We start from the raw sequence: 62,756 nt of genomic DNA, 5'->3' as shown, positions 1-62,756 counted from the left end.
CACATTTTTCTCATCCCCACTTCACTCTTCAAATCACAAAACCACTACATACATCCATTTGTAGTTTTTACCCTGCCTGCCTCTCCTGTTTTCATTAAGTAATTTTACTTAATGAAAATTTTAAGTAATCCTCCTTATACAGTGTCTCCAGAGCAGAGTAAGGGGAAAAGTGTGTGTGGAACTGCCATGACACATGCATCATCTTAGCTTCTAAGTTATTCAATGCTTCACCTAATGCTTGAGTTGAATTGTTCCTATTTGGGCTCTTATTTCAGACTTGCCACTTTCAAATGAATGAGACAACAGTTTGGCACCCCAGGTGGGACTTGCCAGAAGGCCTTGGCCAGATCATCTTGCCATTCCCGACAACGGATTTGATCGGATTGAGCTCCAGCTCGCACCGACCTGCTGATCGGGGAGTCCTCTGACCTCCCTCTGAAGTCAGGACAACAAAAGACTCAAAGGTGCAATGCCAACCAGAGATATTATTTATTACTTAAATATACCAACTGCTCCACCCGTCTGTCATCTGTTTGCATATCTTCAGGCTTGCAAGACTGGTCCCCAATACCTAAACTGCAGACACAACCACTACAACAGAACAATCTATCACCGAAAAACAGTAAAGTAAAATGAATCATGTCTTTGCTCTATCTGATGCAATTTTGCGCTGAATGCCTTAGCAAATATTTGATTAAAAAATGAAAATATGTTAGTAAAATTATTTTAAAAAAAGATTAAAGAGCTGAATAGGAGCTGTAATTATATATTCTCTGTGGCTGCTGCAGTGTTACCATCGTCAAAATGCACAATTATCTATAGTGCTGAAAATCTGTAAGGGGAACCAGAATGAAAATCGTAGCCAGTAGAAGATACTAATCCTCCGAAAACAAGCAGAATAAATGCTGCTGAAGAGAATCTAGTCTTTTGCCCATCTTTAACATCTGTCGTTACTTTTTCCTACTCATGCTTTTCTCCTCACAAACTCCATTTTACAGCAGTCTCGAATTAAAACACTTGTCAAAGAAAATGAATTGACAAAACAGGGTAACAATGTTTTCTGGCAAACCTGGCAAGCTATCAGCAAGTAAGTGCCAACAACTCTATCCTGAAAATGTTTCAGATATCCACTGTCAGGTTTGAGACATTGCATGAGCAGCTTAACTGCTTGAACTCTGACCTCTTGGCCACACATTACTCAATTTTTGCACAGATCCTGACCACATGAAACTTGTATTTACTAAATAAACCAGAAAAACTACTTACTTGACACCAAGATTCATCTTACCACCACTAGACTGTTGCCAGTTCCTACAGCCACTTTTTCAAAGTTAACTTGAGCATAACCACACTGACATGCAGTGTAAGCACAGTGTATGTAAAGTAAATTTCACTAGCAACCAATCTCTAACAGTGCACTGTTTCAGAAAAAGGAAAGGTTTCTACTAAAATAATTCATTTATATGACTTCAGGAACATGAAGCATAAATGCAGAAAAGCTCGATGGGGTTATCCAGCACATGCTCCTTCCTGTAAGATTATTTTTCATTACGCATTTATTAGCGATTGTCTCCTATCTTCCTTCGGATACTGCTCCAGGACAGAGCTCACTAAGGGCTTTTGCTTATTTTCTATTCGTATTTTCTGCCTTCCTATCCCGAACCTTGTGGTACTTTCTTAACTAATCGTCTTCCCTTCTTGATTGCAAACACATCAGCAATCCACAGTTCATTCCTTGACAAAACCACACTTGTCTCTGAAGACAACACATTCAAAATACTTTTCCTACTCAAGGTTCTTCATTTAATCTTCAACCAGGGTTAAACACACACAACACCACTCTCCTTAACACTCATCAGTCAAATAACAATAGAGAAATCTCCAACTGGCTCAGACAAAAAGCACAGTGAATTTATATTTCACTTGGGAAAGAAAGCACAGAGAAAAACAAAAACTTAAAACGCTGGTTCACCTTGCTCATAAACAGCTAAAAGAATATTCTGAGACATCAGATGTGCAGGGTGTGTGGAGGGGAAGTTGCTGGGTTTGGCTTGTTTTGAGAGAGACTTCAAACTACGCAATTTACTGCTGGAGCTATTGGTTACCAGCATGTAGTACCGCAGCATCTCATGGGAAAAATGTGTGTGTAGGGGGGGTCTTTGTCTTTGCCAAGAAAAGAAACAAAAGATAAATGCAAGTAAAGGTATCTGGAAAAAAGGCTCTCACGAAAAGAGGCATCTGTTTACAGCAAGGCTCCCCTAAACATATCTAACAGGCTAACCCATGCCAGAAGGGTCCCTCTGATTTGCAGTCTTGCTCAGCAAGCTCATACATGAGCAAGCTGTCCAAGAAATAGATTGGCTCCTAAGGGCTTGGTTCTCCCAGCTATCTTTGCCATACTAAGGTGAACAGAGGCAGGATATAGAGGCTGCCATGTCTCGCCCATGCAGATCTTATCTTCTCCTTGAGGGAATAAGCAGTCTCAAATCACTTCACAGGAAGCGTAAGAGAGAGAAATCTTTGATTTTGGTGAGACAAGGGCACAGAGAGAAAAAAAAAATACAGTAATGCATAGGATGACTTCACTCTTTGGAACCATGCAAATCTGTTTCAGAAAGAGAAGTGTGGAGACTATACACAGACTGCTGTCAGCCTCTCCAGAACAGGCCCAGCCAGAAGACAAGGATATCCAGGTGAAAGGTCTTTTACAGAGTGTCTACAGTCCAGCACACTGGGTGAGTGCACCTGATCTCAGAGAAAAGCAGCTCTAGGTTTAAACAGGGCTCAGAAAGTAAGCCTCTCAAACTCTCACATTTTCTAAGCAAAAGTCAGGAAGTAGTGGCCCAATACTTACAAACTAGCACAGGAACAGAAGTGGAAATACTACTTTCCACCTTTTAATTACCTTTGAATTAACCAATATGGTAAGGGAGAAATGAGGTCTGACTCAGCTGTCTAAAGCAATATATTTGAAGTCAGTGGAAAAGCTCTATCCTACACTTACTGGTCATTTAACTGCTGCTGCAGACCTTCCCTGAGCACTATGTCATACCTGCCAGCATCATACCTGCCAGTCTCTGACCCCAGAACGTGTCCCAAATAGCACTAGACACCTTTGCTGGGACAGCAAATCCTCTCCCTTGATGTCAGTGTTGTTACAGGAAGCTTGACTCTGCAGCAACAGTCTTCCTCAGCTTCAAAGTTAAGGAATCACAGTTACACATAAGTAAAAACTTTATGTGGTAACTCCACACTCACTTTCCAAAGGTCAACACGACTTCAGAACAAGCACCCAGCCACGGAGCCTTCACGACCACTGCAGCCTCCCTTCAGGAGCATCGGAAAGCGGCTCCGCAAAACTACACCCGTCTGCTCTAACAACTTTAGCTCCGATTACAGCGGCTCACACGCAACAACTGAAAGCTTTAACTAGAACTGCAGTGGCCTGGGGGGAGCCGACCTGACCTGCTGCAGGAGCCGCTTCCGAGAAGAAAAGCGCCTCACCCAGCCGAGCGGAAGGTACCAGCAGAGGGAGCACTACGCTCAGTTATGAAGTTTGGCTTTTTTTTTTTTTTTTTTTTTTTTCCCAGACACATACACGCATACGGCATCTCCACACACACAAACACCGCCAAACTCGTGGAGGAAACGGAGCAGAGGACGCGGAGGAGGCCGGTTCCGGCACGGCCCAAGCAGGCCTGGACGTGCCGCGGAACCTCCGCCGTTATTCTCCTACCATTTCTGACAGTGACGCCGGAACTTCCCACTGACGTTTCTTAAATACGTGGGGTTTGCGCATTTAAAATATACATATACACATACACACACACACACATATATATGTACGTATGTATTATACGCCAGCATCTGCGCGGATAGTTCTGCCCTTATAAACACGGGGCGTCTGTGAGAGCTGCGCCCCCCGTGAAACAGCCCCCGCCCCTCCAGCGGGCGGGTGAGGCGGCTGGCCGCCCGCCCTGCCGCCGCTGCCGGGGGGAGCCGCGAGGAGAAACCCGCCTTACACCCGCAACGGCCCGCGGGGGTGGCGAGCGCGGGCTCCACCGCCGCCGCCGCGTGTTACCTGCCTGCGGGCGGCCATCTTGGGGAAGGCGAGCGCGGCGGCGCCGCGTCATGGCGGCGCCCCGCCTGCGGCCCGCCCAGGCAGGCGGCACGGGGTGGGGGACACCCGGTGAGAGCCGGCGGGCTGCACTGGGTTTGCGTCGGCGCTGGTGAGCGTTAGGGGGCTGGGAGCGAAGGTAGGGTTTCTCTCGGGTGTGGTACTGCTTGCGGTCCGGGGGGAGCAGCGAGTGTCTCAAAGGCCGTGGTCGAATGCAGCCCCCCAAGCCTGGCCTTCCCTCCCCTCCCTGGCTTTCCCAAACTGCCTTTCCCTCAGTCGCTTTGATTCCTTTCCTCCTCTCCCCTTTTCCTTTGCTGTCTTTCTGCCATTCCCCAGCTGTCAGGCTGCGCTCCTCTCCCACTTCTCCACTCTGTCTTTCACCTTATTTAGTGCTTCACCTCTGCTTTTAATGTAACTCTTCTTTTAAGCTGCTCTACCTCCTTATTTCTATTTGCTCTAAGAATCAAAACTGCCCAGCCTGTACTTGCTGGCAGTCCCTTCCCTCACCGCCTCCTTTTCTCTCCCAGTAAAACCTGCTCTTTATCTTCCTCCTCCCAGTCAGTAAATTCTGCTACTGAGCTTGCAGCAGAAGAAAAGTTAACGTTTGAACCCACATCCCCAGCAGGACAGGCACCCTGTGCCAGGCTCAGTTCCTTCGCTGGTGATCTAGCATCCCAGCAAAGGGATACACAGAAGGATTTATGCACACAGATTAGGACAGACTTACACACAGATTGGGACAGACTTCTCCAGCGTACCTTGCCTAGAGCTAGGGATCCCAAAGCATGTTACATGAACCATTTCCATCCACGTTATGGGTTAAAGACAGCTTTGCTGCTGCCCCGCAGAGGTATTTACCTGGCAACGGCTGAGAATACACCACAGGCTGTTACATACAGTTCCTGCCTGTGTGCAGCCTTTTATCTCAAGGCAGACACAAGTGGAAGTAGGAAGGGAAAGGAACAAGGTGAAATGAAGGGATGGGGTCTAGTTTGTAGGGATACAATGTCAGAGCTGCAGTACGTACATACAGCTGGCATCATTACATGGAAGGAGCAAAAGGATGTGTCACAAGGATACGGAGGAAAACCTGTCAGATAAACATACACACAGCCTAGCACAGAGCAAGTATCCAGAGCTGTAGTGGTGTCAGTACCCACAAATGCCACCATCACAGCTACCACTACCCATATCATCTTTGGGATGCCCAGCACTAGGCAGAGGAAAACCAAAGCACATCAGTACAGCAAAGGCAGCAGTAGGCCAAGCAAAGAGTGACCCTGTAGACCTATGGCAACTTTTCCGCAGGCCACTCACCTGGTCATTAGCCATCCCACAAAGGCTTCTTAGTAAACATGTGCTGCTGACTAACCTGCTTCTCACTGAAAGGAAGGAAGTACATTCACAGCTCATTGGCTCCTATATAAGAAACTGATGCCATGAATCAGATACAAGTCTTCTATTCCCCTTCATTTTTCTTTATTATTTTCTTTATTAGACTAGCCTAACTTTATACTGCACTCCTAGATCAATATCACCCTTTCTCCCTTCTTCCTCTAAAATACTAAAATTTAACATTACCTACTTTTTCTGTCTTTGGTAGGTTAATAGTCTACTCAGCTTATCCCTTAAAAAGGCTTTTTTTTCATTCTCTATTTAAATACTAGGCTCATTTTATCTCTCTCTCAAGCTCCTGTGGGTATTTTAACCTTTTTCAAGACCAATTAGATATGGGATTCCCAGGTGAGTGGTATGCAGGGCAACTAATGAACCTTGTAAATGCAAAGTCAGAAGCCAGTTCCATTACTTTGTCCCAGATCCACTCTCTGGAAGTCTACCCATCCAGCTAGGTGTGCTTGCTTGGGGAAAAAAAAATCTATCTCCCTTGGAATATATATCATGAGCTAAGCCTTGACACAGCTATCCAGCACGCTCGAGGTACAAGCACACCAAGGATGTGAGGCTGGAGGGGCACAACTACCAGCCTATGAAGATAGTATTTGGCTAGACAGGGTCATCACCTTCCTTCCACCACATCAGTGGCAATACCTCACTCTACATCCTTGACCCAAACACTCAACCTGTGCCCTCACAAGATATTATAATAGCACAGACCTTTGCTTACATTTTCCCATATATAAAATTTGAATATCAACTACCTACGTAATGATGGTATAGCAGGGAGTTTGTTAATCTTTGAAAACATTAGGCATTATCATCTGGAATTTTTGTAACCAGAATGAAATGAGAAAGAATAACCAGACACGATGTCAACAGTTCTTCTCTCTATTAGAGTGTTGTCTGAGGCCCTCAGCATGGGAATTTTTGAAACCTGAAAGCTACCAAAAAGCTGATTCTAATGAAATTAGTTTGTATTTCATTACGAACTTCTTTTGACAAGTGGAAAACACCTGCCCAAAGGTTATTTATGTTTTACTGTTCTAAGTGCCTATGTTCCAATTCAAAACCCACAATGTGGATGGCTGTGTGTATTTTGTCTCCCTGGGATGCATTGTTGGTAGGTAAGAAGTAGAGCATAGGCTTAGTGGAACATGGCATATCAGAGCATAAAGGACAGATTCTAGCAGCTGTTTGATCCTGGTGTTCCTTAGTCACCACTTGGGTGAAACTACTGCTTTATTCTTTGGACAATTACTTCCTGGGGCATAACAGGCATGTTGTTTAATTTGTTCTTGAAATGTCTCTGCATGGTTAGCATTGCTCAAGAATTTGGGGGGTATATTGGAATAGCGTTTCAGTATCTTTCTTTGTAACCATATCAAGATTTTACTGCCATAAACAACATCCTTACCTAGGAAAATTTCTCTGATTAACAAGAAAATTATTAAAAGCTGGTTGTGGTTATTTTAATAAAAGCTGATTGTAGTCAAATCAGAATTGCTATTCCCCTTACAATTTAAGCCTTGAAGTATTGTGCAGTCTCTTTTCATGCTACATTACATGCACACAAACTCCTCCTACAGATACCACAGTATTTACTGACCACAAGTCAAAATACAGCTCTATATGCCTAACTACATTGTCACTGACTAAACAACAAAGCAGCTCACAAAAGTGAGGATTCAAACTTATTTATGTTTTATATTTTATTCTCTGATTAAAAGTGCTTTAGGAGAAGCCTCAATTTTTCTAAATAAATTTCCTATTTTTTAATGATAATATTTTTGCTTTAAAAAATCAATAAATATTTTAGTTTGAAATCAATTTTCAGAGTTTTCTTAACCAAAAAAATTGCTTTCTATCAAAATGTCTTGGGTTTGGCTCTATTTTCTTGTAAGTGATAAAGAGGAAACATATTTTAAAGCAAAATGTCATGCTCTCACAAATTTATTTGTGAGAAATAAAATTCTATTGACTTTTTTCCAGGAGCAAATTACAATATTTACTGTGCTATTAGCTATTTTGTCTTTACTACATTCTTGAGGAGATAGTCAAGTTATTGTCTATTCCTTCTAATTCCTCATCTACTTCATATGAAAATAAGTAAACAGGTAACAACACTTGTATTTCCCATGAAAAATATGTTACTGATCCATATACAGAAAGACAGTCTTACTCCCTCTTATACCAACGCAGTCTAAGTCATGCTTTAGCCTAATGTGATCACACGGGATTTCCATCACATTCAAACCCAATTACAAGAATCAAAGGAAGGTAGTAGGATTTACTGTATCAAATCTCTTGATTTGAGAAGCTGCAGTTTAAGAATCATGGCAAATAGGATATTGGTCAGGATAGCAAATTGCTACAGAAATAAGAAACCTCTGAGTACAAAATACAGCTCAAAACCACCCAAGAAGAATAGTGTAGAGGAGTACCAGAATAAATGAGAAGACACAGATGGATTGTTTTAGGAGAACATTCATGTAATTGTTAGGGACTTTGACAAATATCTGTTGACCTAAATTCAAAATGTGCTACTGCTGCCACTTAGGATAGTAAAATTCTCCATAACAAACCTCTACAGTGCCCAAGGCTTATATTTTTTAGGAAGATAGCAAGGCTCTCTCTGTGCTGCATGTCATTTTGATTCTGCATTTGTGCTGTTCAATGCTAGATTTCCTATTTCTTTCTAAAAAACAACCGAAAAACAACTTAAAAATTCTTTAGCAATTGCAAAAGACTGAAAACAGAGATGGGGAGAAATCTAAGCCCTGGTAAAATCAGTGGACGTTGTGCTAGTTATTACAATGAAGACAGGATATAACATTATTTTTAAATACTAGCAAACAAAAATCATTTATTCACAAGTGGCTCAAAAAAATTAATATCACTGTGCTTTCTGATTTCTAAGCTTTAGGCTACACTTTGTTTATACCTTCAAGCTTTTTTCCACAAACAAAAGACTTTCTAAAGTTTTTTTTTTTTCTTTAATGAAGACTGAAATTCTCCTGAAATCTCTAGATTTAGGGCATTGGAACTTTAAGAAAAATATTAAATAATATAAATTTCATGATAGCATTGTAAGATTTAGCAACACTGGTTTTGTGTCACAAACTGGTGATTATTGGTATGTTCACTTCCATCGTTATGGGGAAGTAAACACTTTTTATGGAGCAAGTTTCTTTAACACAACATTTAGCAAGATTTAGCAACACTGGTTTTGTGTCACAAACTGGTGATTATTGGTATGTTCACTTCCATCGTTATGGGGAAGTAAACACTTTTTATGGAGCAAGTTTCTTTAACACAACAATACGAGTTTATCTGAGTTTCTGAGCAGGCAGATTTTAGTTCTGTGTTGGGATAGCTTATCTAGAGAACCTAAAAAATCAGTGAAAGTTTAGGATTGGGCAAGGGGCAGCTACTTTATAGTATTTCCCTATGCAATGAGATTCCCTTAATGAAATGTAAGCAGGTGTTATAAGACTGGGGCAGAGGGGGGACAATTTTAACTTCTATTGTCAAATACACCCAGAGGTGTGTCTATACTCTTTGGTCATCATTAATATGGTGCATCCTTCTATATACCTTCACTAGAATTGGAAGCACATCCTGTAGACTTAAACAAACAGAAAATCTTTGATCTTTTCTTGGAGAGTTCTTGGAACTTTTTTTCTGAACTTCCAGGTGCAAGCCAGAATTATGGAGAAGGTTGAAGGTCAACCAGTATTCAAGAGATATAGGCCTGCCTTACCATTGTAGTACCCAAGAGAAAGTGCACCTAAGCTAACTACGTCACGCTGAACTAGAATTGTTAGCCAGAATTGAGAAGACCACAATAAAGGTTGGGTAAGAGGACACCAAATGAAGATAAATATATGGATGAAAATTGGAATTCAAAATTCTGCTGTTGCTACAGCAGTTTCCCCACATTATTTTACTTTGAATACAGTTTTTCTCCAAAGTAATAGAAGAGCATGAAACAACTAAATTGGTAAGCAGCTCTGGCCCCAAAATGTCTTCTTGTTGCCCTGTCTGCCACTTATCTAGTGTATGGGTAGAAACATGGTTAGGAATATCTCCCAGGGAAGAGTCCATGTTCAGTGACTTTTCTACAAATGACTGCAATTACAGTGTGCATGTCACAGGTCTGAAGACCCTTTGTGGTAAGTATTGTCAGGACAAAGCTTCAGCTTCTGGGAGGTTCCTGAAACATGCGTGCAAATGTTGACAAAAAAAAAAAAGTTCCTCATTTGGTTAAGGCAAAATCTAAGCAATGTAAATCCCCTAGGCACAATTACTTTAAGGCGTAATATCCATAAAGATCAACCAGCAGCTCCCAGTTCAGCTTCTGGTATGCTGCCACCATTTTTGCACTCACATAAAACCTATCAATGAATGGTCCCCAGCCTTCAAAGGTCCACATGCTGAGTAGATCAACACATTGCAGACAATTATTTTGCCCTCAGTTTTAATTTTCTGAATTTTCTCTGGCCATAAGCAATATTGAAGATTGAGGATTTAAAATCTTTCCAAAGCTTTGTCTTCTCTGCTGTAGGGAAGCTGCTGGCATTTCCCCTGCTCTACAAAAGGGGTCCCCTTGCAGGCTAGACCAATAGACCATTGTCAGTTGGTCACTATGCACACTTATCATCAGCCTTTTATCTGAAAATACTGTATAGCTACAATACTACATGATAGGTCCATGGACTATCTGTTCTAGGCTTGGAGATAATTAATGGTGTGTAAATCACCACTGGAAACACTACTCCAAAAATGACTGAGTCTTCTGTTGGCCATCTGTTGAACAGGAAATACTACTTTCACTGACCAGATGATTTTTTCTCTGCATTTCAGGAAAGTCAAGAGAAGGTCTTCTTATGCTACTCTAGTTCACTTTCTGGGGTATCAAAAGAATAATATGAAGTACTGAAAGAACCATACAAACCACTGATTCCCCTACAAATCACTGAACTGATCAACAAATATTTTATTTGGGCCTTGGAAGCAACTTCCAAGTAAGTTTTAAGATTTAAACAAAAAGATTTAAACAAAAACACTTCCTTTCGTCTGACACTCCAAAGGCTGAAAATGATCACCTCTTCTTCAAAGCCTGCATGTACTTTACATTCTCTTCTTGCTCTTTATGTTTGTTTTCATGATGAGACAGGAAGTATTATTTTTTGGAATCCCTACTTCAGTTATATTATTCTCTTCTGGCCCTACAGTCAGAATCTTACACTAACCTGGCAAAACCCAGTTCTGTCACAAGCAATTAGGATTTGGTAGGCATTCAAAATGCAATGCAACTCTGCATAGAGATCCTCCCTGCTTTCTACATTAGGCAGGCAGAATGCTTTCCTGCATATCCTTGGAAACTATCACTTCTCACAGTTATCCTTCAGGGTATAAATGTATCATAAGGACAATCATGTAATACCCAGCAGTGAATTTGTCTTATTTCACCAATCAGTATCTTTTTAAAGACCTGGTGCTTGTAGTCCAGACATCATCTGCAAAGTTAATTTTAAAAGGGAAAAATATTGCTTACATACAGAGAAATAAATATTAAAAGTTTTCTCAGGTCTTTTGCACTTCCACCTCCTCAATGCTTACAATGAGACAGGAGAAAATAATGCAGTGTATGCCATAGCCTAAAAGGCATCATCTCAATAGCTCCCATCAGCTGTTACGCTTGCAATAGATTCATGTTCCTTGGAAGAAGAATACCTGTTCAACCATAAGCAAGGCATTTATGCTAAAATTTTCAGATGACCAGTCATTTGGGGTACCCAATTTGCAGCTCATGTAATTCAGTTGTCATTGAGTTCTTTGGAGCTGTACATATATTTGACATATCTGAAAAAAAGGTTGCAAATTTTTCATCTGGATATGCCAACAAATGGAAACATGCAAAATCAGTGGATTTCTTTTTTACAGACATCGCTTCTCTGTGACTCAGTTTGCCAATCTGTATGACATTTTCATAAATATTTATCCAACTCAGCAAGGGTTTTGAATCTTCATGAGTCATTGCTTGTGTAACACTTTGTAGTCCTTAAATGCATATGCTACTTTCATTCAAAGTATTCAAAGATTAATTACAGAGGATAAATGAAAAGAAGAATACATAAGAAATGTTCATGTCCCTTTTTGTTTCCCTTGTTGAGTATTTGTTTCCAAAAAATGGTGTGTTATAAATACAAAGCTTTTTTCTTCATGCATACATACCTCTTAGTGGACAGTATCAGGAAACAGTATGATGTTAACCAGCATGTTGAGTTTGTTCACTTTTATTACGATAAAAAGCAAGCATTTTTAGCATATAGGATTTGATACTCCTGTCTACAATGCTGTTTTGTTTAGTTTTGCAAATCTCTATATGGAAAGAACAAACATTTAAATTAAAGCATTATAGCATTAAATGCTCTTAATTCATATGAAGACAAAGTCCTTCCAGTAGAATCTTTACTTCAAGTGATGGGGCAACTAAATGAGCATACTGGCTGCTTCACTTAGCTGTCATCTCTCTAAAGTCTATATAAGTAAGCCTGACACACATCATCTCTCATGTTATCATCATCTACATGCTTTTGTTATTGTCTTCTGTGTTTAATTTTACAGCATCTTCAGTCAAAGAAATATGAGTGAAACGAAGTGTGGCACTGTAAATGAACAAAATGACTAGGAGAGCATTTTAAAAACGGACGTAAAGACTGTGCGCAAACTGCTTTAGTTGCTATAATACCAATGTGTCAGTCATGTAATACACCACCACAGAAATTTCTGTATGTGATACTTGTCCTGAGCCAGGCACAAAGAAATGACGGCCATGCCAATATTTCAAAGTAGAGCGTGGAGACAGATCTCAAGAATCAAAATGACTCCCTAAATAGCAGGAAAATAATTCTATTCTCAGTGCTCTCTTTTTAATTAGGGTAACCAGATTTCTTAAACAAACAAAATCATGTACATTAAATATTCAAAATGTATTTTGGCATCTCATCCTTCTCTTTAGCACAGCAGGACAGTTCTTTATAGCATGCTTCTATGTCATTCTGCAGCCCAGCTGTAGGTGTGCATTTTGAGGTGGGGGGAAGACATCTGCAGGTAAGCACCCATACACCCATCAAGTACACAGCTCCCAGGAACACAGTCAACACTTACGTGAATGAACATGGACATCAAAGAGGGGAACACCTGACTACACCACATAATTCAGGATCATGCTGACTGCCTGGACATTGCTTGGAATGGGGATGAGTGAATTACAGACCCCAGATCCCATTCAGTAAATCCCAGCCTAATTACCTGGTTACATAGAGTGAAAACAGAGGCTAATACATATGTCGTACAGTATCAGACATAAACAAAGATGCTAATCCAACTTGCACATGAGTGTCCTCAGGTGAAGGCTCCAAAAGTGCAGTGATTCTTACACATAAGCAAATGCACAGATATTTAATGTACATTTCTAGATTCTCATGGATCCCCAAGAGGGGCTGATTCCATATCTCTTTTATCTCTTTTTAAGTATTCAAAATAAATTATAGATCTCCAGGCAGATATCTAAAAGCTCTTGGCTACCACAATATAGGAGTAAGAACTGTATTGTGAGCATCCATCCCGCTGCATTTGTAATGCAGTCCAGCAGCCAGATAACAATTTGCTATAGACACCTTTCACTACAGAGCTATCAATGGCCAGCAATACCTCTTGATGATTCCTGTTCCCAGTAGTAACCTCACAGACTTCAGATTCCTCCTCTGCAATGATCATTACTGAACTTTCCTTCATCAGGGAATTTACACCCCAAATGCATGTGTGTAGACTAGTGATAACTTGGGTTCAGCCAAATGTTGTCCTCCCCCCTACACTTTTACCCGAGCATCCTGTTCAGAGTGGACCATATGACACCTCCCAGAAGGCACAGCTGGACACTTGCTCAATGACACCATACACCTAGGGTATGGGCCTAGCTCAGGTGAGCTCGGTTCCTATCTGAACATCTTGACAAAAGTCCTAGCATCAGATTCACAAATTACGGAGTTTCTTTGCCATCTGTTTGCTACTGTCTTTGGAAAGCCTCCATTTCACCACATACCAGTGTTTCGTCTTTTTATGTGGAGATCTAATGCCAAGGCCCTGTACAGTTTCGTATATATACAGGGATCTCTGAATGACAAGAGGTGTGATACATTTCCACATAGAGTAAGGGCAAATAACTGTTTAAACTGAAATCACATTTGATGCATTTCAGTAGACAAGACTACTAGGAGAAAGGTATAGCTGTTTTAATACACATTTTTCCCCCACAGGCAAAAAAATTTGTTCAGCTCAGTCAAAGTAATACAGAAACTTTCCTTTGATATCACAAGTATCTTTATACTTAGCAGTATGCTTCCATTACAGCAATTTTCTTTTAAATGCACAGCCCTGTCACCAATTGCCTCTTGCATTAGATCACTCCTGGCTTTATAGAGCCAGAAGAGCCACTAAGAAATAAAAAATAAAAACTCTTAGCTGATCCCCAGGTCCCAGCCCAGGAAAAGTGCTAGCAGCATGATTAAAGGCATGGCTGTGTCAATCACACCCTGACAATGCCCATCTACAAAAGGTCCCTGCCAGGTGAAGCCTAGGGCAGGTGAGAAACATTAAAAGCAGTCAGAGAAGGTTTTTATTTATGCTGAGAGGAGACTGAGTGTCCTGTTTGGTCCTGAGTAAGACCAGGAGTAATCAAAATGATAATCTGAGCTATTGACTTCTAAAACTGAGGTAAGAAAAATCCTTATGTAAACAGGATTTTTTTTTTTTCTTATCTTTCCTTACTACAACTTTTATGACTATTCTAGTGTTAGGAAAAATATATTCTTTTTCTTGTCTGTTTTAAGTAGTTAAATACAACTATAAGTGAAATATTTCTGCCACTGTCTACATCTACTACAAAATGAAAAATATTTTTCTTAAAAAGAAAACAAAATGAAATATTTTCTGTCCTTTGATGAAAATATTAGCTGAAGAGTGGTTTCACATATACATGTAATAGTGCTTGGGTGGCACTTTTCCTGAGGAAAGAGAAATGCTGGAACATGTCAGAACCACATGAGGTTCTCCACAAGGGCATAGCATGCAAGCTTTTTGTCAACCTTGTGTTTTATCAGTAAATTGTACAACAACAAAAACTTCCATCCAAAATAAAGAGCAACTTGAGTTTTTCATTTTTCACTGATATCTGAGCTAGGTCTCTTGCTATCTGGTTTTACTGTTCCTGTTATTTTCTTTCAACACTAAATTAATCATGCAGGTGACCTTGCTGGCTTTTATTACTCACAGCAGGCTCTACGAGCTATTGCTAGGGAAGTGTGACAGGGCTCAACTAGTGGGATTCTGTATCTATTTTTTTAATATGTATTTCACTGCTGTTTCTAAATACAGGCAATATTTCTGCTATAAGGCACAACTTCTTCCACTAGCTGTAAGTTAAAAAGAATTGCATTGTTTGTAGAAAAGTACAGCACAGCAAAAAGATTTCTAGCTGTTTATAATCATAAGAGCTGTTTGTCTTTTAATCTATGCCCCTGTTATCTTTAAAACATTATTTTGACTCAGATGAGAACAATGATGCTGAACACAGGAAATAGTGATGCAAGTAACTTCCATCCCAAGATATTGAACGAATGGGTTCATCAAACTGCAATTTGATAGGTTTTTGACAAGTTACATGTTATCAAGTTTGGAATGGTACTGTATGACTATAGATTAGCAATGTACTGCCTAATTTCAAAGAACTGGCTGAAGGTCATCTGGAGAAAACAAAGATTATTGGCCTTAATAAGGGACTACTAGTCCCTTAAATCAGGGTTTAAAAAAAAACAAAAACTGTTCTAAAGATGTGAAGGAAAATGGAATAAGCTATAACATGACCTTACTAAAGGCAAATATGACTAGGCAAGTATAGCATTTTCCTTTGACAGGATTACTGATTTTCTGGACAGCAGCATGGTTAAGGGAAAAGCTAGAGCCACTTTCAGGAAAGCGTGTGCTATGATGCTATAGGGAAATAGCACATATGATGCTATAGGAAAATACAGGAGAACAGCACAAACACTGCCAGGTAACCCACAGAGGTGGGTTTTTGCTCTGGCAGCACAATGCTGGGAAAAAACCTACAGCACTGATGGCTTTCAGAGTTACTTGAGGATTGAATTTAACGTCAAGTAATAATGTATGAAGTAAACTTCTTATCAATAAGAAGCTAGACAAATCATTAACTGAAATGTTGTATGAGAAACGGATGATTCTGCATTTGTCACTCTCACCTCCAAGAAACAATATTAAGACCAAGGCCATGTTTTTCAAGATTAACAAGAACTCTCACCATAAGCTATCAGTTGCAAATGACTACAAAGAAGAAATGCCCAACTGCATGGCTATGTGCCAACAGTGTGATTTAGCCATGAATAATTTTTAGGCTGGAAATCAGGCTTCTAACTATCAGGGACATTAAATTTTCAGGCAGCTAACTGCAACTGTAGCAGAGGAGAAAAACCTAACTGTGGTGGGGTTTTTTGTTTTTGTTGTTGTTGTTCCCCCCCCACACACACACACTGCTATGGTCTACAGCAACTTTTTAGAAGTTTGCCACAGGAGCAAGAGACTAGAATGAATGGTTCTTTCCAGTCTCCATGTTTGTGGAAAAAAGTATGGCATTTGGGGGGGGGGGGGGAGAGATTACTATTGTAGCATGGATCTATCTTTTTTGATGCTCCTGATATGTGTCTCAAAATTGTGCGTGATTTGTCTTAGGAAGTTCAGTGCACACCTATTTGGACAAAGCATATTTGAACTCTGTTACTGAAATCTGTGGTGAAGTTCACCAGTACTAAGTTTAATTCATCTGGGGATGCAGTGGTTCCTCCTGTGTAGGGCTAGAGCAGTTCCCAGCAGGCACAGGAACCAAGAGCAAGGATTTCTTGGGGGAGAAGAGGGTGGGCAAACAAAAACACTGTGATCTAGAAGCTGGAAGTAATACCATAGTACAGGAGGAAGGAGAAGGAAATAGTTTTCTGGTTGCATTGATGCATGGAAGTAAGGTTGAAGGTTTACTTTGGTGTGCAAAACGTGACACACAAATGAGGTTGTTAAGCTGCAGTATGAAACTTGCTGTTCGGTGGGGTTCCTCGGTAGCCAGTGGACAACAGAGGCTGCTTAGCCTGTCCCTGCTTTTCAGTTAGCTCTGCAGACCAAAATATCTGCCAGTTAGGTGCATTAGGCATACTGATGTTATGAAGTGGAAGGGGGTCTACATAGCTGTGGTTGAAGATGAGGATTAAGTAGCAGTCTCTTTTGCCTTGGGTGCAAGACATGAATGGCATTTCTTAAGTCATTTAGTGCTTGACTTGGTGACCTTAATGTTTTCATCATGCTTCTTCAATAGTTGATTATGGACTGAAAATGACTGAAAAGGGAGGACCTGGAAGAAAATTAAACCACATCCCTTTAACTAGCATGCAGAAAGCTATTTTTGGGTCCAGCATGGGAAAAAGCACTTTGAAAAAGAGGTTAATTAGCATTTTCAAGAGACAAGTATAGACTAAGAATCTCCTGGACAAGGTGGGGGTGCCAGGGTGGCCTGACAGCCTGCTTACAGCTTCAAAGGATCATCTGGAGAGATGCATGTAGCAGTAATGACAATTAGAGACTATTTGCCTCCTGACAGCAGTTATAGCATTGGGCAACTTCAAATGCTTCTGTGGATGCTTCAGACAAGCAGCAGTCACTTCCCTCTCGGAGGGAAGGCTGTATAGATAGCCTGGCATGCCTAGGATTGTGGTTAGCAGGCTTCAGCTTTGATCAAAAGCCCTCAGGCTATCCCGCTAGGTAGGAAAGGGCCCGAGCGCCTCCACAGGTGGGTGGGGTGGGATGCGGAGGCAGGAGCTTGCCTCGCTGGGATGCTGCCCTAGCCAGCTGGCACCTTAACCCCTGTGAGATGTGCCCTGCTCTCCTGCCGTCCCATAACTGTCCCCTGTCGCTGGCCTCCTGCCAGGCACAGAGCCAGGCAGGTAGCGCCTTCCCTCGGCAGAAGCGGGCAGGAGGGGAGGGCAGGTCTCGGAAAGGGGCTCGGTGCGGGGCGCAGCCGCGGGGGCCTCGCTCGGCCCTGCCCTGCCCTCGGGGCGCCGCGCAGGGCCGAGCCCGGGCGGTGGCAGCCAGCCGGCGCCGCCGCGTCCCCTCGGGGCGGGCTGGGCCCCCGGCCCGGCCCGGCCCGCAGGCTGCGGCTCGGCGGCGGGCACGGCCCCCCCCCCCCCCCGCCCGCCGGTAGGCGGCACCGCCGCCCGCCTTCCTCCCCCTCCTCCTCCTCCTCACCTTCGCCGGGCGCAGCAGAGCGGGGCGCCGCGCCGCGGACCCAGACCGCGGCGGCGCCGCAGCCCGCGCCCGCCCGGCGAGGACGGCCCGGGACGGCGGCGGGGCCGCGCCATGGCGCTGTAGCGGCCCGGCAGCGGTGAGTGCGCGGCGCGGCTCGGCACGGCACGGCACGGCACAGCAGCCCACTCCCGGCGGGTCGCCTAGCGGCGGGCGGGCGGCTCCCGGGGGGGGCAGGGGAGGCGCGACTCGGCCGCGGCGCCGCAGCCTCCCCCGCCGCCCCGCGGGAGGGAAGTTTTGCCCCTTCGGATGCGGGACCCTTCGCGGGGAGACCGTGCGGCGTTGTGCGAGCGGAGGTGGTGCGGGGAGAGGTTGTGGTGTGCTCTGTGTATGTGGGGGGGGGTGGTTTTTCTTTTCCCCCATTGCAATTTTTTTTTTTTTTTTTGGGGGGGGGGGGATGTTGCGGCGGCGGCCCCGCAGTGCCGGCCGGGCCGGGCCGGCTGCCTTGCCCTGCCCGCCGCGGTCGGGGATGGCTGCGGCGAGATCGCCGGGCTCCCGGGGACTCCGCTTGCAGCGGCGTACGGACCCGCCGGGGCTTCGCCCGCCCCGCTGTTGCTGCACCCGCTTCCGAGCGCACGCTGCGGTGAGCGCCGGGGGTCCCGCGTGCTCGTGTCTGCCCCCCCGCTGCAGCTTTTCTCCCCACTTCCACGGAGACGGTCGGAGGAGCGTAGCTGAGGCGCGCGGCGGGGCCGCGCGGGGAGGGGGCCGGGGCACCCCCCGTCCCGGCTCAGCCAGCCCGGCGGATCGCAGCGCGCCCGGGTGGTGACAAAGGCGCTTGGAACAAAGGAGCCATTTTAGGCAGAAAGAAATTTGTTCTGCCACTTGTGTGCTGCAGTAAAGCCGCGTCTTCGTTCTTCTCCCTTCTGCCCTCCCCCCCAAAAAGCTAGCCGGGCTTATCCCGAGGCAAACTAAAACAGAAAAAAATAGTTACGCATCTCGCAAATCCTGCATCGTCCCTGTGCACTGCAGCAAGGTTAGTTCGTCCTCTGTTTCGAACGTGTAGCTTTTTTAAGGAAAACCTATTTTATACCAGGAGAGCTATGAATACTTGGAGCAGTTGTGTGTGCTTGTGGTGAGAACATCTCATCTCCCCAAGATGAGAACAGTATCTATGTGTAGTAATTTAATATGGATTGCATACTTAAGTCTGTTTAGCACTCTTAGCAGATTACACCCCAGAAGGGACTTGGTGATTCCTAGGAGATGCTGCTTTTCTCTGTGATTCCCCTCCCCCCTTTTAAATGTGGATAACTATCTGTGTAGGCTGACTGTGTCGAGGTACAACTAGAAATATCTCCTGTGACTTGTTCAATTCTTAGCACTTAAAACGATATGCAGGTTATATTTCGGCTAAGGCTAATGCAAATCCACACTACTGTAGCAATAGACTTATCACCAAGCCTGATAAATTCTCGTATCAGAAAGCCTATGATCTTCAAGAAAGAAATCATGTGATAACTTCAGATATTGCATGCATCCTTCTTGACAGAAAATCAGCAAAAAAAGATACTTCCAGGGAAGCGTTAAACAATGGAAAATCAAGCATTAACAGAACACACTTGATAACTTTCATACTGGTTCACTAGAATAAAGTAAAACATGTTCTTCTAATGTAAAAGCCTGCTATCTCTAAGCATATAAACAAAGTATTTATGAATCCTTTGCCTGCTCAGTTCATGAGAGAGTGTTTTATTGCATTACAGCTACAGGGACAGCATCGTGTTGGCTAACTTGATTCTTGTGAACCTAAGAATTTCCTCTCCAAGGAAAGTTTTCATTTGTTTTTGTTTTGTTTTTTTCCCTATCACCCTTGCCATGGAATTACAGCACGTTGAGCTAAGATATATTTTAGCTAGGAAACTTCAGGGCTATGTTGCAATAGCTGGTTATTTTGTTATCTATGTTATATTTGTGCCCTGCACAAACAGCTTCTTGCTCTTGTTTGCAGGAATGTAGCCCTACAGTGAGGGAAGCAAGGAAAATGCTGTGCACAAGCGCGAGTGTATGTAGGGCTCCAGACTGCTGCTAGTATTTAAGGCATCCTATGTTTTAAAACTGCCCAGAGAGAACTTGCATTTACAATTAAGCTATGATCAGCTGTAACCAATGTTAGTGAAAATTCTGTTTAGCTATACAGACAGGGCATGTGTGGTATACACAGCCAGGCAAGCTTGTTTTTCCCAGGGGGGTCATTTGAAGTGCTAGCAGAAAATTACAAGAAGAGCATGTCTGGGCTCTCTGGTGATCAAATCTTGTTGGATTTAATGCCCTTTGGCTCATGAGGCTTTTTTTTTTTTTTTTTTTTTTTAATGAACATCTGCTCAGCTTTTTTGATTGGAAAGCTCGTTTTATTTGACACTCCTTTGAAATGTTCTTTTGCTCAGTGGTATAGGTCAAAAGACTGCATGGAATATTCTATTTTTCTTGAATTCCAGCTTTGGGAAGGAGGCAAGAAGAAACTCTCCTCTTGTTTGGAAGACAGGGTTTGCTGGAGTACTGGGAAGGAAGCCAGATAGTAAAATTCTAAATTAGGAAAGAAGGGTAAAGTGAGGAAAAAATAAAATGAAAATTGAGGATAATGTGAAGAGATGCAGGAAACACATATGTAGTGAAGCACCAAGGTAGTGAAGCACTGAGGCTGTGTTTCAGGCTTAATGTCTTCAGCATCCATGTAACTTGTGCCAAGTGCTGAGCTGTGCTGCACCGCAGCACTCACCAAGTCTATTGCAAAAGCACAGCGGTGCCCGAGCCCCAGCGTGAAAACTCTGCTTGTTGCTGCCGAGCTATGGAAAGAGTAGTGTGATGGCAGAGGCAGCAAGGAGCAGCTTCCCGAGCCGCTTACCAATTGTGCAGAGGACTACGTGAGCGCTCCTCCTTTTCAAGGCAGAGTCAAGCCGTTCAGTGGTAAACTAACCTGCTTGACATTGCCTTAAAAAACAGGATATGTTGACTCTAGCAATCTGGCTTACATCCAGCCTGAGTGTCTGACATACATCCTCTGGAGACCATCTCCAGTTGCCTTGTGCTGGTTCAGGTCTCAGAACGGTCTTGATACAGGAGAACCAAACTATTGCAATGAAACTAATCCAGGAGTCCCACTGTAGGAGCTCTCACAGTTACTGAATCTTGCGTGAAAGATGTTGGCTTCTTAAAAATACCTCTCGGTGCTAATCAAGTGAGCAGTTCTCATCCTCTTTGGCATAAAACCAATTAATGCCCCACAGCAAGTATGTTAGCTTCAAACACTTCTGGCAGTTTATGCTGGAGTGTTGTCTCCCTCTCTCCACAAAACATGAGCACATGCTTCTCATCTTTTTCCGTTATAGCTAAGAGGCCCTTCAGAAGAGACAGCTAAGAGACAGCTTCCAGTACCTGTATTAGATATAATAACTGATTGTGACCAGGTGGGTAGAGCTGGTGGTTTTGATGTGTACTGCACTGGATGTAAATCTTCAGTCTGAGCACTCCATTAGATTTCAACCAGCTACAGTCACATGCAAAGACTTTGCAAAGGCATGCAAAGAAGCCTGAAGAATGGAAGACACACAGGAAGTGAAAAGAGTAGAGTTTAAAATAATCTACGGACTTGGCAGGTGAAACTGCAGCTTGTTAGAGCAGACAAGTGGGGCAGGATACTGCAGTCCTGCCTATAGTATGGATAGGAAACTGCATTACTGTGAGTTATCCCCTCCCTGGTACGACTCTATCTAGAATACTTCACAGGCATTTTTAGTCTCCCAATAGCCTGACTATGTTAATGTTTTAGCTCAGTGTGGTGTGGATTTTTTTGTTTGGCTTTTAAAGCAATTGTCCCAGTTGTCCCTGCTTTCTGTTCTTTAGCTCCTGTAGTGATCGGTCTTGGAGCACATGAGAAGAACTGGAGGACTGTTTGGGGGAGCTGGGAGCATACCTAATATACCCACTGCAAATATGCATGCAGTTCAAGGGACCAGGCCAGAGCTAGTCCATAGTGTGTATCAGGGTGGGGGAAATTGTTTTGTTTTGCTGTTTGTTTGTTTTTTTAAAAAAATAACTTCCTTCCACCTCCAGCTGAATGTATGTAGTCTTGACTTCAATTATGTGGCACCAATTGTTTGGCTCAACAGGTCCACTCTGTTGGTCTGTACTACTTGCTGATGTAAGCTGTAGCTTGTGTGGAAAGTATTTTCCTTCCCGGGGAATGAAGTGAGGCAGAGAGACTAAGTGACAAGCCAAAGAACAAAAAAAAAAGCCACTATCTCCATTGCTGTTTTTGCCATGCTGCGAATTCAGTCCTTTAGAGTTAATTGATACCTTTGAAAGGTGCAGAAGGAAGAAAGTCTTTTTCTGTAAAGAATGCCTATTTAGGACTCTGTACAACTGGATAATAGTTTCACAAAATGGGAGTTCTTCCTTCGTATATACCACCTGCCTTCTCAGTGCACCTGTGTATCTGCCAGAAGCAAGTTGGTAAGTTCCATCACGTTCCAAAATTGTGATGCTGCCTGAATCTGCATATGGGGCATGGGGTTCCTGCAGCCAGTTCCAGACTGCATGGGTGACTAGATAAGTTTTACCATTGATTTTTTTTTCCTTTTTTTCTCTTTTTGATTTGTTTTTGTTTTGTAGTAGTCGTACCATTATAAAAAATGATCGGATCTCTATCTTCTACTGTCCTCCAAGATCTTTTAGCTATTGAGACTTTTTGTCCATGGTGTGGCAGTAATTCATGAATGTACTGATAAGACTTGTACAATCTGGTGGGCCAGCAGATAGTAGGGATGAGAACACTAGAACAAAGTGGTCTAGTGGTCGTGGAAGTCACTCCTTTTCCATAGCTCCAGCAGGGAGATCACAAGAGGAAGTGCATTATTCCCTCTTCCCACTTTGCCTTCACAAATCACTGAATCACAGAATGGTTGAGGTTGGAAGGGACCTGTGGAGATCATCTAGCTGAACCCCCTGCTAAAGCAATGTCACCAAGAGCATGTTAGACAGGGTTGTGTCCAGGCATCCTATCTCCAGAGGAGGAGACTCCACAACCTCCCGCAACCTGTTCCAGTGCTCTTACTCTCACAGTAAAGTTCTTCCTTATGTTCAGGTGGAATTTAAAAGCTTCACAAAGCTTCATCCTTATTAATATTGACCTGGATGTAAGCCATCAGGGAGATTGTGCTTTTGTGCTACACTAAGATGAATGTAGGGTTTGTTAAATTTGGGTTTGCTAGGTTTTTGCACTCTGTGTCAAGGCAGCTTGAGGAGAACAGATGGATTGAAGAAGGAAGAGGATTTCTTGCTGTACCAGTTGAGTATGAGAAGAGTGAGGAGGGAATATGAGGGAGAGTCTTCCTAGAGGAAGATGTGGAGAATAGGACAAATCCTAGACACAAATTTTAAAAAGGTGAAGGCCATATACCCTGTCCCTAGCATTTGGTGAGGGGCCATGAGGAAATCTCCAGGGAGCTGTGAGATAGTAGTGTTCTTCTGTGAACTTTGTCCTGACCCTTGCAGTACAAGTTTTTTGAGTTGGTGCTTGTTGTCTTTACGCAACCCTGATCTTGGAGGCTCCTGTATGCAAAGGAGATGTCTGAAAGCTGTTAGATTTAGGTTTCTGTGTGGAAGAGAAAAATGTTTCAACACTAATTTTTGATACAATAGACTATTTCAGCTAGAGTGGCTTTCTATCTTCTCCTCCCCACCCCTAGTCCCTGTTGTTTATTATGTTACAGGAGTGGTTTGAAACTCTGTGTTACTACTTTTCCTCGTGGGGTGTGGGGGTTGAGCAGCACAGCATGAGCAAGGAGATCTTGTACATCAGTTAGCACCATATGCAAGCCAAGCAATTCAGAAAAAACTCTAAAGCATGCAAGACATGAGATTGTTAATCGTTCTGTTGCAAACAAAGGATGCCCCTGAAATTGGGAGAAAAATTGGGTCTGCACACTGAACTGTATCATACAGGTTACTATCTCTGGATTATATCAGTTTAGATTACTGAGTTTTTGGTGCATCTGCAGGGGCTCTGGAAACTTGGCTTGCCTATTTGCTTTAAACAGTATTTCTAACTACCACTTTATATATTCGTACCCTTTACAGTCTGAATGTGAGGTGTCTCTCCTGTTACTCTAAGTGCTAAGGGATGTGGAAGAAAGTAGGCTTTCCATGTTACTTTGCGATAAGAATGGGTGCTGTTATGGTAATGCCATCAATCATCCTATCCTTGTTTATATTCTTCCTGGCTCTGCTTTTGTTCCTCTTCCCATGAGTAATATTGTAGCAGATATTTTCCAATGATCTTCATGTCTCTCTTCTCACGTTCTTCTCCCTTTTTACTCTTCTCTCATCAAATCTTTGTCAGCGTCTCTTTATATCCAATAGTGAGCACAAGAAAGAAAGAAAACACCTGGTATCACCCAGTAGGAAGTGGAAGAGGGAAGGATAACACCATGGTAATTCAGCTTTTCCTTGCTACTGACCCTTTTCCCATTTGTTGAAGAAGGACATTTTGCACAACTAGCACAGATTCCTGGGCCCATCTGAAAGCATTTTTCATCTATCTTGCTTACCAGCAAACACACCTTTACTGACTTCAAACCATGTTTTTCATCTTCTGCCATCTGCAGATCTTTGTCACTTTTTTCTTTGAACTAGTCATGTTACTAGGGTGTTCCTGTTACTATTTCCCTCCTTTCTATGAATGCCCCCATCACCAAACTTCATCCTAGCTTTCCTTATATGCCAGTGATAGCAATGCTTCATTTTGGTGCTGCTTGTTAGCTTAAGCCACAGAATGGTGAAATTGGTGTAAATGCACTCCGTTTTAGAGTTATTAACACCCTTGTGAATGAATGCTAAAAATTGGTAAGGTATTCATGACCCTTGCAAGTTGAAGAAGTAGCAAGTAACTGCAAGAGCACAAGCCTGTTTGAATAACAGGCTTGGAAAGATATCCTTGAAGTTATTTCTGACCATATTATAATTCCAATTTCTTACTTGAAGGACTTAAACCTGCTCCAACTAAAGTATGTAGTTTGCAGTATTTATAGCAGCAAGTTCAGAAAGCTTTCTGCTTTGCTTTGAAAAGTAGATTCTCTCTTCCATCTCTCCTCTCCCCAAACCTTGGTGGGACCAGAGCAAACTACCTTATGTGTAATTTTCTGTGCAGCATGTGCATAAACAGAGCTCCAGGAAGGTCATATACTTGGAGTTGCCCAGGTTTCCTGTTCCCTCTCTGTGGATGTAGAACACCTTACTGAGTAGCAAATAAGAGGTAAAATAGGTCATAGTGTTACCCGAAAACTGCTGTGGGAGATGTTCAGTATCTTGTAGACATGGTGCTTCTTGACACTGTTCTGTTGGTTTACTTCATGGGAATTGGTTATTCTTGAATTCTAGCTTAGGGAACAGCAGGTCCAGAAAATTACAGAAGGAAAAGAGTAAACTCTTATGCACCCACTCTTGCCTGTCTGCCTTGGGGGTCAATGGAAAAGTTGTCACTTACATGTCAAAGTGATCTGGATGCAGTGATAGGAAAACTGGCCACCACATCAAGCAATTTTTTGTTGGACCAATATGAATTATGTCTGACGCTCACCAATTTTCTGGGCAAACCTACTGTCTTATTTTTCCCTAGCCTGGAAGGATTGTTCAGCCTTTGTCTTGATGCCTCTGATGTTCTTGTCTTGCTTTTTTTTTTTGGTCATCTTTTTTAACCAAATAAGTGTGGAAGACCTTAATTCTATGAGCTTTCATGCTGGCATTTGGTATGCGGTTGTATTAATCAAATGGTTGAATTAATCCTACCTTGCAAGTAAAGTTAAGTGAAGTTGCAAGTAAATATAATCAATATTGGAAAGGTAGAGTAAAGAACAGAGTGACCATCTCTAGCATAACTCCATTGACATTGAGAATCTGGATTTGACCCATTGGTAGGATGATGAGTATCTTCCCCCAAAAGCTATACTGAGTGTTAAGAATTGGCAAGGCTCTGAAGCAAATCTAGAACTTGGTTATTTCTGGTAGCAAATGAAAAGGATAATGAAGCAGTTTCTATTCTCTCTTCATATCTAGGCAGTGAGGTGAAAATCAAGAAGACAAAAAAGGGCATCAGTTGGATTTATTTATTTAAACTTGGTGTTTCTACAGTAATTAGTCTGAGAACTAACCCAGAATGCCTCTCTCTCTTGATTTTTATGCATCCAGTCTCATAGGATCTATCCTAAAATTGGAAGAATGTTGCTACAAAGTGTGATGTTTTATTTAGAACAGATTTCCTCTCAGTACAAGCTGTTGTATGGTATGTATGAAAACAGAGCAAGTAGGCTAGAAACATTGAACTGAAAACCATGCAGGCACAGAGGAGCCAGCCAGATGAAGTTGCTGTACTCCTGTGTGCATCAGAGGTCAAATGAAAGTTCATAAGATGTGGCCAAAAATAATGCTTTTGTTATAATGCATGGAGAAAGCACAGGAAAAAAACAAAACAGAACAAAAAAAACCACACAGCTTCACCACCACTATGTTGCTTCAGTTTGAGTCGAAGGCCATTTCAAGCATGAGTGTTTGGGGGCCTTCTTTGGGGGGTGAGGTGGGTTTGGGTTTTTTGTTTTGTTTTTTAAGCTAGTATTTCTTCTGCTCAGGCCTATTCTGGATAAAATACTTTCCTCAAGAAATAAATTGTTACAAATGGAAGCATTATAGACAGAAACAGCACTTGGAGATGTTGTAGTTTCACCTAAAGTTCAGCATTTAGAATTTAGTTCAGCATAAAGACTGCATTTCTAGAAGCTTACGGTATTCTGGGGTGCAGGAAGCTTCCTTTGTCTTCATAATCAGTAGTAACACATGGAATCTGCCCAAAACAATACTTGCTAGTGGCCACAGGTGACTTAATGTATTCCTTCAATGTCTTTCAACATTGTAGCAGAGCAGAACCAATAAAAAGTAGTAAAATTCAAATATTGCTATAGCTTTCAATGTGAAATATAGGTATATGTGTACATATCAGTTGTTGATTTTTGAGATTTGGCTTGCTTTAAAAAGTCAGTGACAGAAAAATAGGCTTTCTCATAAAGGGCAGAGATCTGCCATGTGCGGTGGAGCTGTTCCTACAAGGCTGAATTTTGGTTGGATGTCATCTGTGACAAGCTGTGGCAAAAATCTATGGAGGAATTGCAGTGCTTGGACTGAACTGGGTGATGACAGAGGTAACTTACAAAGTGAGATTTTCTTGAATCCAAACACAATCCCCTGTCTTTTTGTAGCTGTCACAGGTCACTGTAAGATCCTCTTGATCTGTTTTAGTCTGAGATTATTTACCACTTTAAAGAGGCAGTAATGCCCTGAAGTGAAGCAGTAAGTTAGGATTGCAGAACTAGGCTTTCAAAGCAGTATTGTCTTTTGTGTCTGTCCTCCCCCATAACCCTGCTAGAATTTTAAGTTTTTATTTAGGACTGTTTATTTGTGTTGTATAAGTGTTGTATGTGCTCATGATCTCTAAAAGGTGCTTTTAAACAGGACTAAAATTCAGTGAAGTCTGACTTATCTAGCCTTTCCTTCACCCCCATATTGAAACACAGAAACACAAAACGTCAACGTGCAATGGAGAAGAGAAAAATCTTATTACCTGTGACAGTGTAACTGAAGTCAAATGTTGCTCATTAGCTTCGTCAATCAACTGTGATGCTTTGTTCCAATACTCTGTCCTAAGAATGCTTGAAATTGATATACCGCCTAGTCTCAGGTGCGTGGAAACAAGAATATCCTTCGGGACCCAGAGGAGAAACTGAGCTCCCACCAAACAGGTGTCAGCTGTTGGTCTTTCAGCTGTCCTGGCAGTGGCTGCATCTATTGGCGTAGGACAAAGCCACTTCTGAGCCAACATAAAGTACTTAAAACTTCAGTTTCGCAGGACTTAAGTGACCCATTACTAACAGCCGTTTCAGCAAGGGATCAGTTTCCCAGGTTGTGTTTCAAGTCAGAGGCACCTATGCACTATAACTATTAAAATGAAGAGTGATCTCTAAAGGAGTACATTGCAAGAGCCTTTGTTTTCCCTGGGTGTTTGAATAAACAGTTTTAATGGTGTTCGGGTTTTTTTGTTGGTGTGTGTGGGGGGTTTTCTTATTTATTTTTTTTCCCCTCTCCCCCCATCTTTGTCTTCCACCTCAAGGTATTAATGCAATTAGGTAAAGTGCCAGTAGAAACGCACCTATTCCATGGAATAGGTTGGCAAGCAATATTTGCTAAGAGTTAATGTAGCTTGACCTAACTGGGGTCCTGGAGGTTTTTTTTTTTTTTTTGTTTTGTTTTTTTTTGTTTTTTTTTTGTTTTTTTTTTTTTTTTTTTTTTTTTTTGTTAAATGCTTTCAGTTTTGTGTATGCTGGCAGGATTGTTGCAGACATTCTTGAGCTGTAGATCCCTTAAACAATTTGCTTATAGTCAAATTGAGTGGTGGAGGCTTTTGAGGGGGGAAGCAAGCTGAGCTTATTTCATGGGAGATAGTACGAATTATACAGGATTTTAGTGTGAAGGTGGGGGTTCTTAAACTACTACAATTTTAAAAATTGTAGTAATGCTGATGATGCTCTGTCTGCTTTAAAATAAAAATACTTTGATCTCAGATCACTTCATAAGAGTGACTGTGGAGAGCAAAAAAAAAAAAAAAATAATAATAAAAACAGAGTAATTCAGGTGGAGAGGGACCTCAGGATGTCCCTGGGGAAAGCCACCAATGGCCAGACTTTCAAAAACATAATTTGTTGGAGTTTAGCTTTCTGGGCAGAAAGCAGATGTGGATGGACAGCAATGATGAATTATTAAAAGTCAATTTTTGAAAATTTTTAAAAAATTTTAAATGGCTTTAGCACTACCACTCTTGAAGGGAGGTGTTTTGAGGCTTCTACTCTGCTGTGCCTGGATAAGATGATTCTGGGAATTCATGTAAGTGCAACTTCTCTTCCTTTTGGAGCAATAGTGAAAGAGTAGCATTATTTTCAGCAAGGTCCTTGATAGGAGTCGGGAAGAAGTCAACCTCAGGCTGAGGCTAATGCACATTTTAGGCGGAGTTGATTTGACACCTCCTGGCACTCTTGGTGTGTTCCTTACACTACTGCCCTTATGGGTCAAAATATTGCAGTGAAGCTTCCTTCATTCAAGCTGATGCTAAAAAGCTGAGATTCAGCTGAGGGAATCTTTCATGAACTATTTTTGGGCAGCAAAAGAAGTGGAGCAGGTTACATCCCCTTTGGTTTTTGCCTGTCTTCCATGCTCCCTATGCTTGCCGTATAATATGTCTGAGACATATTAAGAATATTAGGAGCCTGTCTGCTATGTTCATTAATGAAGCAGAGTTTGATGTGAGCATCCCTCTGCCCTTGCAAGCAGGTGTCACTGCAACTAGCACCAATTACAGCTGTATTCGGGGGACAGCAACATGATTCAGCCAGTCAAAAACAATATAAATGAATGAAGCTTTCACAGTTCAGAGATTATATATTTTTAGCAAGCTGTTATGAGTATGTGATGTAATCCGACAAGATAGCTGCATTTTTTTCCCTAAACTTCAATGCTTGTTCTGTTCCTGTCAGCAAGCAACAGCACAATGTAAAATTTTCACGTAACAAAAGGGAAAGAAAATGAGAACTAAGGAGGGTAAAAAGATTTTTATCCCTGCAGTGCTGATGGGTCCTGCAGAAGAAGATAGTTGAATTTCTGTTTCTTAGATTTATGACTTTTATATAACAAAAGTGGTCAGATTTTGAAGGCCTTCAGGTACTTTTCAGCATATTCCATGCTGTGTGAGTGAAATGGACTGTTTTCTCAAGAGTGTGGTGCTTATTCAAGCTTTTGTGTGTGTTTGATGCTAGTACAGAAATTGAAAGTGTGATCTTGTTCTTTAACTTAAGTCTTGTTAAGTGTGGAAGTTGTCCCAATAGCCAACATATGTAACGATGCTCTGATTTCTGGCAGAAAATGAAAGATATTGTATCGTCTTTTACAGGATAAGTAGTAATCTGACAAGTCTGCATCTCTATTTCAATATTGCACATATATGAACACTCTATTTTAAAACCTGCAGCAAAGAAAAGAAGTGGCTGGGGAGAGTCTGTTCTGCGTAGGCAATGTTATATTTCTGAGGTTTCTCACTGAATTCTTTGCATTCCTCTCCTCCACTTGGCCTAAATGGTAACTAGAATGAGAATTAACTCAAGGACTCCAGTTCTTGGAATTGATGGGCAACCTAGTCAATGATATATGTTTTAAGACATCAAACATACTGCTTCATCAAGTTTGTCACCACAGAATTTTTGTTACCTGATGTCCTTACAGACTTGAATCAGGTCCTAGTAATAATTCTTTGTTTACATACTACTTTTACCAGAATGTCCAAGTGCTGTTACAAATTCTGAAAAACAGAGGGCTTAATCTGGAGCTGAATATCTCTTGAGATTGCCGTTTGGAGCCTGTTGTGAACATTTCTGCTTCTTAAAAAAAAAAAAAAAAAAAAAGCTTGAAACGGCTTGAAGCAAAATCCAGGCGTTCTCACTTAATTCTGTGCTCTTGATCAAAAGTATGTGCTCAGGCAGAGGAGTGTAAACAAAACGAGGCTTTTGTTTTTATTGGTATGAGTTTTCTTCAGTACCTAAGAAAATATGTGGAGAGATGTTTCAAGATCAGCTTATGAACTTGCAAAAATGCAGAGTACCTCTTCTTTTCTCTATTAGTAAATACATCTTAATTCTGTTTCAACAGCACTGGTACGTTCTGCAAAGAAGACACTATCACTGATCAATTTATTACAGTTCCAGTAACACAAGCAAAATCATCACCATGAAGCACTTCCTAAGGTAACTTCTGCATGTTTTTCAAAAGTGTTCAATTATTTTTATACTGCAGTGACTTAGATGTTTTAGCTGCTACCAATAGCATGGAAGGTGTGAACTAGTTTATACTAGGTTACTTTCTACTCGGGGTCGGTGATCCATCAAATCAGCAGCAGATCTCTGGTGTCTGTGTCAGAGCAAAATAGGAGAAACAGTGATGTTGAACAGTGGTTACAAAAGGCTTTTCCCCATTTCACTTGCCATGTAGATTCTTGGAGTCCTGCTTATGAAAGCATGGAAGGGGAAGGGGAAATGTTTGGAGCAGATGTGTAAGCTTAGATATTGTGCTCTATTAGGGGAGAAATGTCTAAATATTACTCGCTCCTGTGTATGATTTGCAGTTGTTCGCTGTACAGCAGGGGTAGTAAAGGAAACTTGCAGAGGCCAACTTCAGGTGCAGAAAGCTAATGTTCTCTTTGCTCTGTTGTCTGTGGAGATAGTTAACACAGATCAAGAGCTTAATTTGTGTACAAGCCAGAGCAATCATATGTCTGGATGGGGAAAAACCTTTTCAAGAGAGCTGAAACATATGCTTCTGTATAGAGCATCTGTCACTATTGTTTTTCTCAGCTGTTTATAGTAAAGAATTTCATATGCAGTATGGATATCAGTATTGTTACCTCTAGGCTGATCATTTGTAATGACTTTGCCTGGCTAACTTTGCCCCAGATGTCTCTGTGGGGTTTCGCAACCCCACTTTGGGTCAGCTTCTTCAGGTATCATCTTCAACTAGATGCACAAAGACTCTGTAAGCAGAATATGCATGATTTTAATTTAAAGCAATTATTTACTAATGCACACAAAAGATAGCTGGGATTTAATGAGCCATTAGACTAAGCATTATCCGATAAGTCATCAGTCAGGAGGGAAAGACCTGGCCCCTGCAGCTCTGTGGCAGAGATCTTCTGTGGTACTAAGTCTTCCACCAGCTCCACTGGCATTGATCCAGTGACCTGATGGTTCGCAAGGAACCTGACTAACCTCATCAGGGTGTTTTTTCTTCCTCTACAAGTTTATAACTTTCCATACTGGAGTCTTCCTTCTTGAATCCTTGAGTTGCTAATAATTTCCATCTCAGCAGTCCTATTTCTGTCACTTTTACTTTCCTTTTTCTGTACAGACCTTCATAGTAGCCTGAGCCAAGGCAATACAGCTGTACCATATGGGATCTGGGGCATGTATCCCAAATAAACAGGCCCCTGAACACCTGCAGGTGGGGTGGAAGCTTACAACTGGAGTTACAGAAAGCATTGCAGCTCCCCTCCTAGATGACCTATATCTTTGCATCGTGCTGTAGTTTTGCTTCCTCCACGGGGAGAAGCTGAACTGCTGACAACTCCTAACCCACCTGCTTCTACAGTAAACACTTTGCTTCTCCCTTTAAACTGTCAGTTCTGCCTTCCTTTGGTTGTCCTGGCTCACTTGTTGGTTTGTTTTTTTTTTTTTTTCCATGTTGGATAAAGGTGCTGTTTTGAATATTTAAATTTCTGTGGCTTTCCAGAGGAAACATCCACTTGTTTTCATAGTCTGAAGACAATGAATCTTAAAGGCTTTGAGAAGTCTTGATGATATTAGCTTTCTGTAGGTAGCCAAGCCTCTGAAAAGCAGTTGATTATCTAAAAGCACATTCTAGGACTTTGTCTTCCATGGAAAGTCAAAAATTCTGAATGCAGAGCAAAAAGTCAAAGTAGGAAAAATCAGAACACCTCACTTAGGAAAATCGTGTTAAAGTGGAGAACTCCATTCTGGTCAATTACAAGCATCTGAATTTCTTCTTTTATATCCATCCTTCAGGATATGACTGATAGGAGTATTCTATTCAATTTCGTGTATTTTATGAGTATATAAGAAATCTGGGGAGACTAAGAAAAACTTTAGTCCTCTTTGAAGAGCACTTATTGGGGAAAAGTAACTGCTGTTGCATGCATTTGAATGTGGTTGCAGGTTAGTGCAATAGCAATTAAGTTAGGAGCTGCAGGGAGATCCAGATGCAAGACAAGGATATTTAGTCTCCCAACTTGGATGGCAACTGGAAACTAAACAGTTTCACCCATCTTCTGTCCCCAGTGTTTGTCTGTTACCAGCAGCAGAGGAGCTTGCTAAAATTGGTCTTCACTATTCATCACAGTCAAATGCATGGTCAAATGCAGTGTATTGGTGATAGATGGCTCGCTAGTGGCATAATGTTTTCTGTTGCACAAAATGGAGTAGACACTGGACTGGCTGATGGCATCTGTAGTTCATGAAACATCCCTGCTATCCATTTTCATCCTTGGATAAGAAGGAAAAATGAAGGACCTTGCATCATATTCTAGAATGTATTGTTAGTCGTATTTACAGGAACAACAGGGTAGGATAAAAATTGCAAGGGTAATAAGCAAGAGAGTTGGAGCTTCAAAATAGTTGTGTGGAATTTTCATCTTGAGGAATGAAAACTATGCAGATGATGGAACCTGTCCCAGTGATAATTCCAAAGGATGATATGGAATGACAGACTTTTTTTTTTAAGTGATGACACAATAATGTTGCATAAACATAGACTCAGTGGTATGACCTTTCATTTCATTCAGTTGAGACTTACCATATAGCTTGTCTTTAAAGGTAGAGCAGAAAAAGGAACCCAAAAGGACAGAATACAGCTGTGCTAAATCACTGGATTGATACCACAGTAGCTTCCAGTAGCCAAACTCGTTCAGATATTTTTGCACAATTTTGAGTTATACTGTGTGGATAAGATTACCTCCCTGCTTAAAACCAGTTCAGTTAAGTCTATACAAACTGCAAGTGGTCTTGTTGACTGCAGCGTAGAAAATGCCAAGAGAGAGGAACTGAACTTTCACTTATAAAATTAAGATAAACTCAACTGTTCCATCTGAGTGGTGACAGTAGGGTACTATAGCAGGTTTGTGCAACAGATATATGCACCTGGAGAGCTCAGGAGGATTTTAAACAGTGGCTTTCAAATCCAGGTTCTTGTAAGAGAAGGCCCTTGCTTGTAGGCAGACCAGCCATTCAGCATTAACCTAGTCTCATGAACTAGAGGCCTGATCTAGTCTCTACTGCTACTATCAAAAGGCAAGTCTACATATGTTGTGTCAGGGCACTCTCACAGCTACTGGGGTTTGTCTTCTAAACAAAACACTGTAGACATGAATACAGATAACGAGCAATTGGTGTAATTTGCATTTTTTCTGTACCTACTGCTCATCTGTTGTTAGACTGTTGATAAGGCTTTTTATAATCAGCTTAAAATCTGCTGTCTTTTTTTTCTTCTTATACAGCATATTTTGTATTTATTTAACATCAGTAAGTTGACAGATGGCCTGTGTAGTCTTCCTTAATCACAGAACTTCCAAGACAGGAAGGGGCCTCTGGAGGTCATCTGTTCTGGAGCTCAATCACTCTGAGTAAAGTGTTTTTCATATGCTCAGGCAGAACTTCCTCTGTTTCTGTTTGTGCCCATTACCTCTTGTTCTGTTACTGGGCACCACTAAGAAGAGTCTGGCCCAGTCTTTACTTCCTACAATTAGGCACTTACATAGAGTGATAAGATCACTTTGAGTCTTCCTTTCTCCAGGCTAAACAGTCCCAGCTTTCTCATACTCCCCTTGCATGTCAGATGTTCCAGTCCCTTAATCCTCTTTGTGGCCCTTTGCTGGACTTGCTCCAGCAGCTCCATACATCTATTGTACTAGAGAGCCCAACACTGGTCCCTGCACTCCAGGTGTGGCCTCACCAGGGCTGAGGAGAGGAGAAGGGTCACCTTTCCACCTCCATTCAAATTACTTCCCATGTTTCTGCCTTTCACAGGACTGTACACTATATCTGAAGAGCTAAAAAGTTGGCTGTACTTACACCAAGGGTAGCTCTTTTGAAATACAGGTTCTTACCTGAATATCCCTTTTAGATTCAGGGATCCATAATGTAGCAGAAGCTCACTGCTGCCTTTTCATCTACATATTTTCAATAGCTGCTGCTTTCCAATGGAAAACTTTTAATCAGTCAATCCAGTAATTAGAATAATTCTAAATCCTCAGATCTAGGGCAGTACTTCTGACCAATAATCTACATGCTCAGTAATGCACAGGACTATTCTCCCTGCTTATGCTCATACCTCTAATCTGAGGCTGTATGTAGAGGAAAACAGTTGTTCTAGGTTTCTTGTCTCTTTCAAATTGACTTCCACTTTGCTCTCATTTGAATTATTCCTAAAGTTTGATGTTAATTATGAAGTAATAAAAATATTTCTTTATGAAACACTTAATCCTCCAGCATTTTTTTTAGACTAGATTTTAAGGAATCTCAGTGATGCTTCCATTTTGGTTTTAACTTCTCTTAAACATCATAACTAATTACTTAGAGAACCAACTGTAGCAGACACTTGTATTCCTTTAATAAGTCGTAGAAACTTGACCCCTTCTCTTGATCTACTGCAAAACAGTCTCTCAGCAGTAACAGATTTTTAAGCATATAGCTCTGTCTTACTGAAGTCACATCAGATAAAATGTAAATCAAGACATTTGAAAGCAAGAAAATGTGAAAGCATGGAATGCTTCTTTAAAAAACTACTCCTATGGATTCTTTAGTTGCTATGGTGACTTACTTCTGTGTCTAAGTGGATAGATAAATTGGATTTCAAATTTCAGTTGTTATATGTATGAGAAGGCACAATGTTTTTTAAAGGAGCTAAGAGCAAGCTTGTATGCATTTCAGAAGTGATGATTTGTACAGCACTTCACAGCTGACCTTGTATACAAAATAAGTTACAGAAGCCAGAGATAGTGATGTTAATTAGCTACTAATAGTGTAGTGTCACTTCCTTGTTCACCTATTTAGCTGTGGGTGACAACATGACCAATGTGTCCTTGTTTTCTCAAGCCATAATTCGAATTCTCAGTAAGGAAATATTGATGCAAACACTAAGCAGGGGCAAAATGATTATCCGTATGTCTCGTGATGGCTGTAGCATTTTCTTCAGAGTTGAGTACGTCTCTAAAGAAAAATCTAGTTGCATTTCTTGCATCTATAGAACCTAAAATGGGACACACAGGAAAGAAAAGGAAGTTTTATGTAGATCCACTGAGTTTTGGGAGAAGTTGATTCAGCTTTAAATTGAACTCTTGGGGCTTTGGCATCTAGTTTAAGCTTTCATTTTATCATAGGTGTTTCCTCAGTCTGTTACTGGCTCTGAAAATACTAAGGTTCCAAAACTATCTAGAAAAAAGCATTTTTTGTTAGTTTCAAAATATTGCACAGAATTCAACCCTACTCCCCTTCATGTCAATGTAATACCAGCTGTTGTGTTATACGTACTTCTTTTTGGCAAGTATACCTTGCATAGGAATGACCTTTGAAGTGTTAAACAGCTTTGGAAATCTATTGATCTCCTTTACTTCTATCTGTTTATAATACAGAAGACCAGCTAAAGTCAGTAGCATTTGAATAAAAATGAAAATGTGATGTTGTGCTATCAGAAATATGAATTCAAATGACCACAATCTGCCATTCCCATCATGCTGTCTTAACAGCAGTTGTGCTAGTGGAGAGCATCTTGAGATCTCTTATTAAGGAAACATCTTTAGCCTTCTGTATGCAGTATCAGAGTAAAAATCAACATGTTTCATCACCTCCGCTTCTCGTGCCTTATGCTTTCTTGTCAGCGTCAGACCAACACGTGCTGTAGAAAACAGCAGTGCTGGGACCGCGTTCTTTTGACTCTACATTGATCTGGGTATTGCAGAGATCCAGAAATTTGTACGGCCCACTTCTGCCTTCCTCTCTTCTCTCATGGAAGAGAGCCTTTAAGAATCTCTGAGCCCTGTTGTTGATAATGGAGGTCGGTGGCCTTTTTGGTTTTGCAGTATTGCTACCTTCCTGATAGGCCTAACAAGGTACTACCTACTGAATTCCTTTGTTGTTTGAAGCTGCTCTGGGCACAAGATTAAAGTCAGGAAGTCCACCAAAAGAGAAACGGGATGATATACAGCAAGGAAGATGTATAAGAATTAGAAAGTAGAACAGCAAGGAAGACAGATGTGAAATAAGTGCATATACCAACCCTAATTGGCCTTTGTTAACTGTACAGGAAAGAAAAGTCAAGTTTCTGTGTAACTTCAGGCTGCTGCAGTAGTAAGTTTTAGCACTGGATTATATTTCTCGACAAGCAAGCAAGGACGTACTCCTTTCAGAATATATGTTCCTCATCTTGGAACCCAAGTAACAAATACATTCTACTGTAGCTTTGGCCTCAAAGTTCAGTGACTTTTTTTTTGTGAACAAACCCAGCAAAACTATGCTGAGTTGCCCTGGCATTTCTCTGGAAGTAGCAGGTAGGCAGGTAGCTTCCTATGTTCAAGTGCTTGGCATCAATAATTGGGAGTTTTCAAGTGTAATTTCTCAGAGGGAGGATGGGTGCATGTGTCTGCATTTGTACAGCATCCTCATCAAGGGAACTTACTGTTAATTAGGCCTATGCACTTTAGCATCTTATACAGGATTTTTTCTTTTCATTACCATTTATTCAGGAAAAACAGACTCTTGTATTACACACTAATCCATAAGCACAAATCTGCAGGTCTGTACACTTGCATGTAATACAGGAGGACAAGTAGCTTGTGTTAAGACAGGGAAGAGTAGGATACAAGTCCCTTAGGAATATCTTGATTTTTTGTTATACTTCTGCTCCTAAAGCTCACCTGAGGAAATACTGCATTGCTGTTCACTCCCTCTTAAAAACTACATGACTACGCAAATCGCTAGTGAAGCACCCTCTATTTTCTGTACCAAATAAACTTTTAAAAGACAAACAGGAAAAGCCAATACACATTCTGATAGGAAGAAGGTTTGGAATCAAATCCTAATACAAACTAGAAGTTAATGCTACTCTGCCATAGTCAGGTACCTCTTTTTCTTGCAACATCTGTAAGGGTTCTTTTTAATGATATGCAGTGTTTTGTTTTGTAGCTGCTAGTGTGTCTGCTTTGCTCAAGTGAATTGAAATGCATAGCCACTAAAATAAAACCTATCTTATTTAATCATTAGTATGCTTTTATTACAGGACTTCTGCAAACAAGAATTTCCTTTTCTAAAGAACCTCTTTGAAAACAAACTTGCAAAAAAATTTATGCCATTCATGTTATAAGCAGAAGACTTCAACTGTCATAAGCTTACGATGGATGAGTAGTAGAAAATTGCAGGTATTCACAGAGGCAAACTTCTTTGTCTAAGCTACCTAGTCAAAATTAGTGTTTATCTGCTTTATTAGTAATAGCTTGCTAAGTGTATTTTAGTGACTCATACCTAGTTCCTCTTTGTGCTGTAGTGACACTCTTTAGTAGATGTTTTTACTAGTTACTTTGTGCAAACTGCAACTGAAATAAAACTTTAATGGTGAATATTGTTGCAACCATGGAAGAGTTGAGCTCTATCCTATTTAATGTCAAACTGAAATCTGGAGTCCTAATCTCCTGCGTTCGCTTCTCTGGACCTTCAGCCTGAGTAAGGAGCGAAGGTGTGCTGAGGGGTTGTTATAAGTTGTATTTTGATTCTTCTTTGGATGATGGCTCTTACTTGAATCTGTTGTGCTTAATATCATATTTCTACTGGAAAAGTTGAAATACCCTTTTTTTTCAAGCCACTGTTAAAGGTTGCGTGTAGTTGGCTCTATATGAGACAACGTTGTCTTAAATGACTTACACTTCAAACTGTTGGAAGACATAAAGAATGACTACTTGGCTGATGATGGAGTTGCCTCCTGATAACTGATCTTGTTCTTAATACTCTTGCTGGTTGCCCACTGTAAAACTTGCACAAATTCCTTGCAGTGGTGTGTTCTGGCACATAGGAGTGGGGGAGAAGCTCCAACTATTTCACTGTCAGCCACTGAAAGTTATTTGCCCATCTAAGATTTGATTCAAATGTGGAAGTGAATTCTTGTTCTTAGATTCCACGTTTTATCTAAAATAGAGACTTCCTGTTGCATGAGGACAATGAGGCATTGTCTCATTGCCTACATGCAGGCATTCAGGAGTGTTAAGCAAATTAACTGAAAGCGTAAAGATAAAGTGAATGCTTTGAAGGCGTATTAAATCCTTATGTGGATGCTCTCCGTTTAGACATAAAGTGGATTTACTTCCTTTAGTTTAATTCCCCTTCAAAAGGGATTAAGCTAAAGCGAAGTAATGCAGAATAAACTCCTGTGTGGACATGGACATGACTTGTCTTCCCTTTCCCTTGCAAACATGCCCTTTAGGTCTAGTTATGAAGTAAAGGAGCTCTTTTGACTTTATTAAAACTATGCTAATTTGAATATCTGGCATCTAGTATCTCAGAATAACCAATGCACTTCACTAAAAATGATAATATGGAGTTTCTTAACAAATGTTTTCTTTGCAAGTGTCAATAGCATGTGAAAAAATACAATAAATAACATGATGAATGCATGTGCATATATATGTACACAAAGGCTTAAAGCATAATGGGCCAAGTTGTTTTTGACCATTAAACAGCAAGCTCACGCAAGCTTTTGTTTGTGCAAGCAAGTTGTACCAATGTTTCCATTATTGGATCTGTGGGGTCTCTGTAACTTAGCTTTTCTTATATGTGGTTCTGGCCCCAAAGGCTCTTGGTGCTTCTTGCTCCATGTTGTATCCTGGGGCGCTCAAGAGGGGGTTGACAGCTGGCTAACGTGGAAGGGTCTGCTTATTTGTAGCTAGAGAAACAAGAAAGCTGAACTATGTGTTTTAAGTTATAGCCTGTGAATCTGGGATGTGACAGGTAATTGGGGTAGCATGTGGTGTGTGGACTTTGGAAGCAGGTGCAACATTAACAAACTTCAAAATAGAGTATGTCTAGGTGTGTGGCATTCCCAGGCTTTCTGAGAATCATGAGACAAACCAGGCTGGACAGGACCCCATGAGGTCTCTAGTCCAACGTCGTGTTTACAGCAGGATTAGCTCTGAGGTTGATACAGGGTTTTGTCCATTCAGTCTTGAAAACAGCTACTGCTTCATCCTCAAGGTACTGTGTAAAAGCCAACCTTGGGAAGAACTGATTTTCCTTAAAATGGGTACTGAAGCCCTTGTTTAAGGGGAGGAGCTATACTTCCCTTAATTGTGACTATTCATTTTTAGGGATCTGGAGTTGATGTTGGGATTGTGTTTGTCAGGATAACTACTATGGAAGAACTGGGTGCCCAGGTAAAGCTAAGGAAAGTGGAGCGTGGTGGCTCCCCAGATCCTCTGCAGCCACCATAACTGGATGATCTAGGCTTTCTTATGCAGTCCTGTTTCTCAAAAGCATTATCAAGAGGCATATAGCTTGTTATTTTAAGGCTTTTGTTCCCTTTCTAGAAATGCTCTTTTCAGAACTTTCTTGAGTTGATTCATTTTGTGTTTCTAGCTCTGACTTTGCATATGGTTTTTCACTGGGTGAGATTGAAAAGTGTAATTTAACACTTACCAGAATAAATTTTAGCAATGTGAATGCTGCTTTTGCTTTAAAGGTGCCATTAGGTAATGGGAATTTAGGGAAAGGAAGTATTTTCTGTTTGGGGAGCGGCCTTGTCAAAACAATCTCTGCTCAAGTCTCTTATTTTCAGCCTTATTTTTTTGACAGGATGTTTGTTCAGGTCTGCCTGTACTTCTACTGTAAATGCTTGTGGCGCTGTCTGAAATTCGTGGTCAGGAAATTAACAGGACGATGTGAGTTGCAAAGGATCTGTTACAATACCAAGCCTGGAGCTGCCAGAACTATGAAAATAGGTAACTGCAAAATAATCAGGTTTTTGCATGCTTTTTGCGTTTCTGCATGTTCTAATAGTGGGATGGCTTTACTTTTAAGAATTTTCGTGTTAAATGAATCCAGTAGAAATTTAACTTAACTGACACAAGACTTTCAATCTTTTAACAGAGGCATCACTGAAAGGTTCAAAAAGTAAGGTGAGTGAAATATCTCATAATTCACCTTTTCTATGCCAGCCATGTTGTTCAGTCTGCTGTGTGCTCATTCCTGAAAATTGCTTCAATGTGAGATTGTATCAAACCTTAAAGAACATCATTTACTGAGGACAGTTCAGTGATTGCCCTGAAAGGGGTTTTGCAGAATTGGGGAGTGTTTCCTGCCCTCTGGGGGTTCGCACACTGTGGGCACTGATGGGATTGCGGGGGCAACTGGCCATGGTGAAGTGTGATCTTGTTTCATAATTCTGGATTTCTTGGGTCAATTAGTCTTATTTTAGAACTTCTGTAATCTGTAGCCAGTCAGTTAAGCACCATGCTTAATGCAGGTGAAGATAGCAGTACCTAAGCGGTCGAAATAACCTTCCTCTGCCTGCCTTTCCAGTGCATTAATGAAAAATAGCCCCTCTCACTTCTTCCTTTCACCATAGAACTGGCTATGTTAACCTAAGTGCTTCTCACTAATCAGAAACAAAGCACCTGTAAAGTACACAGTTAATAGTGTGAATGGCTGAAAGACACTAACTTATTTCTTCAGCATGAGAATCAGTGTTATTGGAAGGCTTACCTCAGCAGTAGCAAAAATAATGTCGCGTAGCTTTTAGTTCTGCATGGTACTTCCAAATTTTGCTTTTAGCACAAATGGAAAGGCAGAATCTTACTTTAAAAGCCTGTATTTAGGAAATTCAGACTGGTTTAACTTTTGATACAGCACCAAAAAAATCAACTTTTTAATTTTATTTATTTGTTTAATAATGAACTTCCAAGGTCATCTCTACAAGGCAATAACTTGCAAGAGGAAGGAAAATGTTTTACTATGTTACTGCAATATGTCTGGAATGCGTACCAGATGAAGGCTAGCAGTTCCAGTATAACTGTGTGGTTGGTCTGAAACTATTTTCTTGAACAAAGGCTTCAATGCAGATGATTTTCACTGGCAGCTGCCATAGAAATACATTGGAAGAAGTATAGCAACAGAAAAGTGCTTCGATTGCTTATGTAGAGATCATGCTCTGAAACTAGTCAGTAGAGCTGAATAAAATTGGAAAGGTCTATATATAGGGATTTGGGTCTTTGGGCTGTTAACCTAGAAGCTTTCAGGTATCATATTTACTGTTGTTAACTTCTACTGAATAGCAGTTTCCAAAAGAATTAATATACATTTAAAACCTCTTTTTTTTAGCGCCTGCAAACTTCAGTAAGTGTTCACCCTGATGCTATTGAAAAAACTATAGATGACATCATGGAGCTGAAAAGGATTAATCCAGATATAAATCCACAGTAAGTTTGTGACTTCCTTATGAGACAAATTGGAATTATTGATTTCTGTAGTGCCTTGGTCCATAGAGAATGGGTTTGCCATAGCTATTTTGCTACACAATTTGAAGATGAATTTTATTTCTCAGTATAAAAACATAAGTTAAGCTTTGCTGTCAGAAAGCTGATAGAAAAATGAATTATCTCTTATGGTGACGATAATAGGCATCAAGTCCTGAGTCTCTTTATCTAGCTGCATCCTGAATCCTACTGTCTTAGTATATGGTTGGTACATTGATTTATGGGATCCACTTCCCAAAGGATGAAATACCAATGCAGGTGGTCATGGCAGTGAAAGTGATGGCTTCTTAGCAAGGCCATAGACAGTCCATTGGGCAGGGAACAAATTTTCATTTTATCATATAGAATCATAGAATCAGTAAGGTTGGAAGGGACCTCTGGAGATTATCTAGTCCAACCTCCCTGCTCGGCAGGGCCACTTACAGCATGGTAGGCAGGGCTGCATCCAGGCGGGCCTTGAAGATCTCCACAGAAGGAGACTCCACAACCTCTCTGGGCAACCTGGTCCAGGGCTCCGTCACTCTCACAGGGAAGAAATTCCCCCTCACATTCAGGCAGAACTTCCTGTGCTTCAGTTTCTGCCCATTGCCTCTTGTCCTGTCACACGGGACAACTGAAAAGAGTTTGTCCCCGTCCCCTTGACACCCTCCCTTCAGGTACTTGTACACATTGATAAGATCCCCCCTCAGTCTTCTCTTCCCCAGGCTGAAGAGGCCCAGCTCTCGCAGCCGTTCCTCATAGGGCAGATGCTCCAGCCCTCTGATCATCCTTGTAGCCCTACGCTGGATGCTCTCCAGTAGCTCCATGTCTCTGTTGTGTCCAGTTCTGGGCTCCCCAGTACAGTACTTGAGATGAGGCCTCCGCAGGGCTGCATAGAGGAGCACGATCACCTCCCTCGACCTGATGGCAAAATGATGGAAACCATTTTTATAACCTCTTTGAATTATCCAAGCAGAAGTAAGCAATACAATGCAGCAAAACCACTATGATCTTATACCGTTAAAAGAGTAAAAAGTGATCAACAATTAGCCTTTTAAATTAAAAGCTTGGCATTTCAAGAGTAAGTAGTAATGTTTTTGTTTTCCTCTGAGCCCTCCATTTGAGGCAAGAGTTGGGTGGTGCTGCATGCTTAGAAACAAACTCTACTACTGAATTGTTCCTTATTTCAAATAGATTACGATTCTGCTAATCTTTAATCTTAGAGACTGAAGCTTTCCATGTAAGATATTTATTTTTATACTGAATTTTTAGTGAGAAATTTCAGTTAAAGCAGGTCAGCTACTTATTTAGTCAGGATTAACCAAAATGCGTTAGTCTTTCCGCTTTTAAACGCTAGAAAACCCGCATCTGGCTGCCTTGTTCAAAAGCTCTGGCTGTCCCTTGTATGGGAAGGACTTAATAAGTTCCAAAATAAGGACAAAGGGGCATGTATCACGCTGTATGGGCTTCTGCAGTCTATATGCAGTCATTTTTGTTAACGTAGCATCTTTGCAGAGCTGAACTAGCATCCTGGAGACGTTTGCACTGAGCTAGCCTGCTGTTCTTGCAGGCTGTGGGCTACTGTGACCTGAGGAGAAGAAGGGATCGGAGTAGTTTCACCTTAAGATAACACTATGTATATTCAGTGGAGGGAACAAGTAGGAGGAACAAGTAGGTGGTGACGTTCACGACCCCGTTAGCTGTGGAAGGAGGGTGTGAAATACTCCAAGTTTCAGACTCTTCATCTCACGGAGCGCCCGAGGTGCGTGGGGTAGGTGTGGGTGTGCTGGCCTGTGCAGGCTCTTCCCACGCGCTGACAACTGCCGCCACTGGCACACAGGGGCCGTGGCTGCTCGCCCAGCTCCTCGGCCTGGCACTACTATGAAGGAGAGAAGCAAGGAAAGCATTAATGGAAAACAGTGTGAGGAAAATGGCTTTTTCCATGAAAAAAAAAAAAAAACGTTGTATGGATTTTTGACTGGTATAAAGTGCAAGGGTGGATTTTTATATGTTCTGCAGTTTGAAACTTAATTTTTTACATCTGTATAATCGGGTTTGGGTTTTTTTTTTTTTTCTCATTGCCTGTGATGTTCTGCTCTAAACTACTTGGAGGTTATTGTGTGTAATTAAAAACATTATAACTGTGATTTAGTGATGTGTTACAGCAATTCACATGCAATCTTGTTAGACATTTCAGCTTTCTTTGTAATGCCACTTTTCTGTAAAACTGTAGAGTGTAAGTGAGGCATGTAAACACTAAAAGAGGAAAGACACTGCTTAAGATATTCTGAAAGGGTTATAGCCACAAAAAACAGCATGAAATTGCAGCAAGAAAAAAATGGCCCGATGATGACATCTCTTATTCTGTGGATTAATCTTAAAAGATAAGCAGTGAGAATCCTTCTGCTCAGAAAGCTTAACAGTATTATAGAATGAAAAAACATTTTAGTATATGGAGGAAAACAGATGAAGTATCTAGGCAGCTTAATCAGTGCAGGTTGTGTTCCATAGAATAATGAGAATAAAGATAAAACCGTGCTCTCAGAATTTGTAGTAGTAATGGTAATTTCAGATATTAAAAGTTTAGAAGCACTTGTTCCCATAAATACCCAAATATTCATAGGAATTTGTATGAGAAGCAAAAGACTTGGCAGTTGTATACAATATAACTTGTATTTAATATTATAAAATGTTATCCTAAAACCAAGTAATTTACTGCAACTTAAAGCATTGGAAGCCATACAGTGTGGACTTTTTTTTTAATGATGCACCAGAAATTTTAACAGTTCACCTGCATTAGAATGAGAAGAGCCATTATGGGAATTCTTAACATATGAAGCACCAAAAAATACCAGGAAACCTAAAGACAGATCTGTGAAGTATATTGCTTCAGGTTTTTGACTTCTTTATGTGGACTTTTGTGACATGAAACAAAATGGATATCTTTAGATTTTTTTTTTGTAGCAGGCCTTCAGAGCTTCTCTGTAGAGTCATAATAAGCCTTCAATAAGTGAAGGAATTCACTGCTCAAAATAAAAAAGAATCCAGAACTTCTTTCTCAATGAAAGCCACTAAGTGGTAAGACTACAATTGACAAGGCCACGTTTAATGTAATATTGATCTTTGGAAAGTCTCTTATAGCTTAGCAGTATAGTCACTATTAATTCACTGATGAAACATTACTCCTGTGAATTAAATGGGTATTTGCACTGTGGTGCTGTTGCATGACTGCAGATGACTGAGTTGATTCTCTTCTTCTTTCCCCACGCCCGTTAGGCTGGGGGTATCTCTTCAGGCCTGCCTGCTACAGATTGTGGGGTACCGAAATCTGGTTGCGGAGGTTGAAAAGCTGCGCAGAGAGCCTTATGATTCGGAGAATCCACAACATGAAGAAATGCTTCTGAAGGTAGTGCTTAAGAAGGACCTACAGAGAGTCCTCTATACTTGCCAACCCTAATAGTTTGGTTTATAAACCTCTTAAAATATTCAGATACTTTTGCCTTCCTCCATTGTTTATCTGTTTTAAGGCTAGCCGACACAGAATACTAACGCAGTGTGTGGGTATAATGCCTACCAGGCAAGCTCATTCCCCAGTCTGCAGAATGACAGAATGGATAAGATTGGAAGGGACCTCTGGAGACCATCTAGTCCAACCTCCCTGGTCCTTTTTTTTTTTTTTTTTTTTTTTGAGGAAGATCTAAAAACCACAAATGGGGAGGTGGTTAGAGCTCTCATGCTGGAAAGAAGTTGATGACAGAAAAAAAGGGATGGAAAATAGTCTAACTAGTCCCCACATCTCCTTTTCTGATCCTTCTATACTGTACTTGACTATAGCTACTGAAAGTTGTTTCGGAGAAATGGCTGAAAGCATTAACTAGGTAGTGATATATTAGCCTGTCTAAAAAGAAAGCACTCTTACGGAATTTTTGAAGGTCTTACAATAAACAAACCTGGTATTTGTTATTTTCTTGACAAAAATATCAAACTTTAAACATTTCCTTCTCTTCTACCCACATGTACCTTTTATACAGCACATGAGGATGCTGTCTTCCACAATACAACATAGTGCCTTTCACAAGTGGTAGTGGGGAACTTCTGTAAAGTTTACCTTGGCTACTTGCACTACCAGCCGCTCCTAAAAATTCTACTGAATGCTTCATTTAAGCACTTACTTATGCCAATAATTATTCTAAAAGCTCTCCGAAATGGTAAAAGAGCACCTGTAGGTGTCTACAGAGCTGTGCTTGAGGCTGGCTCCTGTACGTGCCCAGAATTGCTACAGGCATGGTTAGAATGGTTATTGCCAGGCCTCTATTTCCGAAACATTTTTTTTTCTCTCCTCCCCAAAGAATTTACTACATCTTTTCAGACCATCCCAGCACACTCTAGTACTGCATGTTGAGATTTATAGATCCTCTTATTTATTCTAAAGCACTAGCAGCCCCCAGGAGTGTGCTGATCCCCCCGACGTTCAGACAGCTCTGCAGGGAGGTGGGAGCCTGGCTGGGTGGGGGGCTGCCGTCCAGGGCTGCCGCTGGAGCAGATCTGTGCTCCAAGTGCTAGGCAGGGCTGGCCAGACTCCTCCCGCTGGGCTCCTGCCACTGTACAAGCAAAAAGCAGAATTCTGGGGCTAGAGGGGGGCTTACAGGAAAGCACACTTAGATTTACCCAGTGAGGAAGTCTGTATCTGGAGGACAAGCGTTGTAGGTCCCAGCCAAGGATTCTGGACTCTGGAAAAAAGGAGGTAGGGGGCTGCAGCTTTACTGTGAGCCCTGGACTCTGGGAGAGGATTCCCAAAGGCACGAGGGCCTTGCGTCGCCTGCGAAGCAGGAGGTGGGGGCCTGCGGGCAGGTGTTGCTGGCACGGAGGAGGGTAGCGTTGCAGGAGGCGTCCGAAGCGGGCCCTGGCGTCCTTTCCCTGACGCCAGCTCTCTGCTGAGCAGTCCTGGTTCTTAACCGTTCCGGCAAACAGCACTTGGGATGTATAATCACGTAAGCGCTTTAAAAGCATCACAGAGCGAGAACGAAAGCAGGATGGAAACTGAGTGTGGGAGTGTTTTTGAGGGGAGATTAAACAGTTCAGCTTACACAGTAAAATCTTTAATGTTAAAAAAGGATAGCAATATCTTCATCTGCCTCCAATATAATCTGTGCGTTAGGCACTTATTTACAGCATGCTTTTTGCTGTTGCGAGTTTTCATGACAAGCAGAAATCTGTCCAAGGGTTTGATTTGGTTTCTGGGCCACACCAGGGAAGACTACGCTGGCTGGCTTTCATTGCTTCTAGGTGTTCTGCTAAGTGATCTCTGCAACCAGTAATTCATATTCTTAATGCTTATCACTTATTCATGTTTACCAGGTGGGCATTTTATGAATGAGATGAAGATTAGTTTAATGTGATTGAACTAGTAAATAATACTGTATTTACTGTTAACGGATGAATAAGAAAGAAATAATGAAGGTAATTCGGTACAGGATGCTTTATGCAGCTTGTGAAAGCTAAAATCTTTAAAAGCTTTAGCCTCTCTAGATCACTTTTTAATATAGGTTCTGGGGTGTTGGTGTGTGAAATATTAATAAAGGTCTTTCCCCTTGGTAGGGTGTAGGTAGTGTGTTTTCCTCCCCCGCCCCTTACAAGTCTGTTTCTTGAGACACTACTCATCAATACTAACGCTCACTAATGTCTGAGAAGCACCTGACTACTTAATACACTTTAAATAGTGTGAATTTGTGCTGGGGCATGTTTGCAGATAGCTATATATTTCTCAGAACATGTCGTTTTAGGCTGCTTTTTAGATGCTTAACACGCTATTTAAGCATAAGGTCCCTGGGCCAGTGCAGCCGAGTAGGTTGATACCAGCTGAAGATCTGGCTTGTTAAATCACTCCCCCCTGCCTTGTTGCTGTGAGATCAATGAATGATTCACCCCTCAGTTAAATGAGAAGGTGGAATGTGCTATTCTTCTATGGATTTTTTTTTCTTTTTATGTTCTCTGATTTGCTTTTCAGCACTGTGGTAGCCAAGTCAGCACTCTCCAATTTGTAATCATTCTAGAGACTTGCAAGAGATGCCAAAGAAAAGATTGCTGCAGAGCCTAAGGGAACGGAGGGCTGATTGCCTGTCACCCTGTCAGTGATTTACTACAAAAGTCCAGCCCGTTCCTGATTCTGTGCTTATGGAGGCAGATTCTGGTTTGATGCATAAAGCGTGAACAAAATAAGTCCTTGTGCAAAACTCTGCAACAGTTGTAGATAAGGTCAGAAGGGCCTTAGGGCTGTAGCTGAAATGTCTGCAATATTGAAGCGTGGTTTGGGATCTCCCCCACCCCCAGGAACTGCATTTGTTCATATATGCTGGTTGCTGAAATAGTAATGCAATTGTGTGACATGAAAATTTATTTAAAAAGAAGGTTATACTAATATGTGAATTTTAATCATACTCTACCTGCAATTTTCCTAGTTGTGGAAATGTTTGAAGCCTGATTCGCCATTGAAAGCTCGGATTTCGAAGCAGTGGTGTGAAATTGGTTTCCAAGGTGATGATCCTAAAACTGACTTTAGAGGGATGGGTCTCCTGGGCTTATACAATTTGGTGTAAGTATGTTTCTTTATAGATATACTTGTGTCTGAAGTTGTGAAAAGCAGCATTGTGTGTGGATTCTTTTTAGCAAGCCTATAGGACTAAATTCTAAATGTTAGGGACTCCATCCCCAAAAATGAAAAAAATTTCTATTACCTTTTTTTTCTTCTGGAAAGTATCTTTTTCAGTATTCCTCATTTAACTAGGTTGTACAGCTTGCTAAGCCCTTTTTAGCTGTTCTGTGAAAGTTAGCACACTCGTCCCACAAGTAAAAGACACGTATTTTCACCAATATTTAGATATCTAAACAAAATACCCTAAAAACATGTAGGTGGAAGGTTTATATTACTGCTCAGCTTTCTTTTCTGAATTTCTAGGCAAAATGTTTGAAATGCAGCATCTGAAGGTAGACATCTGTAGTTAGTCTAATTCCTCACTTTCTCTGGATACTCAAAACTAAGCAGCGAGTTTAAATAACTATCCCCTTCTGCCTCATGTACACCAGATATTTAGTATCATATCTGTGATTGGTAATGTAGGAATAAATTGGTATCTGTGATCTGTTCTTTCCTCTAGCTCTTTTATTTACTACAGGTATTTATGTAACTTAGAAACATATAATAAAATAACCTCCCCCTATGGGAGAAAGGGGGGGATATTTTCTGCTTTTACAGATTGAAGGACATAACTCTCTACATGTCACTTTATAGCAAAGCTCAGTTAAGGGTCTGGACTCTTGACTCTGTTTTAAACTTCCATTGGAGACAAATCCCTATTTTTTTTTCCCCTTTTACTACTTAGTCTCTGTGATGACTCATTTTGGTTAACAAATCTGCCAGACAGAAGTCTGAACTGCTTTATCTTGAGCTCAGCAGCCAACTTGCTCTAGCAATAAGAAACCAGTTTTGTGCAGACTGTGTAGAAAGGGAGCATGATAACACACATCCATTAACAAATTATAGGATTGCACTCGTAATTCGAGGGTGAGCTGCTTTTATCTTTCATTTTGGAGGGGTTGACAGGGTAATTTAATGAATTAAACGTGCTAAATGTTGCTCATATTGTTTAACATGCTTCGTGACCCTTTAAAGGGCTGGGCATGGTATGTGTGGATAGCTCATTACGACCCAAGAACAATTTTGTCGTTGGTCTTTAATAGTTGACCCTAAATGTATGTATCTGCAGATATTTTGCCGAATGGGACACTGGGATAGCTCAGCAAGTTCTTTCCGATTCTCTTCAGCCTAAATACAGGTAATACTTGAGGCTAGAAAAAATTAGCTAATTAGATAATGCTGTGTGGACTGGTGCTTTAGGGTGGGGGCTGTTTTTTGTTTTATTGGGCAGGTGCTTGGGTATTGCTATGTGCTGTCTGTTTTCAGGCATCAATCCTGAAAGCTGATCAGATTCAAGAGGCAAACTTATATACTGAATCATATTGTGTTAACTATTTTAACTAATTTCTAATTTCAAGTGATATTCTTTTTTTATTTACCTTTCTTTTAATTCTTTTGTCTTTTCATAATGAAGGGAAGTCACTAGGAAGGAAATAAGGTATTTTTTTATTTCTCTTAGTTTTGTGAGACTCTACATGTAAATAAAGATCAAACTATACTGCAATTTGACAAATTATAAACCAAAAATTTTTGCAACAGCTTCAAAAGATCCATATTCCTTTCTCCAAATACTGCAGTGTTAGCCCAAATGAGCCAATAGCACAGCACTGGGTGTATCTTAGTATGATAATTTATAAAGAATAAAATCAGCCATGCTCAAGTTAGCTAAAACACTCTATTTTAGACCCATCTAGTAATAAATATTTGGTAATCTTTACTTTCTTGCAGAAAAAGATTAAGCCATGCAAACACAGTCAAAGCAGCTGTGACTCTGATGTGATAATCAAGAGTTCTTGATCAAGATTTTAAGTTACCTCAGCAGAAGAATCCTTCTATTTGTGTTCACTTTGGCTACCATGGCTAATGATTGGTCTAATTTGACTAGTCCAGTGTCCTTTCTTTTGAGAAATCAATAACAGGTGCCTTTAAGGGGCAAAAAGTTTGTATTGTGAACTGCTTTAGAGGAATTTAATTCCATAACTGGTACAGGAGGCAGAGAAGAAAGGTGCCTCAGAAGAAATTTTCTCTTCTATGCCTTGTGTTAGGTATCAGTATAGTAGGTCTATATCTGAATTCTGCCAAGTTTGTAATCTCCTCATTACTTTGTAGCTAGATTCCCTATGGTAATTCTGTGACAAAAAGCAGTTGGGGAGGGCTGGGGAGGATTTAAACCTGAGAGACTGAGCCTGAGAGTCAGTCTTCAGATTTATTTTTGTCTGCGATGGCACTGCCTTTACCATCTTCCTAAGTACCTCCAGTCTAGTCTTCCCTTATATATAGTGTAGCCCATGGCTGATTTTTATTAATAAATGCTTATGAACAGGGATTTCATGATTCTTAAACTGCATTATGGAAAACAGTCAAGAACTGTCATGCGTCTGCCTTTGCCCCTTCCTTTGCCCTGTGTTGGAGCTGTGGGGCAGGGTGTCCTGTTAGTGTTCTTCATTTACATGTGTGATTACCAAGGACTGCTTTGGAGTGCTGTGTATGAGCATGTGCAGTTTTTATCTCTTGAAATAGCATCCACTAGAAAATAGATGCTGCTAGAGATGCCTTTGGTTTTTTTCTAGTGTGATTGCTTAGCAGCAGTGTTGGTTTCTGAAGTGATAATGATCAATGTACTTCCTATTTCTGTTGAGCTGTATTACTTGCCTACATCCTAAATGTGCCATCTTACTATTCAACATTTGTGTGGTGTTTTGGGGGCTAAGGGGGCATGCTGGGTGTTTTTGTTTTGTTTTAATTGATGTTAGGCCACAGCCTACAAAAATGACAGATTTTGGAGAATGAGTATAGACTGGCATATTCTTATTCACTAAATCATTTGAGAGGCAAAAGTCTATCCTTACATATGCTGGATATTAGCATTCAGATGAGGGTATGTGTGAACCTCCTAGCATCTCTAATACCTAAAAATGACAGTATGTAAAATACAATGTTTGCATGAAATTCAGGAATTAGTGTAATATGTATTTACCATAACTCAAGTATGGTCCAAGAGTGATATGTTCATGCATAGCTGTCTGCTTTGGGGTCTTAAGCCTTCAATGTCTGCTTAGACCTTACTGAGGCAAAATTCCTGCAGAGTCCTCAAATTGTAGCTCGGCTCAGGGTCAGTTCCTGTCTGCTTTTAGGTGGTGGCAAATGCAGCCAGTGACTTGTGCTCAGTTTCTTCCATATGAGTAGCTGCCGTTAAACCCTGCTCAAAGGAATGCCATTTGATTGATAGCTGTATCACACAGCTCTTAACTTTCCTGTTCAAAAGTGTTTTCATTTATTTTAAAATTCTCTAATTCAGTTTTAAAAGAGGTACTTTCTGTGCCCTTGGAAAGCTCTGTGTTATTGTGCTAACTAGTATGAATTATCGCTCCTTGTGTTTTTGCTGTAGTTTGGCATCTAATTTGTTTGGATATGTAACATTTTTATTGGAGGAGTATTTTTTCATGTTTATGTCAAATGAATCGTGTCTCCAGTGGTGAATGTCATGTGCATCTTGGAGAGCACAAAAGGCTAAAATCCTCTTTGATCAGTTAAAAGAAACCTAATGTTTTTAAATGCTCTCTGTAACTCAGACCTAACTAAGGTGGATCATCACTGTGGTCAGTATAGGAAAATAATTGACTTTTATTGAGAGCTTTGTAGCCACATACGTTGTAAATGATGAGAAAAGTTCGTTAGGGATGCCACAAGGCAGGTAAGTTACCACTTTCAAGCCTTTCAGTAAGAAGCAGAGTCAAACGTCATTAGTCATGCCAATGGGGCAAAAAATGTAGTCTATGTCCATTTAACATTATAGTGTAAAACAAATGAAAATATTTATCAATTAGCAATGCATGGCAATATCTAGATGACTTTTTTTTCCTCATTTCCCTAGCCAATTCAGTAAAGCCGAATGGGAGAAGAAAAAGTTTGATAAGGCAATTGGGTAAGTTTAAAGTCATCTTTCTTTTTTAAGCTGCCAGAAACAGAACTATTATCAATAATGCTATATGTTTGAGGTGAGTGGAGGTGTTTCCTGGTTACGTTTTTAAGGAAATTTCAGTGTACGTACTTTAACACACACTGTCTCTGAAAATTAAGATGTGGCTAGGTTTATAGGAAAAATGTCATTTTAAGTAGTAATTAAGGGAGGGAAATCTTGTAGCAAGGAAAAGCTTTCTCTGTGTGCTGTAGATAGTGCAGTTATAAATGTTTAATTCTTCTTAATACATAATGTGATCAAGTCTTCACTTGTGACTGTCGAACAGGTTCTGATTTCCATTCAGATAAGTATAATAATAGAGAAGAAGTCCTAGTGAGTTTTTTGTTAAGGTATGGGTTTTGTAGAGCTGTATTATTCACGAGTGCAGAACTATGTTTGTCCTAACAAGTGTACTTGAGAAACTGTAATACAATATTTTAATGTCCATAGCAGGGTCTCTGAGATCTCATTGTTCTGTGAAACTTCCCATTAGGCATCATGCTGCTGGTAGCTTCTGGATTTTCTCGCTCCTGCAATATGCCAAAGGTGTTTTGGTTTGGGTTTTTCTTTTGTTTTTTGTTTTTTGTTTTTGTTTAAAAAGAATACTGCATAACTAAACATGTTTGCTTCTGTCTCTAAATGTCAGCATGGGACATGCATGTTTTCATGAGAAATGATCATTTCCAGAAAGTACTTTCCTTTTTCCCTCCTTGATCTCTTTATGCAACAGGCTCACAAATTAAGAAGTAATTTCCAAATTTTTTTATTCTGTTGTGCCTAAAAATATTTTCCTTGTTAATACACCCTCTTACCAGGACAGAGTTTTGCTCCATAAGTCTGTACTTATTTCTATTTCCAACATTCTTTGATGCATGTTCTTACCTGTTTTCTGGCTTCTATTGGAGGCAACTCAGCTGATTCGTCTCATACAACTGAAAAACCTGTGAAATGTCTTTTGTAGGTGAAATTCTTTGTAGGACTAACTGCCCAAACCTGATGTTCCTAACTATGGGTAATGAATTACAGTTGGACAGAGAAGTTAAAATAGCAAATAATTGGACATGCTGCAAAGAAAGCCATCATGGCTAGTACTAACCCTGGCTCAGAGCAAGTCCGGGAGCACGGAGACTCTTAACCTTGGTCATCTTCCACAGAAATGAGTCTGTGCTGCACCGCTGAAAATGTCTGACATGTCGAGGAAGCTCCTGTTTTCACTGTTATGCTTCACAAGCATAATACTGCCATTACAGTATACAAAGCAGGCAGAATAAATGTCTTGCCCTTTTTTTCCATCTCCTTGCTCACCTTCTCTTTGGAAGCTCATGAGAAGCAGGAGAGAATTAGTGCTCCTCAGTTGCGCCTGCAGTATTGTCAGAGTTTCTTCTACTGTGCTGAAAAAAAGTCAAGCTACCTGTAAATGTTGCCGGTCTTTTTTCTTACAGCTACTCTTTTGCTATTGTGGGCATTAACATCACAGACCTTACATACAATCTGCTTGTGAGCGGAGCTTTGAAGACTCATTTCTACAATGTCGCTCCAGAAGCACCAACGCTAGCACACTTCCAACAGACCTTCTGTAAGTTGGGGGCAGAGTGGGGAGGACTGTAGCTAGTTTGTGTTCCTACTAAGTTTTGAATCACCCATCCCTTTCTAAAACAAAACCAAGAATAGTGGCTAGGATCCAGTTAGAAAACTAGGATCCAGTTTTCTGTTGTGTATATCACCACCAAAACAAGGGGTGAAACAAAGAGGGGGGCAAACAGGTTGGCCCAAATCCAAGTGATGTTTCTATATACTTCAACAGGCTTTAAATAATAAGAAAATAGGTAATAATGGAAAATAAGATAAATAATAAGAGACTAAAGAGCTTCTAAATATTACCCTGTAAAGCCATCTATGGCTCAAGATACCTACATCTAGATTCAAGTGTCTCCCTGGCCCCTTCAGTAGATTCCTCCCCTCAGGATTAATGTTTTTTTTAGCCCCTATTGAGCATCCCCTTGCAGCACAGACCTGCTATGCATCCTCGCCAGAAGAGCACTGCAGCAGCAGCCGCACTGCAAGGGATCCACAGCACACGGCCTGCTGGCAGCTAGGATCTGATGGGAGAGTCCCCCTTCAGCCCCTGTAAAGTAGTAGATGTGCTCAGTGCTCCAGTGTTTCAGTGCAACTGGTGAATTGGAAATAAGACTTTTGCTTTTAATGGAAGTAGTAAATTCATCTTCAGAATATAAGAAACCTTAAGGAGAGGAAGGAGGGGAGGAGGGAGGTTAGAATAGGACCTGGCTAAAGGGCAAGCCTTTGTAACTTCTAGGTCAGTGGATAGTTAAAAAAAAAAATGCATTTTGGGTTGTTCTGGTTTTTATTTTTAAAGTTGTATTAATATTCTTTATTTTTAAAATGAGAACTTGTATTTACAATATTTTCTAGATGCTTGACTAGATAAATAGCAAATATTAGTATCCTGTGTATCTCGTATTAAATAATGCAAGCCTTTCAGAATGAAGTAGCCATTTAATAAGCCTCATTTACCCCAAATCTTCCATGGACAGTTTTCGTGCTCTAACAGGGCTCTGTCTCTTGTGATACCTGCCCTGGCTGAGAATGGCTGGTAGGAATCACAGAATCAGTAAGGTTGGAAGGGACCTCTAGAGGTCATCTAGTCCAAGCCCCCTCAGCTCAGCAGGGTCACCTAGGGCATGTCAGACAGGATTACAGCCAGGTGGGCCTTGAAGATCTCCACAGAAGGAGACTCCACAACCTCTCTGGGCAACCTGTGCCAGTGCTCCGTCAGTCTCACAGGGAAGAAATTCCCCCTCACGGTCAGGTGGAACTTCCTGTGCTTCAGTTTCTGCCCATTGCCTCTTGTCCTGTCACATGGGGCAACTGAAAAGAGTTTGTCCCCATTCCCTTGACACCCTCCCTTCAGGTACTTGTACACATTGACAAGATCCCCCCTCAGTCTTCTCTTCCCCAGGCTGAACAGGCCCAGTTTTCGCAGCCGTCCCTCACAGGGCAGATACTCCAGCCCTCTGATCATCCTCGTAGCCCTATGCTGGACTCTGCAGTAGCTCCATGTCTCTCTTGTAGTTGGGAGCCCACAACTGGACACAGGACTCCAGAGGAGGCCTCTGCAGGGCTGTGTAGAGAGTCAGGATCACCTCCTTCCACCTGCTGGCAACAGTCTTCCTAATGCACCCCAGGAGACCATTGGCCTTGGCCACAAGGGCACATTGCTGCCTTGTGGCCAGCTTGTCATCCACCAGCACTCCCAGGTTCTTCTCTGCAGAGCTGCTCTCCAGAAGGTCAGCCCCCAGCTTGTACTGGTGCATGGGGTTATTCCTCCCTAGGTGCAGGACTCTGCACTTGCCCTTGTTGAACCTCATGAGGTTCCTCTCTGCCCAGCTGTCCAGCCTGTTCAGATCTCTCTGAAACAGGGACTCTGAGTCCCTCTTTCAGAGGTCTCTCTGAAATTCAAGGCAGTTTAGCCATTAGGCTTCCCTCACCCCAACTGGGTCATAGATGAATCTATCTTTGTAGGTGGTTAGCTTGATTAAAATAAATAAGTATCCACTTAAGCATCCTAAGATCGTCTTTTCTTTGAGAGGGCCATTCTTTCTTTTGATTCACCAAATCCCTGGCCTGTTCCTATCCTCCTGAACGACCAGGTCTAGTAAGGCAGGTTTGACTCCCCTATCTTCATGTCATATCCTTGGTTCCTTGTTGGTTTTGCTTTTTTGTTTTTGTTTTGTTTTGTTTTGTTTTGTTTTTTTTGATTTTATTTTCCCAAGTTTAAAACCCCCCCATCACTGAGGCATAGGCTAGAGACATGTTTTAGTACCTTTACTGGATCTTTCTGCTAGCACTGAAGTCCCTGCCACAGGTGGTCCTGTTCTGCTGGCCAAGCCTCAGGCTGCCCCTGCACCAGTGTTCCCCACAAGGAGCAGTTTTCCCATCCCCACCACCTGTGGAGAGGATCTGCACTCCGCAGCTCTTCCCATGGCAGCCCATGTGTGTACAAGTTACAGCAGGATAAGACATGCATTGATCTCTACAGTAGTGGAGCAGTGAGATGCTGGATATTCCTACACAATCTTCCTGCTATTGTAGGAAAAATTTGAGGTTATTAATTGTGCCTTTTTGAAAGAAGGCACCAACAGACACTTACCCTTTCTGGAGCAAGGACGGATGCTCATTTCTAGAGAAATCTGTTTCAAAGTCTGCTCTTCTGTTCTCTCAGTTTCTCTCCACTTTTCTGCCTCAATTATCCCAGATTTCCCTTAATGTAACGTAGCTGAGGAAATACTGCGACACCATAAGGCTACGATAAATGCCTACAGGCTGTCTGACTGAACTGGAAGGTCAGTTGCATTGCCCAGTCAGCACCCTTCAGCACCCTTTCTCATGAAGATGCATGATGGATGCACTGCATAGGCCTCCTAAATGCTGATGCAGTATGTTTCACCTGCACACTTTTGCTCCCCTCAGCTGTAGAGACGGACACAAATCTACAAATTGAATTTGGCCCACTGTTCTTAAGCACTGTTGGTGCCTTCTGACGGTACAAGCAGGGTGCACTGAACTATGTAACTCCAGGGCTTGCTGAACACAACCACTGCTGAAGTATGGAAGATATCCCGCATAAATCTCCCAGACTTTTTTTTTTTTTTTTTTTTTTTTTTTTTTGGTGAAGATCAAAAAGTAGTGTTTTACGTGTTTATATAGTGACTTAAAAGGTGTTTTACTGAGCTGTTCTGTGAAACATCTCTGGGAATGAAATGGCCTCTGACTTTTTTGAAATATTTGGAAGAGACTTGAAGATATATTTCTAACTGTGATACAATAGAAGTAAATGGATAGAAGCAATTAATCCTGCTTCACAAGAAATGCTGTGTGCTTTCCAAAGTACAGAAGATTTGCTTGAACATTTTGCTGTTTTGAGACGGAAAATCAGGGTCTATAGACTGTCTGCTGTGAGAGTTAGGATGAAGAGGTTGTATCCAGTTTGCTGAAGCCCTAGTGACAGATACAACATTTTATTTTTTCAGTGGTTAGTGGTTCCTCTTCAGTGCATGGATGGCACAGAACAGAGGTGGGGTGGTAAGGGGCCTTAATCAAAGCAATCAATATTCAACCACTTCATGACTAAGTTTCTTCCTAATACAGGGGTATTCTACCAAAGTCAGGTGGCTCATCATATCAGCTTACTGATCTTTCTAGGATCATAGGCATAAATGTTAGTTTCCTGCGAATTCAGGGACACTCAACTAAAGTAAAACTCTGTGTGAGGAGGAAGTATTAATACAGGAAGATGTGGCATTGGTTTGTTACTTACCAATACGCTGTTTCTGTAGGGGAGTGTTATTCTGGGGCTGCACTATGTGAGGCAAAATGTGAGATAAAGGCTGTTTTGAAATCTCATCAGCAACACCTTTCCCTGCTTTTATACTCATTAGCTTAATGTGTAGCGCATGCATCGTTTAACCAAATAAAATCAACAGTTCAGCATCCAGATGTCAAGATAACTAGTGACTTCTTGTATTTTTTTGGGAGAAGTTCTGCTATTGTATTCACAACATCTTGGGTCTGCCAGTGAGTGAGCTTTCTGTAAAAGGCTTGTCTAAAATCTGCTGTTAAATATTCCAAAGTCCAGGAAGCCTTTCTCGGCATAAGAATAGATTTCCTGAAACGGAACTCCACCTGCTATCTGGTAACTGGGTGCTGGTAATGCCACTGCTATGGCAACAAACTCTTACCATTTATTTTAGTTTAAGGTAATTATGCAGTGTTGCAGCAGAGGTCCCAGAGGTGTGTTTAGTCTGATCCCTGTAGCTTCATTAAGTGTCAGATCTCAGGAACCAGCACTCTGTGTACATTGTAATCCTTAATTGCAGGTTTCTTTTTAACTCTGATGTAATATCCTTACATGCTGTATTTCTCTTTCTTGTAGGCTACTTAATGCATGAATTCCACAAGTTCTGGATTGAAGAGGACCCACTGGATATAATGGAGTTCAATCGCGTCAGAGAGAAATTTCACAAGCGAATCCTGAAACAACTCCAGAACCCAGAGATGGCTCTGTGCCCTCATTTTGCTGCATCAGAAAGCTTAATCAATATGTAGTTATTCACTTGATTTTTTTTCTTTTGAAAGCACTGTCTCACTCTTATTAGATCACTGTTTAGACCATCACTGACATACTGAATGACCATGGCGATTGTATGCATGTTTTCAGTGCAGTATTCATCTATTTTTGTCATATATACTAGATCCCCTTATGCTTCTCTTGTTGGGGACTTCTCATTTTAAATGAGTGCTCATATTGTGGCATTATGCAGTGTTACATTCTGAATTAATGTCCGGGTATCAGAGTTTTTTCTATTTTTTTAGACTTTCCTCATAATTCAACATTGAAAAATTGAATTGTATTTCTCTAGCTGTGTTTTTGTATATGTGGAATAATTAGCTGGATCTTGTATTGTGAAAGCTTTTTTAACTTGATATGTTTTAAGATAACTCCTGGCATTTCAAGCAAAGTATATATTTGGACATCATCTAGAAGATAATGTGTGTAATTACATTTGATGCAGACAAAGACAACACATTACGGTCTAATTTTGTCCATGCAGCCATATATGCTTAATGCAGAGTTGAGGCTCATGAGATACAAGCTTCAGTGAGAAGACTTTATGTAGAGTTACAGTCTGACTCCACAGCTGCATGAACACCAAATGATCTGTCAATACTAATACATTCAGTGAAGTGCAGACACTCACAGCTGGATACTGGCAGGGGCCAAAAATTCTATCAGACTGTAGTCACCAACACGACCAAGCACCGTCTCAATTCCTGCACATTCTTTTGGATATACAGGGGTTCATATTTTCTGTCACATACTGGAAGGAAGGCAGCATGATTTGATCACATTGTGCTTGGTGAATTCAGGGGAGCTTTTTTCTTTTCTTTTTTTTTTTTTTTTTTTTTTCCACGCAAATATTGAAATGCTGCTTTGGTTGTCAGCTCAGTTTCTAAGAACTGGGAAAAATAATTGATTGGAAGGTTTAGAGCAAAACTACCTGAATTTCCCAGATTACTTAAAGAAAGAAGGAAAGAAAGAAAAAGGCAACTGTCTTTTTTTTTTTTTTTAATATAACTGCAGAACTGTCTGACATTAAGATTGTGTAGTATATTGAACAGCACCTACCATGGCATTTCATACCCATGGTATTTTTTACCTTCTAAACAATCAATTTTAGTATTATGTTTGTGTAAATCACTTGCATATTGAGATTAAATTTTGAGTAGTGTCCAACTACTTGTGAATTATATGAATAAATTATATGTCATTCTAAACTGAAGCACTGTTTTTTTTTTTTTTTTTGAGATATGCAGTAATACAGATTAAAACTGACAAGCTTTAATGTGTCAAGTAAAAGGGGATGTAACAGACTTTTGGTGTTTCCATGGTCTGAAAACTGGTCTGAGCTTATTCCAAACTCCATTCAAGTGCTTTGAGAGTTTCGCCATGACTCATGCACTTTGGATGATTTTGCTTGTACTCTTTCTCCTTATAGCTTTGGCAGCAACTTAAAGTGATAGAATTTCTTGAAGAGAAATTTCTCTTTATGTCTTGGGGTTTTCATTTCACAGCTTCAAAAATGAGATGGAGCTCGCTTGCAGGGACTGGGGGAGGACTTCTATACAGTGCTAAACTACTCCTGAGTTAATCAGCAGAACTCTAGCATTGTTAAGATAACTGGTCTTCAGTGACTTTGGAAATACTAAATGTTACGTATTTTGCATGAAAATACAAGAAATAAATTGTATGTGCTTAACATTAGCATGGATATGGAAAACAGTTATTTATAATACATAAAGTATTAAGGACTTCTTTGCATTGATCTTGAAGCTTCTAAAATACATTTAAAGTAAAGGTTTTTATTGTTTCAAAGCCACAATCTCTTGCTGCCTTTCCATCCCCCACTATTTGACTTTAATTTTTTCTTCAGCTTTTTTAGGTTTCACTGTCCTTAAATCCTCAGGAGGATTGCACTGGTTTATTTTTAATACTCTGTATTGGAGTTAATGGGTGGGGGTGTTTCAGGTCCCCGTTACCTTTTTACTGGTGTGATCTTCTCAGTTGTTATGCCTTGTCTCAAGGTGTCAACTTCAAATAAAATCAGAAAATGGCATCTTGCTCTGTGTCAGATTGTATCATCATATAGCTGCTTTGGGTGATTGTTTTTACTGGCTTGCAGGGAGATGGAATTAATGAAACTAAAGACGCAACTTTCTTCTGCCTTGGAGACCCTTCATGCTGGGCCTAGAGATCTTATTTTACTGCCCACTCAAATTTTAGCTTGTGCCTGGCACATCCTTGCTCTTAAAATTCTTGTAATATGTGGGGCAAAATATGTCCCTATTACCCTCTCACAGCAGTACAGAGTCATTTTTATGTGTATCTGGCTTTGATGTTTACTTCTTCACTCTCTAGGTGGTGTTACCTCATACCATGATGAAAATCTAAACTTTGATTTAAAAAAGTGATAATTTATATTACCACTGGTATCTCCTCAAATTGTAACCTGTGAGAAACTGCATGCTGTTCTTCCCATGGAGGAGAAAATAGGAAAGCAGATCAGAAAATGAGTGAAATGGTTGTCTTAAAGAAAATGGAACCTGTGTTTATACTCACTGCAGAGGACAAGTTTGGTGTAACAGCAGAGAAGATTTAGGTTGAATATTTAATTTTGAAAGCTTTCCTGTAGCCTATTGCTGTGCTTCACCTGCAGCCTCCTGTTCTGGAGGCTTGTATGAAGCAGGCGACAGTGGTGCCAAGGGGAGATGTTATTCCTGCCCCTGCACGGCACAGGGAGTGGGGCTGCATCTCAAGAGCCCCAGCTGTGCTACAGTGAGTGCAGGTCAGCAGTTTCCTGCAGCAACATTGAAGGTGGCCTGGAAGATTGCCTAGGTTTTAGTCTATTATCATTATTAATAGAAGAGCAATCTTTAAAAGCGTTTGTACCTGCTGCTGTGTGGTCAGTGCTGTGTGGCACTGCTGGGTAATGATGGCTTAGTGGTGCTGGCTGAAGCATTGTGCTGCAAGTGGAGGATTTTCAACACATTCCCAGCTGAAATAAGTGCTGTTGAGTCAAGCAGGAGATATGAGAACAGAATACTAACTCTTGGGAGTAATGAATCCAGACCTGCTGCTTCTCAACCTAAGGATTAGTAGCAGCATAGTGTTTGTGTTGTTTTCCTTTATGCAGCTGATATAATTTCATTCTCAGTCCCGCCCTTTGGAGGTTATGGTTATCCTTCAGCACTTCCTTTGCTGACCCGTCTGTGTCGCAATGTGACTCTTGGCTTTGAGCTTTGCACAAGGACAGTTAGTTGACAGTGCAGAGTTACCCACTAGTGGGGGCTTGCAAATCGAAGGCATTCCTGCATGAACTCTAGAGGAAACCTCAGTCCACAACACTGCCACTCTGATGTATCCGACTCAGGGAAGAATTCGCTCCAGGCTGAAATAGAAAGCAGGTACAGTTTTATAGATGTTTAATTCAACATTTGGCATGGTTGTGGGGGAATATGGGGGCTCTGTATACATGTTCCTCTGTTCTCCGATTGGTCCTGACAAGCCTGACATTGTCAATATATTGCTGCTTCTGTCATCACAAGAAGATTCCTGTGAATGACTTTCGTAATCTGTGATTTTCAGGGAACAGACCTGTTTTCTTTGAATATGCCTAATCATCTTGATTTTCATCTCTCACTCCTCACTTGGAATTTGGTCAATGTGAACTGGAATTTTGTACTAATGAATCCTCTGGGCTATGCTGAGAAAAAAAATATGGATCTCCTCTGAACATTTGTGTTTGCAGCATGGTGCAGCTAAAAAACACATGAATTATTAAAATAGATGTTTTGCAGAAAACAATCCTGAAACAGATAAGGAAATGAATTATTCATTGTTTTTTGGTTCATTGTGATGCAAGTTTTCTGTAAGACTTGCCAAAGATTA

At 41.0% G+C, this 62,756-nt stretch overlaps 1 protein-coding gene across 1 annotated transcript; it reads left to right on the top strand.

The window, feature by feature from the left end:
• The first annotated feature begins 17,964 nt into the window (after positions 1 to 17,964).
• ELMOD1 (ELMO domain containing 1) lies at positions 17,965 to 59,937 on the top strand. Its single transcript, XM_062577481.1, has 11 exons — positions 17,965 to 18,020; positions 30,674 to 30,768; positions 40,420 to 40,565; positions 40,714 to 40,742; positions 41,944 to 42,041; positions 45,354 to 45,483; positions 48,536 to 48,669; positions 49,841 to 49,909; positions 52,646 to 52,696; positions 54,175 to 54,308; positions 58,683 to 59,937. Exons 2-11 carry the CDS (start codon positions 30,752 to 30,754, stop codon positions 58,853 to 58,855), a joined length of 981 nt encoding a protein of 326 aa, XP_062433465.1. The 5' UTR covers positions 17,965 to 18,020; positions 30,674 to 30,751; the 3' UTR covers positions 58,856 to 59,937.
• Positions 59,938 to 62,756: the final 2,819 nt, after the last annotated feature.

This window comes from Rhea pennata, chromosome 1 (genome assembly GCF_028389875.1).
Source record: "Rhea pennata isolate bPtePen1 chromosome 1, bPtePen1.pri, whole genome shotgun sequence".
NCBI lineage: Eukaryota > Metazoa > Chordata > Aves > Rheiformes > Rheidae > Rhea > Rhea pennata.
Note: the sequence above shows the minus strand (reverse complement) of the source record. Positions and strands in the feature narration are given on the sequence as shown.

Excerpts from the sequence above, each read along its gene's own strand:
- ELMOD1 (XM_062577481.1), top strand. Across the intron at positions 40,743-41,943 it reads TGAAAGGTTCAAAAAGTAAG|CGCCTGCAAACTTCAGTAAG; the intron begins GTGAGTGAAATA and ends TCTTTTTTTTAG. Across the intron at positions 42,042-45,353 it reads AATCCAGATATAAATCCACA|GCTGGGGGTATCTCTTCAGG; the intron begins GTAAGTTTGTGA and ends CACGCCCGTTAG.